General features: G+C 37.9%; 2 protein-coding genes across 2 annotated transcripts; both read left to right on the top strand.

The window, feature by feature from the left end:
* Positions 1 to 37472: 37472 nt before the first annotated feature.
* LOC131831445 (olfactory receptor 2T27) lies at positions 37473 to 38426 on the top strand. The gene has a single exon (XM_059173499.1). The coding sequence runs from the start codon at positions 37473 to 37475 to the stop codon at positions 38424 to 38426; it is 954 nt and encodes a 317-aa protein (XP_059029482.1).
* A 7419-nt stretch (positions 38427 to 45845) lies between these two features.
* LOC131831219 (olfactory receptor 2T2-like) lies at positions 45846 to 59618 on the top strand. The gene is given in 4 exon segments (XM_059173390.1): positions 45846 to 45928; positions 58759 to 58877; positions 58880 to 58963; positions 58966 to 59618. Coding segments are annotated over 4 exon segments (939 nt in total).
* The last annotated feature ends 12471 nt before the right edge of the window (positions 59619 to 72089 follow it).

Genomic DNA, 72089 nt, shown 5'->3' with positions numbered 1-72089 from the left:
ATTGCTGCTATAAACATTGGGGTACAGATGGCCCTTCTTTTCACTACATCTGTATCTTTGGGGTAAATACCCAGAAGTGCAATTGCAGGATGCTAGGGAAGCCCTATTTTTAATTTCTTGAGAAATCACAAGATTTCTCAAGAAATATTGAGAAATAAGCACAACTTATTGTGCTGTATATTTTCCACTGTATATTTTAAAATGTATATTTTTTCCTGTTTTGTTGAAGATTATTTGACCGAGAGTTGAGGATCCATATCTGGACTCTCCATTCTGTTCCACTGGTCTATGTGTCTGTTTGTATTCCAGTACCATGCTGTCTTGGTGGTCACAGCTTTGTAACAAAGCTTGAAATCAGGTAACGTGATGCCCCCAGTTTTATTTTTGTTTTTCAAAATTTCCTTAGCGATTTGGGGTCTCTTCTGATTCCATACAAATTGTTGGATTATTTGCTCCAGCTCTTTGAAGAATACTGGTGGAATTTTGATTGGAATGGCATTATAAGTATAGATTGCTCTAGGCAGTATAGACATTTTAACAATGTTTATTCTTCCAATCCAAGACCATGGAATGGTCTTCCGTCTTTTTGTGTCTTCTTCAATTTCTTTCATGAGTGTTCTATAGTTCCTCGAGTACAGATCCTTTACCTCTTAGGTTACGTTTATTTCCAGGTATCTTATGGTTCTAGGTGCTATAGTAAATGGAATAGATTCTCTAATTTCCCTTTCTGTATTTTCACTGTGGTGTATAAGAAAGCCACTGGTTGCTGTACATTGAGTTTTCAACCTTCCACGTTGCTGAATAGCTGTATGAGTTCTAGTAGTTTGAGGGTGGAGTCTTTTGGATTTACCATATAAAAAATCACACCATCTGAGAAGATAGAGGGTTTGACTTCTTCATCACCAGTTTAGATACTTTTTATTTCTTTTTGTTGTCTTATTGCTGTTGCTAGGACTTCTAATAACATGTTGAACAAGAGTAGTGTGAGTGGGCATCTTGTCATGTTCCTGATCTCAAAGGGAGGATTGCAAGCTTTTTCCCATGGAGGATGATATTTGCTGTGGGTCTTTCATAGATAGATTTGATGAAGTTCAGGAGTGTTCCCTCTATACATATACTTTGAAGTGTTTTAATCAGGAATGGATGCTGCATTTGGTAAAATGCTTTTTCTATATCAATTGAGGGGACCATGTGGTTATTCTATCTTATTAATTTTTCTATCACATTGTTTGATTTGTGAATGTTGAACCATCCTTGTAGCCCAGGGATGAATCCCACCTGGTCATGGTGGATAATCTTTTTAATGTGCTGTTGGATCCTGTTTCTAGGATCTTGTTGAGAATCTTAGCATCCATATTCATCTATGATATGGGTCTGAAATTCTCCTTTTTGGTAGTATATATGCCTGTTTTGGGGATCAGGGTAATGCTGGCTTCATAGAAAGACTGGAAGCTTTCCTTCTGCTTCAATTATTTGAAACAGGTTCAGGCGAATAGGTGTTATTTCTTCTTTGAAAGTTTGGTAGAATTCCCAGGGAATATGTCAGGGCCTGGGCTCTTGTTTTTAGGGAGTTATTTATTTATGTATTTATTTATTTATTATTTGCAGCATAACAGTATTCATTATTTTTGTACCACACCCAGTGCTCCATGCAATCCGTGCCCTCTATCATACCCACAACCTGGTATCCCGACATCACACCCCCTGCCCCGTCAAAACCCTCAGATTATTTTTCAGAGTCCATAGTCACTCATGGTTCACCTCCCCTTCCAATTTCCCCCAACTCCCTTCTCCTCTCTATTGCCCCATATCCTCAATGCTATTTGTCATGCTCCACAAATAAGTGAAACCATATGACAATTGACTCTCTCTGCTTGACTTATTTCACTCAGCATAATCTCTTCCACTCCCGTCCATGTTGCTACAAAAGTTGGGTATTCATCTTTTCTTATGGAGGCATAATACTCCATAGTGTATATGGACCACATCTTCCTTATCTGTTCCTCCGTTGAAGGGCATCTTGGTTCTTTCCACAGTTTGGCGACCGTGGCCATTGCTGCTATAAGCATTGGGGTACATATGGCCCTTCTTTTTACGACATCTGTATCTTTGGGGTAAATACACAGGAGTGCAATGGCAGGGTCTTAGGGAAATTCTATTTTTAATTTCTTGAGGAATCTCCACACTATTCTCCAAAGAGGCTGCACCAACTTGCATTCCCACCAACAGTGGAAGAGGGTTGCCCTTTCTCCACATCCTCTCCAACACACGTTGTTTCCTTCTTGCCAATTTTGGTTATTCTAACTGGTGTAAGGTGTTATCTCAATGTTGTTTTAATTTGAATCTCCCTGAGGACTACTAATGATGAACATTTTTTCATGAGTCTGATAGCCATTTTTATGTCTTCATTGGGGAAGTGTCTGCTCATATCTTCTGCCCATTCTTTAATATGATTATCTGATTTGTGTGTGTTCAGTTTGAGGTGTTCTTTAGAGATCCTGGATATCAAACTTTTGTCTGTACTGTCATTTGCAAATATCTTCTCCCATTCCGTGGGTTGTCCCTTTGTTTTCATGACTGTTTGCTTTGCTGTGCAGAATATTTCATTTTGATGAAGTCCCTAAAGTTCATTTTTGCTTTTGTTTCTTTGCCTTTGGAGTCATATCTTGAAAGAAGTTTCTGTGGCTGATATCGAAGAGATTACTGCCTATGTTCTCCTCTAGGATTCTGATGGAGTCCTGTCTCACATTGAGGTCTTTTATCCAATTTGAGTTTATCTTTGCGTACGGTGTAAGAGAATGGTTAAGAGTCATTCTTCTACATATAGCTGTCCAGTTTTCCCAGCACCATTTATTGAAGAGACTGTCTTTTTTCCACTATATATTTTTTCTTGTTTTATCGAAGAATATTTGACCATAGAGTTGAGGTTTCATATCTGGGATCTCTGCTATTTGTCACTGGTATATGTGTCTATTTGTATGCCAGTACCATGCTATCTGGTGACTAAAGCTTTGTAATGAAGCTTGAAATCAGGTAACGTGATGACCCCAGTTTTCTTTTTGTTTTTCAACATTTCCTTAGCAATTCGGGGTCTCTTCTGATTCCATACAAATTTCTGGATAAATGCTCCAGCTCTTTGAAGAATACCGGTGGAATTTTGGTCATAATGGCATTATAAGTATAGATTGCTCTAGGCAATATAGACATTTTAACAATGTTTATTCTTCTGATCCAAGAGAATGGAATGGTCGTCCATCTTTTTGTGTCTTCCTCAATTTCCTTCATGAGTTTTCTGTAGTTCCTCAAGTAAAGATCCATTACCTCTTTGATTAGGTTTATTCCCAGGTATCTTATGGTTCTTGTTGCTATAGTAAATGGAATCGATTCTCTAATTTCCCTTTCTGTATTTTCACTGTTAGTGTATAAGAAAGCCTAGGATTTCTGCACATTGACTTTGTATCCTGCCACGTTGCTGAATTGTTGTATGAGTTCTAGTAGTTTGGGGGTGGAGTCTTTTGGGTTTTCCATATAAAGAATCATGTCATCTGTGAAGAGAGAGAGTTTGACCTCTTCATTTCCAATTTGGATACATTTTATTTCTCTTTGTTGTCTGATTGCTGTTGCTAGGACTTCTAATACTATGTTGAACAAGAGTGGTGAGAGTGGGCATCCTTGTCTTGTTCCTGATCTCAACTGGAAGGCTGCAAGCTTTTTCCCATTGAGGATATTTGCTGTGGGTCTTTCATAGATAGATTTGATGAAGTTCAAGAATGTTCCTTCTATCTCTAAACTTTGAAGAGTTTTAATCAGGAATGGATGCTGGATTTTGTGAAATGTTTTTCTGCATCAATTGAGAGGACCATGTGGTTCTTCTCTCTTCTCATATTAATTAATTCTATCACATTGATTGATTTGCGAATGTTGAACCATCATTGTAGCCCAGGGATGAATCCCACCTGGTCATGTTGGATAATCTTTTTAATGTGCTGTTGGATCCTGTTGGCTAGGATCTTGTTGAGAATCTTAGCATCCATATCCATCAGTGATATGTGTCTGAAATTCTCCTTTATGTTAGAGTCTTTGTCTGGTTTGGGGATGAGGGTAATGCTGGCTTCATAGAAAGAGTCGGGAAGTTTTCCTTCTGCTTCAATTATTTGAAACAACTTCAGGAGAATAGGTGTCATTTCTTCTTTGAAAGTTTGGTAGAATTCCCCAGGGAATCCGTCAGGTCCTGGGCTCATGTTTTTTGGGAGGTTTCTTATCACTGCTTCAATCTCGTACTAGATATAGGCCTATTAAGGTTGTCGATTTCTTCTTGGTTCAATTTTGAAAGTTTATAGTTTTCCAGGAATGCATCCATTTCTTCTAGGTTGCTTAGCTTATTAGCATATAACTGTTGATAATAACTTCTAATGATTGGTTCTCCTTCCTTGGTGTTCATTGTGATCTCTCCCTTTCCATTCATAATTTTATGAATTTGGGCTTTCTCTCTTTTCTTTTAGATTAGTGTCTCCAGTGGCTTATCGATCTTATTGATTCTTTCAAAAAACCAGCTTCTAGTTTCATTAATATGTTCTACTGTATCTCTGGTTTCAACCTCATTTATCTCCACTCTAATCCTTATTATTTACTTTCATATGTGTGGAGTTGGTTGATATGTTGTTGATTCTCTAGTTCTTTAAGGTGTAGAGATAGCTGCTGTATTCTGGATTTTTCAATTTTTTTGAGGGCCTCTTGGATGGCTATGTATTTCCTCCTTAGGACTGTCTTTGCTCTATTACATAGGTTTTGGACTTAAGGGTCTTCATTCTTATTGGTTTCCATGAATTGTTTCAGTTCCTCTTTGATCTCCTGGCTGATCCAAGCATTCTTAAGCAAGATGGTCTTTAGCGTCCAGGTGTTTGAGTTCCTTCAGAACTTTTCCTTGTAATTGAGCTCCAGTTTCAAAGCACTGTGATCTGAGAATATGCAGGGAATAATCTCAGTCTTTTGGTATCAGTTGAGTCCTGATTTGTGACCCTGTATGTGGTATATTCTTGAGAAGATTCCATGTGCATTTGAGAAGAATGAGTATTTTGTTGTTTTAGGGTGGAATGTTCTGTATATATCTATGAGGTCCATCTGGTCCAATGTGCCATTCAGTTCTCTTGTTTCTTTATTGATTTTCTGCTTCGATGACCTGTCTATTTCTGAGAGAGGTGTGTTTAGATCTCCTGCTATTAATGTAGTAATATCAATATGACTCTTTATCTTGATTAACAGTTTTCTTATTTAATTGGCTGCTCCATATTTGGGTCATAGATATTTGCAATTGTTAAATCATCTCGGTGGAACGTCCCTTAAAGAATGATGTAGTGTCCTTCTGTATCTCTGACTACAATATTTAGTTTAAATTCTAATTTATCTGATATGAGAATAGCTACCCAGGCCTTCTTTTGAGGCCCATTGAATGAAAGATGCTTCTCCTTCCCTTCACTTTCAGTCTGGGTGTATCATTAGGTTCAAAATGGGTCTCTTATAGACAACATATGGATGGGTCCTGTCATTTTATCCAATATTGAACCTTGTGACATTTTATGGGTGCATTTAGGCCACTCACATTGAAAGTGATTATTAATATATATGTTTTTATTGTCATCGTGTTACCTTTGAAGTCTTTCTTCCTATATATTGTCTCTATATTTCTGTTCAATGCTATTCTTAGGATTATTCCTCTTTTTTAGAAGCCCCCTTAATATTTACTCCAGTGTCAGTGTGGTGCTTGCATAGTCTTTTAAGCCTTGCCGGTCTAGGAAACTCTTTATCTCTCCATCCACTTTGAATGTCAGTCTTGCTGGATAAAGTATTCTTGGCTGCATGTTCTTCTCATTTAGTGCCCTGAATATATCTTGCTAGCCCTTTCTGGCTTGCCCGGTCTCTGTGGACAGGTTTGACATTATTCTGATGGACTTTCCTCTGTAATTAAAGAGCCTCTTTGTCCTAGCAGCTTTCAAGAGGTTATACCTGCAATGATGATTCTTTAATTTGACTATCAGGTGTCTTGATGTTTTCTTGGAATCTATAACCTTAGGTGGAGACCTTTTGGCCTCTAGTATATGAATGCTGGTTCCATTTGTGAGATTGGGACATTTTTCATGCAGAACTTGTTCCACTATATCTTCTAGACTTCTTTCTTTCTTCTCCTCTTCAGGGATTCCAATAATTCTGACATTGGAATGTTTCATGGCATAATTTATTTCCCTCATTCTGTTTTTGTGGCATCTAAGCTGTTTGTTCCAGGCTTCTTCCTGATCCTTTCTCTCTATCTGTTTGTCCTCCAGATCACTAATTCTATCTTCTGTGTCAGTTACTCTAGCTTTGAGAAAATTTAGATTAGATTGGGACTCAATGAAAGCATTGTGAATTTCATCCCTGGTTGTTTTCAGTTCTACCCTAATATTGTGAACATCATCTCTGGTCGCTTTCAGTTAGGCTGTAATCAATTTCGTTTGGTCATCCATGGCTTTCTCCAACCTACGTATTGCCTGGATAATTGTTAGCCTGAATTCTCTTTCTGACATATTGTCTATGTCAATAGCCGTTAGCCCTGTTGCAGAATATCCATCCTCTGTAATTTTCTTTTGTTGGGCATTCCTCCTCTTACTCATTTTGGTGAGAAATGACTGAACCAATGTAGCTCGATATATTGACCGTGGTGCAGTCAAGGTGTACCCTGGAATGCTTCTGTGTAATCAGGATTCCCTACCCAAACGAGAGACAAAAGAAAAGAAAAAGAAAAAAAGAGGGAGGTATAGAGAGAGACAGGATAGAAAAGGAAGATAATAGAGAAGGTTCAGCTCAAATGGGGCCCAAGGAAAGATTTATGAAGTATACAAGCAAAAACTGACAAACAAAAAGACTGATAAAGGTATATGACAAGAGAAAAAAAATATATATATATGCAAATAAAGGAAGAACCTCATCAAAAAGAACCCCAAGTGTAAGATTTATATACTATCAGGACAAACACAAAAACACAGAAACAGTGGTGGAAGAAAAATATGGGAGAGTGGTTATAAATTCTCATTGTGGGTGAGGAAGGTTGTTTTGATTCTTCCTGGATGTATCTTGATATCTTTGGTAAAGGACTCAACTTTCCTAAGATAAAGGTGGATTAAAAATTTGTTTACCTATAATGGTAGCATTGATTGGGGAAAAGGGATTACCTTGAAGTTTAACTCTATATGAATATTAGAATATAAAAATAAAAAAGAAATAAACTAGGCTGAACTAAAGTAAATTTTAAAAATGAAATTTAAAAAAATAGAAATGGAAAAGAAAAACAGAGGTGTATGTATCAAAAAGTTCAGGTTAGAAGGTTATTATGGAATTTGATGTACTGGACATCTCACTGTGATGGTAATTAAGTTAAAAAAATCTATATTTTAAAAAATGAGCCAGAATAGTGGGAACGAATTAGAAATAATAGCTGTTCTATGAAGTAGTAGTGGCTATTCTCTTGTCATCCTTTTTTTTTTTTTTTTCTTTCCTGGTTGCTTTCCTGGGGGAGGGGCCTGTCACGTGGGTTTTCAGTCAATGATGTTTCCTGAGTTAAGTCCTCCCACCCCCACAAGGGGGTGGGCTCTGATAAAACCATTTTTTTCAGGCTTTTGTTCTCTGGAGGTTTTTATGTTTGTTTACTTTTTTTTTTTCCCCCTCTCACCTTGACTGCTTTTGATGGTTTTTGTAGCTTTAGAAGAAAGCAAACTTCACCCTGACCTCCCTCTCAGAGAGAAGCCTCAGTCTGGTACCCTGTGGGTGTTGCAGAGCCCAAATAAATTCCCCTTGGCCACTGGCAGAGCAGGTTCTGAGTCGTGGTTCCTTGAAATGCAAGATCTTTTGCTTGTACACAAAGCCACAGCATCAGTGGCTGTCTGGACAACTCTAGACTGCCAGAGAGGTTCCAAGCAGTGATCGCACACTGAGATTTTCCTGCTGGCCCAGGCTGGAGTGTCTGATCTTTCTGGGTCTAAGAGCACCTGGCTTGTGCACACCTCTCTCAGGGGAAGGTGAGGGGTGCATGCATCTCAGGCTCTGTAGCCTGGCTTGGTGATCTGCCACCTGGCGAGTCTCCCAGCCCCTCACAGGAGCTGGACCCCACACATTCTCAGGCGCGCTTGAGGCTCAGGGACCAAGACCTGGTTTCTCCACCACACTCTCTCTGGCTCAGTGCCAGGGGAGGCTGTCCTGGGTCCGGGACTTAAGCCCCTGTCCCTAGCCACCCCAATTCCCACAATCCCCCCCACCCACAATCCTTTGCTCTTTTTGAGTGCTTTCAACTAGTCTTCAAGTTAATGCTGGTCCCCAGATGCAGGGCACTCTCGTATTAGGGGTATTACTTTCCAATCAGTCACCTCTGGTGGCTCCCTCCCGCTTTTGTTTATCTTACGATATCAGTCCGACGCTCCCACTCTGATTTACGTGTCCACTCGCATCTTCTGCCCCTGTAGAGATCCAGACATGTATAATTCTGATCTCAGGCTGATTTCTTGGATGATTGGAGTCCTTTGGAAGGTAATCAGCTCACTAGGGTACAGGTTGAAATTGCGCCTCCTCCTACATCCCTGCCATCTTGTCTCCCTCCTCATTCAGTTTTCCTCCCTTTTCTAAGGTCCTCAGTGTTGTTCCTTATGTTCAACATATTAGTGAAATTATATGGTAATTGTCAATCTCTGCTGAACTTATTTCACTTAGCTTAATCTTCTCCAGTTCCATCCATATCCATTCAAATGGTAGGTATTCATCCTTTCAATGACTGAGTAATATTCTATTGTATATATGAACCACATCTTCTTTATCCATTCATCTGTTGAAGGATATTAACCCTTTCTCAGATATGTTGTTTGCAAATATCTTCTATTCTGTAGGCTGCCTTTAAGTTTTGTTGATTATTTACTTCACTGTGCAGAGGCTATCTGCTTCTGCAGAAGCTTATCTTTTTATATTGATGAAGTTCCAATAGTTCATTTTTAGTTTTGTTTCTCTTTAGTCTCTAATAAGAAGTTTCTACCATGGAGATCCTATAGATTGTTAGCGATATTTTCTAGGATTTTGATAGATTCTTGTGTCACATTTAGGTCTTTCATGCATTGTGAGTGTGTGTGTGTGTGTGTGATGTAAGAAAGTGAATACAGTTTCATTCTTCTGTGGGTTCTGTTCAGTTTTCCTAATACCATTTGTTGAAGAGACTGTCTTTTTTCCATCAGATATGCTTTCCTGCTTACCAAAGATTGGTTGACTATATAGTTGTGGGTTAATTTCTCGGTTTTCTACTCTGTTCCAACTATGTGTCTCTCTCTGTGCCATGACATACTGTTTTGATGACTACAGCTTTATAATATAGCTTTATGTCTGGAATCTTAATGTGTCCTGCTTTTATTTCTTTTTCAGGATTTCTTTGGCTATTTGGAGTATTTTGTGGTTCCACACAAATTTTAGGATTGTTTATTCTAGCTCTGTGAAAAATACTGGTTGTTTTTGACAGGGACACCGTCATATGCATAAATTGCTTTGGGTAGTATAGACATTTTAATAATGTTTTTTCTTCCAATCCTTGGGCATGGAATTTTTTTCTCCATTTCTTCATGTCATCTTAAATTTCTTTCATACTTGTACCTCTTGGTGTTTATTTGTGATGATTAGTGATGTTGAGCATCTTTTTTAAAAATTTCTTTTCAGCATATCAGAATTCATTGTTTTTGCACCACACCTAGTGTTCCATGCAATACGTGCCCTCCTTAATTCCCACTACCTGACTCCCCCAACATCCCACCCCCCACCCCTTCAAAACCCTCAGATTGTTTTTTCAGAGTCCATAGTGTATCATAGTTTACCTCCCCTTACAATTTCCCTCAACTCCCATCTCTCCCTATGTCCTCCATGTTATTTGTTATGCTCCACAAATAAGTGAAACCATATGCTAATTGACTGTCTCTGCTTGACTTACTTCACTCAGCATAATCTCTTTCAGTCCCATCCATGTTCCTACAAAAGTTGGGTATTCATCCTTTCTGATGGAGGCATAATAATCCATAGTGTATATGGACCATATCTTCCTTATCTATTCATCCGTTGAAGGGCATTTTGGTTCTTTCCATAGTTTGGTGACCATGGCCATTGCTGCTATAAACATTGGGGTACAGATGGCCCTTTTTTAAATGACATCTGTACCTTGGGGTAAATACCCAGGAGTGCAATTGCAGGGTCATAGGGAAGCTCTATTTTTAATTTCTTGAGGAATCTCCACACTGTTAAATCTTCTTGTTGGACAGACCCTTTGAGTATGATATAGTGTTCTTCCACCTCTTATTATAGTCTTTTGCTTAAAATATAATGGATCTTATATAAGGATTGCCAACCCATCTTTCTTTTTGATATCCATAAGCATGGTAATTGTTTTCCAACCCACTTTATTTTTCTTTCTTTGTTTTTAATTTATTTTCAGCGTAACATTATTCATTGTTTTTGCACCACACCTAGTGCTACATGCAATCTGTGCCCTCTCTAATACCCACCACCTTGTTCCCCCAATCCCCCACTCCCCCCTTTAAACCCATCAGATTGTTTTTCAGAGTCCATAGTTTCTCATGGTTTGCCTCCCCTTACAATTTCCCTCACTTAAAATCTGGAGGTGTCTTTGGATCTAAAATGAGTTTCTTGTAGGCAGCATATATATTTTTTTCCCATTCTGATACCCTGTGTCTTTTGATTGGTGCATTTAGCCCATTTACCTTCAGCTTAACCATTGAGAGATATGAATTTAGTGCCATTTTATTACCTGTAAGGTGACTCTTACTGTATATTGTCTATGTTCCTTTCTGGTCTACTACTCTTTGGGTGTCTCTTTGCTTAGAGGACCCCTTTTAATATTTCCTGTAGCGCTGGTTTGGTGTTTGGAAATTCTTTTAGATTTTGTTTGTCCTGGGAACTTTTTATCTCTCTTTCTATTTTCAGTGATAGCCTAGCTGGATATTGTATTCATAGCAGCATGTTTTTCTCACTTAGTGCTATGAATATATCATGCCAGTTATTTCTGGCCTGTCAGGTTTCTGTGGATAAGTCTGCTGCCAATCTAATATTTTTACCATTGTATGTTACACACTCCTTGTCCCCGGCTGCTTTCAGGATTTTCTCTTTGTCACTAAGACTTGTAAGTTTTACTATTAGATGATGGGTGTGGACCTATTCTTATTGATTTTGTGGGGTATTCTCTGTGCCTCCTGGATTTTGATGCTTGTTCCCTTTGTGAAATTAGGGAAATTCTCTATAATAATTTACTCCAATGTACCTTCTGCTCCCCTCTCTCTTCTTCTTCTGGAATTCCAATTATTCTAATGTTTTTTGTTTGTTTGTTTGTTTTATGGTATCACTTATCTCTCGATTTCTCCTCTCATGGTCCAGTAGTTGTTTGTCTCTCTTTTGTTCAGCTTCTGTATTTTCTGTAATTTGGTCCTCTATATCACTAATTGTCTCTGCTGCCTCATTTATCCTAGCAGTAAGCGCTTCCACTTTTCTATTGCACCTCATTAATAGATTTTTTATTTCAACTTGGTTAGATTTTAGTTCTTTTATTTTTACAGAAAGGGCTTTTATTTCTCCAGAGAGCATTTCTCTCATATCTTCCATGCCTTTTTCAAGCCCAGCTAGTACCTTGAGAATCATCATTCTGAACCCTAGATCTGACATATGACCAATGTCTATTGATTAGGTCCCTTTTTTTTTTTTTTTTTTTTTAGTTTTTCCGCCTTGTCATTTTGTCATTTTACCCAGATAAGAATATATGAAGGAGATAATAAAATACTAAAAGGGTGGCATAAACCCCAGAAAAATGTGAATTAACCAAATCAGAAAGACCCCAAATGGTGGGGGGAATAAAGGAGGTAAACTTTTAAAAATAATAATAATAATAATAATAATAATAATTTTTAAAAAAGAAAAAGACAAATAAAATAGAGATATCAGACTGGTGAATAGAACAGAGCCACCCACTTAATTTTGAGAGTACTTTGGTCTCTTAGAAGAAACTATCTCCCAAAATTTTAAAGAAAGGAAATCTTCATACACACACACACACAAAAAAATAAAATAAAATAAGGGTAAACATAATGAAGGGATGGAATACGACTGTAAAGATGAAAATTTTTTAGAAAATCTAAATAAGGTGTTGATAAGTTGGTTGGGAAAAGAAAGAAAAAGAAAGTGGATAGAATTTGCTCAGGCTGGAGATGAGAACAAAGTCCTGTGTTAGATTTCAGATATATTTTAATCTATTAGAAGAGGTTGTATCCCAAAATTTTTTAGAAGAGAAAAACCCTATGTGTATAGAAAAAGTAAAGTTAGATACAGTGAAAGATAAGATATGACTATAATAATGAAGTTTCAAAAAAATTTTTTATGAAAGGTATTGTTAAGATAAACTAGTTAAAAATGCTAAAAGAGGAAAGAGTAAAAGTTAAAAAATAGAATAAGATAATAAAATTTAAATTAATTAACTTTGCAAGACTAAAGAATCATGGAATCATGGAAAGAATTATGGAAAGCCATGAATTATCATGCTCTGCTTTCTCCTCCTCTGGAATTCCACTGTTCTCCTTTGTAAGTAAATTTGGCCTTGGCTGGATTTCTTGCTGATCTTCTTGGAGAGGGGCCTGTTGCAACGATTCTCAAGTGTCTTTGCCAGAGGCAAAATTGCACTGCCCTTGCCACGGGCCTGGCTAAGTAATCTGCTCAGGTTCACTTTCAGGAGCTTTTGTTCCTTGATCACTTTCTGTAGAGTTCTGGAGGACCGGAATGAAAATGGCAACCTCCCAGTCTCCAGCCCAGAAGAGCGGAGAGCTCAAGCCCCACCTCTCAGTGTGCCCTGGGAGAAAAGCACTCAAACATTCCCATCTCCCTGGTCCTTGGCTGCACTCCTAGCTCACCCTGTCTGTGACCGAACATCTCTCTCTTTCTGTCATACAGCCCCTTCTGCAGTCTCCAAACCCAGCAGATCACTGCTGGTCTTCCAGTGAGGTCTCCCCGGATCTGCCACTTGTGGAGTCCCTGCTCAAAAAGCAGTGGTCTGACTGTGCCACAGATCACATTTTAAGGTAACCCCAAATTGAGAGCTCACTCCTTGACTCCATCTCCATAGCTAGCTTCCCTGCTCTAATACCTGTGAGCTCTGTGATAATCAGACACCCTGATCCTTCAGTGACCCCAGAGGATATGAGACCACAGTGGAGCAGACTTTTAAAGTTCAGATTTTGTGCTCCATTGCTCCACTGCTTGCCCAGAGCTGGCTCCTCCCCCCACAGTCTATCTTCCCATTGCTTTGGATTCACTTCTCCCCAGGTCCTAACTTTCAGAAAGTGGTCAATTTTCTGTTTCTAGAATTGCTGCTCTTCTTCTCTATGATCTTCTATTGGATTTGTAAGTGTTCGATATGGTTTGACAAACTATCTAGCTGATCTCCTGCTACCTGATATCATCTCAGCCTGCTACTCCTCCACCATCTTGACTCCTCTTCCAGTAATGTTTTCTTGACTATGACACTAACCTAACAAGAAACAAAAGGAAAAAAAATAGTTAAATTGGGCTAAATAAATTTTAAAATTTTGTGTGTGTTTAAGGACAGTCATAAATTGGAGAAAATATAAGCAAATCATATATCTGATAAAGGATTAAAATCTAAAATATATATGGAACTCCTAAAATTCCACAAGAACTACAAAATAAATAAATATAATAACCCAATTAAAACAAAAGGCTTAAACATTCCTTCAAAGAATATATAAAAATTGTCAATAAACACACAAAAAGAGGCTTAACATCACTAGTCTTAGTAAAATGCACATTTTTACCACAATTATATATTGGTTTGTACTCATTTGGAATGAAAAAAAAAAAAATAGAGAATAAATGTTAGCAAAAATGTGGAAAAATTGGAAAGATTGTGCTTTGCTAGTAGGAATATAAAATGCTGCAGCCACTTTTTTTTTTTTTTTTTTTTTTTTAGTTTCAGAGGTAGAATTTAGTGATTCATCTGTTGACTCTAGCACCCTGTGCTCATTACATTAAGTATCCTCCTTAATGTCCATCACCCAATTTTCCCTTACCCACACTCACCTCCCCTCAAGCAATCCTGATTGTTTCCTAGAGTTCAGCATCTCTTATGGTTTGCCTCTCTCTCAATTTTCATCTTATTTTATTTTCCCTTCTTTCCCCTATGTTCATTTGTTCTGTTTCATAATTTCACATATGAGTGAAATCATATGGCATTTGTCTTTCTTTGACTGACTTATTTCACTTAGCATAATACCTTCTAGTTCCATCCATATTGTGGCAAATGGCAAGATTTCATTTTTGATGGCTGAGTAATATTCCATTGTATATATCTACAACTTCTTCTTCTTCTTTGTTTTTTAAATTTCTTTTCAGCATAACATAATTCATTGTTTTTCTTTAATCCATTCATCCCTTGATGAAAATCTGCAGTCTTTCCATATTTTGGCTATCGTGGACATTGCTGCTATGAACATTGGGATGAATGTGCCCTTTTGAATCACTATGTTTGTATGCTTTGGGTAAATATATAGTGCAATTGTTGGGTCATAGGTTTGTTCTATTTTTAACTTTTTGAGGAACCTCCATAATCTTTTCCAGAGTGGTTGTACTAGCTTGCATTCCCACCAGCAGTGTAAGAGGGTTCCCCTTTCTCTGTATCCTCACCAACATCTGGTGTTTTCTGAGTTGTTGATTTCAGCCATTTTGACTGGTGTGAGGTGATATCTCATTGTGGTTTTGATTTATAGAGCTTCAGACACTTTTGAGAATAGCTTGGCTGTTCTTTGAAAAGTTTAACACAGAATTAATCCATGATCCAGCTATTCCATTTCTAGGTATACATTTAAGAAAATGAAAGGAAGGACTCAGATACTCTTAACCAATATTCACAGCAGCATTATTAACAATAACTAAAAGGTGGAAATAACCCAAATGTCCATAAATTGACAAATAGATTCTTTTTAATGTGACCTGTAAAATAATGTGGTATTATTCAGCTTTAAATGAATACATTTCTGATATAGGTCACAACATGGATGAAAATTGAAAACGTTATGCTAAGCAATAGAAGTATAAAAAATAGGCATGTGGGGACAAGATGGTGGGGAAGTAGGATGAGGTGCATTTTAAACCTGTACCCTAAAGTGAACTGATTATCAACCAAAGAACTCTGATCACCCATGAAATCAGCCTGAGATCAGAATTATACACGTCTGGATCTCTACAGGGGCAGAAGATGCCAGTGGGCAGGTAAAGCGGAGTGGGAATGGGGAACTGATATATGAAGATAAACAAAATGGGGAGGGAGCCACCAGAGGCGACTGGTTGGAAAGCAATACCCCTAATACGAGCGAGATGCCCTGCCTCTGGGGACAAGCATTAATTTGGAGACTGGTTGAAAGCACTTCAAAAGAGCAGAGGATCTCGGGGGGAAATTGTGAAAATCAGGACGGCTAGGGACAGGGGCTTAAGTCCCAGGTCCAAGAACAGCATCCCCAGTGCTGAGCTAGAGAGAGTGCGGCAGAGAAACCAGGTCTTTGTCCCTAAGCCAACAGTGCGCCTGAGAATGCGAATGCATAGGGTCTGGCTCCTGTGAAGGGCTGGAAGCCTCGCCAGAGGACAGAACATGCAAGCCCTGCTATACAGACTAGGATGCGCATGCCCCTCATTCTCCCCTGAAAGAGATACACAAAGGCCTGGCCGGCGCTCTGTGACCCGCACCATTGTTTCAGAGCCTAAGACAAGTGACCCAAACTCTCCCCTGAAAGAGGTGTGCAAAGTCCCAGACTGGTGATTTCAGACCTGTGCCCCATACTCTGAGCCTGAAATGTGGGTGCGACCCAAAGCCTCCCCTGAAAGAGGTGTGCTCATAGACCCAGAAAGACCAGGCACTCCCAGCCCTGGCCAGAGGGAAAATCTCAGTGTGCAATCGCTGCTTGGAACCTCTCTAGTGGTCTGGAGCTGCCCAGACAGCCACCGCTGCCATGGTTTTGGGTACACGCAAAATATCCTGCATCCCCAGGGACTGCGAAATGGAACCTGCTATGCCAGTGGACAAGGGGGAACTTATTTGGGCTCTGCAGCCAGACTGAGGCTTCTCTCTGAGAGGGAGGTCAGGATGCAATTTGTTTTCCTCGAAAACTACAAAAACCATCAAAAGCGGTCAAGGTGAGAGAAAAAAAAAAAAAAGTGAAAAAACATAAAAACCGCCAGAGAACAAAAGCCTGAAAAAAAAAAAAAACAGTTTCCTCAGAGCCCACCCACTTGATGGGGGCTGGGGGACTTAACTCAGGGAACATCATTGACTGAAAACCTACGTGGCAGGCCCCTCCCCCAGAAAACCAACCAAGAAAGGAAAAAAAAAAAAAGACTACAAGACAACAACCACCACTACTTCATAGGACAGCTTTTATTTTTACCTCGTTCCCACTATTCTGGTTCATTTTTTTTTATATAGATAATTTTTAACCTATTTACCATCACAGTGAGATGTCCAGTACATCAAATTCCATAATAAATTTCTAGCCTGAACTTTTTGATACATACACACCTGTGTTTTTCTTCTGGATTTCTATCTTTTGAATTTTTTTAAATATTTTATTTATTTATTTGACAGAGATCACAGGTAGGTAGAGAGGCTGGCAGAGAGAGAGAGAGAGAGAGAGGGAAGCAGACTCCCTGCTGAGCAGAGAGCCCGATGTGGGACTCGATCCCAGGACCCCGAGACCATGACCTGAGCCGAAGGCAGTGGCTTAACCCACTGAGCCACCCAGGCAACCCGAATTTTTTTTTTTAATTTTAGTTTACTTTAATCTAATTTATTCCTTTTTACTTTTATTTTCTAATATTCATATAGATTTAAACTTCAAAGTAATGTCCTTTCCCCAATCAATACTACCCCAATAGGTAAAGCAATTTTTAATCCCCCTTTAACTTAGGAAAGTTGAGTCATTTAAAAAAGATATCAAGATACAACCAGGAAGAATCAAACCAACCTTCCTCACCCACACTGAGAATTTTTAACCACTCATCTTCTTCTTCCACCATTGTTTCTGTGTTTTTGTGTTTGACCTGATAGTATATAAATCTTACACTTGTGGTTCTTTTTGACGAGGTTCTTCCATTATTTGCATATATTTTTTTCTCGTGTCATATAGTTTTATCAGTCTTTGTGTTTGTCTGTTTTTGTGTGTATACTTCATAAATCTTGTGTTCGGGCACATTTGAGCTGAACTTTCTCTTTCATCATCCCTTTCTTTCCTCTCTCTCTCTCTCTCTCTTTTTTCTTTTTTTTCTTTTTCTTTTATTTTGTCTCTCATATGGATGGGGAACCCTGATTACTCAGAAGTGTTCCAGGGTGCACCTTTACTACACCACGGTCAATACATCCAAATACATCTGCTCAGTCATCTCTCACCAAAATGACTAGGAGGAGGAAGGCCCAACAGAAGAAAAACACAGATGTACCTTCAGCAACAGAGCTAACGGCTATCAACATAGACAATATGTCGGAAAGAATTCAGGCTAACAATTTTCCAGGCAATAGCTAGGTTGGAGAAAGCCATGGATGACCAAACAGAATTGATTAGGGCTGAGATGAAAGTGGCCAGAGAGGATGTTCAAAATATTAGGGTGGAATTAAAAGCTAACAGGGCTAAGGTTCACAATACTCTCAATGAGTTCCAATCTAATCTAAATTCTCTCAAAGCTAAGGTAACTTAGACAGAAGATAGAATTAGTAATCTGGAGGACAATAGATAGAGAGAAAGGATCAGGAGGAAGCCTGGAACAAACAGCTTAGAAACCACGAAAACAGAATCAGGGAAATAAATGATGCCATGAAGCATTACAAATCAGAATTATTGGACTCCCTGAAGGGGAGGAGAAAGAAAGAAGTCTAGAAGATATATTGGAAAAAGTCCTTCATGAAAATTTTCCCAATCTCGGGAATGGAACCAGCGGTCCTGTATTAGAGGCTGAAAGGTCTCCACCCAAGTTTCTACATTCAAAAAAAAAAAAATCAAGGCACCTGATAGTCAAATAGAGGAATCATAATTGTAGGTGTAATCTCTTGAAAGGTACTAGGACAAAGAGGCTCCTTGCCTACAGAGAAAATCCCAGATGTGTCCACAGAGATATGCCAAGCCATAAAGGGCTGGCAAGATATATTCAGGGCACTAAATGAGAAGAACATGTAGCCAAGAATACTTTATCCAGCAAGACTGACATTCAAAATGGATGGAGAGATAAAGAGTTTCAAAGACTAGCAAGGCTTAAAAGACTATGCAACCACCAAGCTGACACTGCATGAAATATTAAGTGGGGTTATATAAAAGAGGAAAAATCCTAAAAATAGCATTGGACAGAAATATAGAGACAATCTACAGAAAGAAAAGCCTTCAAAGGTAACACGATATCAATAAAAACGTATCTATCAATAATCACTCTCAGTGTGAATGGCCTAAATGCGCCCATAAAATGACACAGGGTGCAGATTGGATAATATGAAAGGACCCATCCATATGTTGTCTACAAGAGATCCATTTGAATCTAAAGATATACCCAGACTGAAAGTGAAGGGATGGAGAAGCATCTTCCATGCCAATGGGCCTCAAAAGAAGGCTGGGGTAGTGATAATCATATTAGATAAATTAGTTTTTAAACTAAAGAATACAGAAGGACACTACATAATTCTTAAAGGGACTCTCCACCAAGAAGATATAACAATTGTAAATATCTAGGCCCCCAAAATGGAGCAGCCAATTAAAAAAAACTGTTAATCAAGATAAAGAGTCATATTGATATGAATACATTAATGGTAGGAGGTCTTAACACGCCTCTCTCAGAAATAAACAGATCATCAAAGCAGAAAATCAATAAAGAAATAAGAGCATTGAATGACACATTGGACCAGATGAACCTCATAGATATATACAGAACATTCCACCCTAAAACAAGAGAATACTCATTATTCTCAAGTGCACATGGAATCTTCTCAAAATAGACCACATACTGGGTCACAAATACTCAAGCGATAGCAAAAGACTGAGGTGATCCCCTGCATATTCTCAGATCACAATGCTTTGAAATTGGAGCTCAATCACAGGAAAAGGTTCCAAAGAAACTCAAACACCTGGAACCTAAAACCACCTGGCTTAAGAATGCTTGGATCAAACAGGAGATTAGAGAAGAACTAAAATAATTCAGGGAAACCAATGAGAATGAAGACACTTTGGTCCAAAACCTATGGGATACAGCAAAGGCGGTCCTAAGGGGGAAATATGTAGCCATCCCAGCCTCTCTCAAAAAAAATTGAAAAATCCAGAACACACCAGCTATCTCTACACATTAAAGAAGTGAAGAATCAACAACATTTCAAACCAACTCCACAATTAAGAAGGGAAATAAACAAGATTAGAGCTGAGATCAATGAAGTAGAAACCAGAGATACAGTAGAACATATCAATGAAACTAGAAGCTGTTTTTTTGAAAGAATCAATAAGATCAATAAATCATTGGCCACACTAATCCAAAGAAAAAAGAGAAAGCCCAAATTCATAAAATTATGAATGAAAAGGGACTGATCACAACTAACACCAAAGAAGTAGAAAGAATTATCTGAAGTTATTATCAACAATTATATGCCAATAAGCTAAGCAACCTAGATGAAATAGATGCATTCCTGGAAAACATTAAACTCCCAAAATTGAATCAGGAAGAAACTGACAACCTGAATCGACCAAAATCTAGTAACGAGATTGAATCAGTGATCAAAAGCCTCCCAAAAAACAAGAGCCCAGGACATGATGGATTCCCTGGGGAATTCTACCAAATTTTCAGAGAAGAAATATTAGCCTGAAGCTGTTTCAAAAAATTGAAGCAGAAGGAAAATTTCCTGAATCTTTCTATGAAGCCAGCATTACTCTGATCCACAAACCAGGCGAAGGCCTTACAAAAAGGAGAATTTCAGACCTATATCACTGTTGAATATGGATGCTAAGATTCTCAAAAAGATCCTAGCAAACAGGATCCAAAAGCACATTAGAAAGATTATCTACCATGACCAGGTGCGATTCATCTTTGGGCTACAAGGATGGTTCAACATTCGCAAATCAATCAATGTGATAGAACAAATTAATATAAGAAGAGAGAAGAGCCACCTGGTCCTCTCAATAGATGCAGAAAAAGCATTTGACAAAATCCAATATCGTTCCTGTTTAAAACGCTTCAAAGTATAGGGATAGTAGGAACATTCCTGAACTTCATCAAATCTATCTATGAAAGTCCCACAGCAAATATCATCCTCAATGGGAAAAAGCTTGCATCCTTCCTGTTGAGTTCAGGAACAAAAGGATGCCCACTCTCACCACTCTTGTTCAACATAGTATTAGAAGTCCTAGCAACAGCAATCAGACAACAAAGAGAAGGTATCCAAATTCGTAATGAAGAAGTCAAACACTCTCTCTTTGCAGATGACATGATTTTTTATGTGGAAAACCCAAAATACTCCACTCCCAAACTACTAGAACTCATACAAAAATTCAGCAATAAGGCAGGGTACAAAGTCAATGTGCATAAATCCCTGGATTTCTTATACACTAACAATGAAAATACAGAAAGGGAAATTAGAGAGTCGATTCCAATTACTAGAGCACCAAGAACCATAAGATACCTGGGAATAAACCTAACCAAAGAGGTAAAGGATCTCTACTCGAGGAACTACAGAACACTCATGAAAGAAATTGAAGAAGACACAAAAAGATGGAAGACCATTCCATGCTCTTGGATTGGAAGAATAAACATTGCTAAAATGTTTATACTGCCTAGAGCAATCTATATTTTAATGCCATTCCGATCGAAATTCCAACAATATTCTTCAAAGAGTTGGAGCAAAGAATCCAAAAATTTGTATGGAATCAGAAGGGACCCTGAATCGCTAAGGAAATGTTGAAAAACAAAAATAAAACTGGGGGCATCATGTTACCTGATTTCAAGCTTTACTACAAAGCTGTGACCACCAAGACAGCATGGTACTGGCATAAAAACAGACACATAGACCAGTGGAACAGAGTAGAGAGCCCAGATATGAACCCTCAGCTCTATGGTCAAATAATCTTCGACAAAACAGGAAAAAATATACAGTGGAAAAAAGACAGTCTCTTCAATAAATGGTGCTGGGAAAACTGGACAGCTATATGTAAGAAAAATGAAACTCGACCATTCTCTTACACAATACACAAAGATAATCTCAAAATGGATAAAAAACCTCAGTGTGAGACAGGAATCCATCAGAATCCTAGAGGAGAACATGGGCAGTTATCTCTTTGATATCAGCCACAGAAACTTCTTTCAAGATATGTCTCTAAAGGCAAAGAAACAAAAGCAAAGATGAACTTTGGGGACTTCATCAAAATCACAAGCTTCTGCACAGCAAAGGAAACAGTCAAGAAAGAGGCAACCCACAGAATGGGAGAATATATTTGCAAATGACAGTACAGATAAAAGTTTGATATCCAGGATCTATAATGAACATCTCAAACTCAACACACACAAAACAAACAATAATATTAAAAAAATGGGCAGAAGATATGAACAGACACTTCTCCAGTGAAAACATACAAATGGATCTCAGACACATAAAAAAATGTTCATCATCACTAGCCATCAGGGAGATTCAAATTAAAACAACATTGAGATATTACCTTACAGAAGTTAGAATGGCCAAAATCAGCAAGACAGGAAACAACATGTGTTGGAAGGGATGTGGAGAAAGGAGAACCCTCTTCCACTGTTGGTGGGAATGCAAGTTGTTGCAGCCTCTTTGGAGAACAGTTGGAGATTCCTCAGGAAATTAAAAATAGAATTTCCCTATGACCCTGCCATTGCACTACTGGGTATTTACCCCAAAGAGACAGATGTAGTGAAAGAAGGGCCATCTGTACCCCAATGTTTATAGCAGCAATGGCCACGGTCACCAAACTGTGGAAAGAACCAAGATGCCCTTCAACGGACGAATGGATAAGAAAGATGTGGTCCATATACATATGGAGTATTATGCCTCCATCAGAAAGGATGAATACCCAACTTTTGTAGCAACATGGATGGGACTGAAAGAGATTATGCTGAGTGAAATAAGTCAAGCAGAGAGAGTGAATTATCATATGGTTTTCTTACTTTTTGAACATAACAATTAGAATGGAGTACATGGGGAGATAAAGAGGAGAAGGGAGTTGAGGGAAATTGGAAGGGGAGGTGAACCATGAGAGACAATGGACTCTGAGAAACAATCTGAGAGTTTTGAAGGGGAAGGGGGTTGGAGGTTGGGGTACCAGGTGGTGGATATTATAGAGGGAATGGATTTCATGGAGCACTGTGTGTGATGCAAAAATAATGAATACTGTTATGCTGAAAATAAAAAAAAAATAAATAAAAAATTAAAAAAACCACATTGAGATATCACCTCACTCCAGTTAGAATAGCCAAAATTAGCAAGACAGGAAAAAACATATGCTGGAGGGGATGTGGAGAAAGGGGAACCCTCTTCCACTGTTGGTGGGAATGCAAGTTGGTGCAGCCTCTTTAGAGAACAGTGTGGAGATTCCTCAAGAAATTAAAAATAGAACTTCCCTATACCCTGCCATGGCACTTCTGGCTATTTACCCCAAAGATGTTTATAGCAGCAATGGCCACGGTCGCCGAACTGTGGAAAGAACCAAGATACCCTTCAATGGATGAATGGATAAGGAAGATGTGGTCCATATACACTATGGAGTATTATGCCTCCATCAGAAAGGACGAATACCCAACTTTTGTAGCAACATGGATGGGACTGGAAGAGATTATGCTGAGTGAAATAAGTCAAGCAGAGAGAGGCATTTATCATATGGTTTCTCTTATATGTGGAACATAACAAATAGCATGGAGGACATGGGGAGTTAAAGAGGAGAAGGGAGTTGGGGGAAATTGGAAGGGGAGGTGAACCATGAGAGACTATGGACTCTGAAAAACAATCTGATGTTTTGAAGGGTAGGTGGTTGGAATTTGGGTACCAGGTGGTGGATATTATAGAGGGCAAGGATTACATGGAGCACTGGGTCTGGTGCAAAAATAATGAATACTGATGTGCTGAAAAAAAAAAAAAAAAGAATACATTACAAAAAAAATATATGGCACGATTCAATTCTTTTTTGTTGTTGTTGTTAAATATTTTGTTTATTTATTTATTTGTCAGAGAGAGAGAGAGAACACAAGCAAGCAGAGCGGCAGGCAGAGGCAGAGAGAGTGCAGGCTCCCCACTTAGCAAGGAGCCTGATGCGGGACTTGATCCCAGGACCCTGGGATCATGACCTGAGCCAAAGGCCAGCCAACCAACTGAGCCACCCAGGTGTCCCAGCATGATTCAATTCAATTCTGTGGTACCTAGAATAGGCATATTTACAGGCACAGAAACTAGACTGGATATTAACAGTCTTGGAGCTAGGGAATGATGAGTTATTGAAATTTTATTTGTGGGGCACCTGGGTGGCTCAGTGAGTTAAAGCCTCTGTCTTTGGCTCAGGTCATGATCCCAGATTCCTAGGATCGAGCCCCACATCGGGCTCTATGCTCGGCTGGGAGACTGCTTCCCTACCTCTCTCTGCCTGCCTTTCTGCCTACTTGTGGTCTCTGTTTGTCAAATAAATAAATAAAACCTTAAAAAATAATAATAATAAAATATATTTATAACGTGTTATAATTTGAAAATACATTTAGTGAAAATAACAAATCAGAGTTTTACAATTCATTTAGAGAAGTGATTGGATATCATATATTGATATGAACTCTGAGTGACCATAAAAATACTGATATAACTTTATATATATATATATATATATATATATATATACACATATGACTATATATATACATATATACACAATATATCAGCAATACATTTTTGAGAAAAAAAAGTATTTATTGGGTTCATGCCCCCAATATGGCACCGGTCACGCCCCTAAGATGGCGTTGGAGCAGTACAGACAGCCTAAAAAATATCTGCCCTGGCCACACATGACTTCGTGCTCGTCACATGAGCACTGTGTGCCACCACTGCCTACGAGGCCCAGATACCTCCTGTTCATGTGATCACCTCTGTGATTGGCTGCTTTGCCTTATATAAGGCAAAGGAACTTCCCCGCAAGGGGAGGAGAAAGATCCACCAGTGAATAAAACAAGAGCTTGTGCATCAACCTGTGTGTGTGTTGCATCATCTCTGCGGGCAGGGAGAGCGCGACATTTGGTGCTGAAACCCGGGAACTGTGAGTATATTTAAAAATAGCAAAGATACAGTGAAGGTAGAAATTCTGATACTGGTTGAGATATGTTCTGATTTACTGATAATGTTGAGGTATATTTAACTTTTTAACTTTATGTGCATTGATCTCACATTGAACAGTTTTGTCAGAGTGAAATACAATGTTTCCATTTTGTTTACTTGATTTTTAGAAGTGGTAGTTCTAACAGGAAGATTCCATGGAATAGAAGTTGTGCAGCCTTTTAAACTTAGCGTTTTAGAGAGAAGGCAATACATGAGTACTTTTTCCCCCTCATCATATTGCACGTACGTCACTAGGACGACCACAAAGGAAAGGTTAAAAGTTTGCTGAAGAGCAACCACAAAGGGACAGCAGTTGTATGTTCACGGATTGTGACTGTAAAGGTAAATACAATGGGGTCGGAAATTTCTAGATTCCGAATGGAGAGCCCCTTGCAGGCATTTTGAAAGCTAATGGAACCCCTCTTAAAGCTCGAACTGCTCGAGCAATAGAGCATCAAGCCCCTTGGTTTTTAGATGAGGGCCTCTTAAGTGTCCCACAGTGGGAACATTTGGGAGAAGATTTGAGAAGGGCTGATGCTCAGCAGCCTTTGCCAACAGGCACCATGGCTATATGGGCTCTTGTGAGGAGCTACCTTACCGTTAAAAAGGACAAATTTACAGGTCCCCTAAAAGAAGGAAGTTCCATTTTAGAGGAAGTAAAAGAGGAGCGCTCTTTGCACTCCTCCCGTTCCTCTGAAACTGACAGTGAAAATGGTGAAGAGGAGGAGTTCAGTGGGGAGGAATTAGAAAGGAAGGTAAAAGAACTAAAAATAGGTCATGCAACCCTTCCTGATACAATCGAGCCCACAGCGCCACCCCCTCCCTATTCAGGTTCCTGTAAGGGTGCATACTCATGTCAAACCTCCTCTCCTTGGGTAGATCTCTCAACGGCTTGCTTCCCCATTCTCGAGGAAACTCAAAACCAAAGGTTTCATCAGCCCATAGACTTTAAGCTTGTGAAACAATTAAAGGAAGCAGTTAACACATACGGTCCTCAGGCTGCCTTCACAATATCCATATTAGAGTCCCTAGCGGGGCTCAATTTGAGCCCAGGGGAATGGACAAACTTGGCTAGAACGACCTTATCAGGGGGGCCAATATCTGATGTGGAAAACAGCCTGGCAGGAATACAGCACGGACACTGCCAGGTGCAATGCAGCCGCCGGCCACCCAGACTGGAATGTGCTTAGGAAATGCTAATGGGCTTAGGAAATTATGTCACTGTTCAGGCTCAAGCCCAATACCACCCTGCCATCTACCTACAAATAGCCACCGCAGCTACATGCTAATGGGCTTAGGAAATTATGTCACTGTTCAGGCTCAAGCCCAATACCACCCTGCCATCTACCTACAAATAGCCACCGCAGCTACAAAAGCTTGGAAAACCCTACAGGGTACCGGAGGTTTACAGGGACAATTATCAAAAGTCATTCAAGGCAATAATGAGCCATATGCCGATTTTGTAGATCGTCTACTCCAGACAGCTTCCCGCATTTTCGGGGATGAGGAACAAGCCATGCCCCTAGTCAAGCAATTAGCCTATAAGCAGGCAAACAAATGGTGCAAGGAAGCTATCCGGCCCTGGAAAAGCAAGGACCTCTCCACATATTTAAAGGTATGCAGAGATATCAATGACTCTGTTATACAAGGGCAGGTCCTTGCGGCAGCCATTACCCAGGGCCTTTCAAGTTATGGTTTTCAGAAGCCATCTTGGTCTAATCTGGGAGCCTGCTTTTCCTGCGGGCAATTGGCCACAGGAAAGCGCAATGTCCAAACAAACAGCACTCCGAACAAGCCGAACAAAGCCAAAAACCCAAGCTCTGTCCTAGATGTAAGAAAGGGAATCATTGGAGTAATACTTGCACCTCCGTAAGAGATAGGGAGGGAAATTTCCTTGGTCCTAATCCTAAACTACAAAAAAACGGGAATTAGGGCCCTTCACTCCGGGGCCCACAACAAATGTACGGAGTGATACAACAAGTGCCCATGAGCTGGCATCCACTTACGAGCCAAGGAGGGCCACAGTAGGAAGCACAGGATTGGACATTTGTGCCACCTCCAGATTGGTCTTAACTCTTGACATGGGGGTGCAGACGGTGGAATCAGATTGGCAGGGACCAATACCCCAAGGGACAGTCGGCCTCCTGTTAGGAAGGAGTTCCACTACCTTGAAGGGATTAATTGTGCACCCAGGTGTTATTGATTCTGATTTTCAAGGACAAGTGAAAATTATGTTATCCTCCCCAAAAGGCATAACGGTCATAACCCCGGGAAATAAGATAGCTCAAATGCTTATTCTACCTAGCCAACATGATCTTTATGCATATAAGAATACCCCCTGAGAAACTAAAGGTTTTGGTTCCTCCGGAGAGCCTCTCGCTTGTTTAACCCTGGGATTACAGGACAGGTCGTTATTAACCCTAACCATTCAAGGAAGGGACTTCCTGGGTCTGCTCGATACAGGAGCTGACAAAAGCATTATAATGTCCCTTGACTGGCCTAAATATTGGCCTATAGTCAAAGCCAACCAAACACTGCAGGGCCTGGGAGTTGCACAAAGCCCTGACCAAAGTGCAGCAACATTGCAATGGAAGGACAGAGAGGGCCATACCAGACTATTCCAACCATACGTTTGTGCCCTACCTATATCACTTTGGGGGCGCAATATCCTAGCACAAATGGATTTAAAACTAACCACAGAGAATTTGTTCAATGCTCCTGTCAAGAGAATGATGCAGTCAATGAGATATACAATGGGCCGAGGGTTAGGGAAACAAGAGCAAGGCATAACTCAACCGATACCACTCTCAGAGCACTTCTAGAAGAATCAAGGTCTGGGTTTTTAATAGGGGCCACTGAACATGCCATACCTTTAAAATGGAAAGACGATAGGCCTCGCTGGATTCCTCAGTGGCCCCTAACTAAAGAAAAATTAGAGGCAGCCAAAGGTTTAATAAAGGAACAGTTGGATGCTGGGCATCTCCTCCCTTTGACATCCCCTTGGAATACACCCATATTTGTTTTAAGGAAAAAATCAGGTAATTGGAGGCTACTCCATGATCTCCGAGCAGTAAACGCTCAAATGTCCTCTATGGGCCCTATCCAATGTGGCTTACCTCTTGTTTCTGCAATACCAAAAGGATGGCCCACAATTATTATAGATATACAAGATTGCTTCTTCTCCATTCCATTACATAAGGATGACTGTGGGAGATTTGCATTTACTTTGCCAGCAATTAATCACTCCCAACCAGATCAGAGATATGAATGGACAGTCTTACCACAAGGTATGACCAATAGCCCTACCTTGTGCCAAATGTATGTTGACAAGGCTTTAAGAACATCCAGACACAAATTTCCCATGTTGTTACTATACCATTATATGGATGATATTTTATTATAGCATAAAAACAACCAAGAGCTTGATAAGGCACTCCAATTTCTAATTGGAGAATTAAAGGAATGGCACCTCACCATAGCAGAATTAAAGGAGTGGCACCTCACCATAGCACCAGATAAAATACAAAAAGGAGATTTACAAACTTACTGAGGCACACATCTTTCGTCCATGATGGTACGGCCTCTAAAACTCAGCTTTAGGCTGGACAATCTAAACACCTGTAACGACTTTCAGAAATTGTTAGGTGACATTGCCTGGCTTCGACCCTACTTAAAACTAACTACAGCAGAGTTAAAGCCCCTATTTGATATTCTTAAGGGTGACGTAGACTTAAGCTCAAAAAGAAGTCTTACCCCCGAGCCTAGGCAAGCCATCACCTTAGTCCAACAGCGATTAGAATCATGTCAGATCACACGCCGTGATCCAGATCAACCCTTATTATTAATAATACTACCAGACCCTCATAGCCCTACTGCCATAATTTGGCAGGGTGGCCCCTTACAAAATTTTCATTTACCTAGCTCCCCATCTAAAACATTACAACCTTACCCTGAAGCCGTGGCCTTGCTTCTACAAAAGGGGCTAAAGGACTGCCTCGCCACATTTGGCTCACAGCCGCATACTATCATTACCCTCTACGGACCAGATCAAATTAATTGGCTCATCAATCATGACACAAATTGGGCCATTCTCCAATTCACTACTATTGGAACCTTCGATAACCACTATCCAAAACACCCCTGGATTCAATTCTGTAAAAACACCCCTATTGTCTACCCACTAATCACAAAAACGACCCCCTTAAAAGATTGCTTAACACTCTTTACTGATGGCTCAAAAAATGGAGTGGGAATGGTAGTAACTGCAGGAAAAAGCTATACAACCCTGGTACCATCTGGCTCTGCACAACTTGCAGAACTGGCAGCAGTCATTTTGGCTTTTTCAACGTTTCCTGACGATCCCTTCAATCTACTATCAGATAGCAATTATGTCATTAGCTCTCTATCAGTTCTAGAAACAGTGCCTTATATTGCACCTGCCTCCACTGCTGCTTCTTCAAATCCCTACAAAAGCTGATCTTACAGCATACACAACCCTTCTTTGCAGGACACCTTAGGGCTCACACAAGTCTTCCAGGACCCTTATCTACGGGTAATGAAAAGGCAGACTTTATCACAAAAACACCTTTTATATTATCCATAGAAGAACAAGCCAAATTATTCCATGAAAAATTCCATGTAAATTCCACTACACTCGACAGAAAAATTCAAATACCGAAAACCCTTGCTCAACAGATTGTTAAGTCTTGCCGGCACTGTGCCCCTCTTATTCCAGCACCCTTCCTTGGCATAAACCGACGTGGAAAACTACCCAATCATGTGTGGCAAATGGATATTACACACATCCCTGAATTCGGCAACTTAAAATATGTACATGTCTCAGTAGACACATACTCGGGGGTCATTATGGCCTCCTTACATACAGGAGAAAAGGTCAGAGATGTCATTCAACATTGCTTGAAAAACTTTGCCTCTTGGGGCATCCCCAAACAAATCAAAACCAACAACGGGCCTGCTTACACATCACACAGCTTTAAAAATTTTGCTGATACATTTCACATACATCTAGTCACAGGTATACCCTACAACCCTCAAGGGCAAGGAATTGTCGAACGTGCACACTTGACCCTGAAAAATCAATTAATAAAACAAAAAGGGGGAATACGGGCCACCTACAAGTCCCCTAAGGACAAACTCAATACTGCTCTCTTTACTTTAAATTTTTTGGTCATGGACGCAATAGGACGATCGGCAGCAGATCGCCACTCGTGTCAGGAGGTCAATCTCAATGATTGGGTAAAATGGAAAGACATTCTGACAGGACTATGGAAGGGTCCGGACCCAGTCCTACGATGGGTCCGTGGTTCTGTTTGTGTTTTCCCTCAGGACCAGCCGACTCCGGTTTCGGTTCCAGAACGCCTGACACGACGAGCACATCAAAATTCTCTTCACCAGTTGTATCCAGCCCTTATCAGGCATATGCATCACATCTAACTTGTATTCTAATCTCTCCTGAGCAGCGAACCTCTCCGGAGAATTATCTCAGATGCTCAACGGCACCTGGTCAGCCAAATTCCACAATCTGAGAGCCTCCCTCTGGATGGAGATTCTGCAGATCAATGCCACGAGAGTCAACCCTCCCAATTCCTACAAGCTATGCAGGCAGTGGTGGCTTTTGGGAAATCCTGGTTTGGGACTATTGCACTTGGCTGTATTGTGCTCTTTGTCCTCCTCCTGGTGCTGCGTTGGATAAGGGCCCTCCAACTCACATCAGCCAGAGACTCACATTAGCAGGCTGTACATCAAGCCTTGGTAGCCACAGAGAATGGTAGCTCACCCCAAGTATGGCTTAGCATGCTGGACCGGTAGTCAATGACGGGTAATGAGGAAGATAACAGTGTACCAACCTAAGACAGAAGCTGCAGCATGCTCTGTAGTATTTGATGACGGGTAAGGGCGCAAGTTGATCGTCCCAACCTAAGACAGGCACGGTCCCTTATCCATACAAATAAACAAAGAAGGGGGAGCTGTCGGGGTCATGCCCCCAAGTTGGTGCCGGTTGTGCCCCTAAGATGGCGCCGGAGCAGTACGGACAGCCTAAAAAATATCCGCCCTGGCCACACGTGACTTCGTGCTCATCACATGAGCACCATATGCCACCACTGCCTACGAGCCCCAGATACCTCCTGTTCATGTGAACACCCCTGTGATTGGCTGTTATGCCCTATATAAGGCAAGGGAACTTCCCCACAAAGGGAGGAGAAAGAATGACCAGTGAATAAAACAAGAGCTTGTGCATTGACCTGTGTGTGTGTTGCATCATCTCTGCCAGCAGGGAGAGTGGGACAAGTATCTCTACTTATCTATCTGACACAAGATACTGATATGTAAGTACATAAGATAAAACTCATAATGTTATCAATTCCAAAGTATTTAAGACAGGTCACTGTACAAGAGGAATTGAAATACCCTAAAATTTTACAGTGTGCATATGAAACACATCTTGCATACCACATACTACTGAAATTTCTAAAGACCACACCTGTTTCTTCTCCTATCATTGCTGCAGCAACTGTTTTCTTCTTAGTCATCTACCTTCAAGCAGGAGCACTAGATGGGGCCTCATCTTTACCAGATGTCCTTTCCTGCTCTTTATCAAGAAGGAGCTACTAGGATGGATTTTCTTAGTTTGTGTGAACACAGCCTGAAGGGAAACATCATAAGGAACCTAATGGATGTTCTTCCCTTTCTTCCTTTCAAAGCAAAGTACTAAAATACATCTGGAAGTGATTTCTCCAGGGTCCTTGTAAGGAACTTCCATACAGCCCTGGTGGCTGCAATCACAACATATTATCTTGTCAGAGACACTATTTTTCCTGTTTTAACCTACATTCCTTCCTGGTCTTCTGTTTGGTTTCCTGGATCACATTTCCAGGAAAATAATTGCAATTCAGTTTTTATTTTCTAAGCTAACTTTTTTCTGGGAAGCTCAGGCTAAACCATGACATGTACAAAAGTAATTTAATAAAAGTTATTAATATTGAACCTTAATACTTAACAAGGAGGAGACACTGAGAGAAACTTTTCTAAAGTATCAAAATAATATATTTTTTTAAATCCTCACATGGGCATATTAGAAGAATTATATTATTTTTTTTCTCTTTTTTCTATAGAAAATGACTTTGTCTTATAAAGTTCAATTACAGAATATGAAGCTCAAATTTTTTTGGAAAAAACAGTGAGAATGGTGTGTTAAGAAGTTAAATGATAACAAGATTAAGTTCATGTTTTTCTGGATTTCTTTTGGATATTTATCTGCATTTTATTTTTTTTATTTTTAATTTTTTATTTATTTTTTTTTTATAAAATGCAGATAAATTCTGAAAGGTAATTTATCTGCATTTTAAATGTGAGATCAGAAGGGATTGCTTTTCTTACCTGAAGAAAATGTTTATATGTATCTAGTTATGTAACAGTGATTTTGTAAACTTTTTCTTAAGAAAGATTCCCCAAGTTACATAAACCTTATGATCAGAAAACTTAAAAGTCAACCTTTATTTATGCACACATCAGGGAGAAAGAAATGTGAGATATATGAAAAGAGACAAGAGGGAGATAGCAGCCCTATGACCCAGGATTTTTTTCCCCCTAGACTGAGCACTTGTCAAAATACTTGGAAATAGATGAAAAATTAGTTTATTGCTCTTCAGATAACTCAAATATTTCACTTTTTTAATTCATTTTCATTGTTTTAATGTATTTTTTCATTTTTTATTATGTTCAATTAACCAACAAATAGTACATCATGAGTTTTTGATATAGTGTTCAATGATTCATCAGTTGCATATAATACCCAGTGCTCATCACAACATATATTTCACACTTTCAAATGGTGAAAGTTTTGTTACAACTCCTTACAACTCATTAGAAGTTTAAAAAAATGCAAAATCATTACACATTAAGTGCATATTTTAGTAACAGTGTGCACAAAAATGTATACTACAATACTTCCCTAGGAGGGTTTTTCCTAAACCCTTGAAGAGAGAGAAACATAAGGACTGGAAATGTTAGAAGGGAAAGAAACTTCCAAAATAATTCCATGAAAAAAGTGAAATAATCATCATAATAATTAATTTTAATGTAGTGTCTCACAACCTGACTTATATGGGGACAGTTTAATTATTGTAATTCTTTGTAAATTGAAAGAATACATTTTCAAGAATTTTAAAAAAGGTGAATGAGATTATCACATCTATATTAACTGTATAATTGTAGACTAGGGACAATGTGCCACAGGGACTGTTATTCTGATGTCAATTATTCTTCCAAATCAAAGTATTAGTCTAAACTGATGATTCAAGCTCTCTTATTTAAGCTCCATGATCTCTTTGTTTTTAGGAGCCTATATAATGCAGTTAGTGCTGATTCTCCTTGCCCATCTTTATTAAGCATTTAAGGACTCAGGCTTATCCATCTCTAGGTCCTCAAATTATTTGCTTATTCTTTCCTGTTTTAAAGCCTCTCACACTGGTTAGAGACGGACCCTTATCTTTATGTAAACAAAATGTAATTCCATGCTCAAGCCACAGAACTATTTCATTCTTTGAATCTATAACCACTCTCTGCCTTCACTTAATTGTTTCTGCTTCTTTCCTGTCCTATTTGCTTTCCTTTCCTTTCCAAATTCTCAGTTTGGAAGATCTAATTCATGCCTCTTAGTTACCCACATTAACAAAAAAAAAAAAAAAAAAAAAAAAAAAAAAGCAATTCCATTTGTTTTTTTCAGTTCTGTAAGATTTTTCTCTAGACAGTAGATATTTGACCTTCAGTGTAGACTATCTGATTTAGGGGAAGCTACTTTGTCAGGTAAGTAACTTTGAGGACTTTCTTGTCAATCAGTTGTGGGATGTTTGAAATATTTGATTCTGACTTAGATTTTGGAGTGCTAGTTTAAACCAGATGTATATTAAGGAATATTAATCCTCAGCATTCAAATTATGGATATTATGGATCAGTGTTAGTCACATAAATTTTATAACCTCTGATTTCATTTATTTTCTTAATTGATATGATAAATTCAATTTTCTATTGTATATATCAGAATGTTGGTGATTTTTCTGACCAGAAAATTTCTTCATGTATTTATTTCAATGTAAATATTCAACAAAGCTTTTGATATTAAAAAGGTATATTCATTTATATAATTTTGAAGTGTTTTTAGGGGCAGTAATTTATCTCATTTGTTTATACTATTTCTTCTTCCCAGGTGATTAATCTATTTTTTTAAAGATGATTTAGCTAGGGAGACCCTACATATCCTGCTCAAAGAAACTGCTCCATCTCATTCTTACTTTATACTTACAAATTGTAGAAAGCAGGTAAGACAAGAATATGAACAACTTGCCAGATATCCAGAAGTTCATAACTGGTGGAAATAGAATGTGAAATCTGGTTTCTGATTCCAAATATTGTTTAATGTTCACATCATTACCTCCAAAATTCTAAGAAAAATAGCTTTCAAAGGTAGAAATAAGGTAAGTCCTCAGTGTAACCATTCTTGAGATTTAGCTGAAAAGGTTATCATGCCTTTGGTCTGTTTTGGGAATGAAGACTTGGATCTCTGATTTTGTCAATAATTTTCCAAATTATTCTAATTTTTTTAGTTTTTATTTAAATACCAGTTACTTAATATTAGTGTAATATTAGTTTCAGATATATAATTTAGTGATTCAACACTTATATATAGTCTCCAATATTATATATATATATATATATATATATATATATATATATATATATATATATCTCCCAAGGGTATTCCATTGTTGTTCTTTTAGCACCACTAGTAACCAACTTTGTGTATCAATGTGATGATGGATTTCAAAAGCCTTATAAGCCATGGTGTCTCCCATAAAATTAACCATAATATTATTGTAGAAAGCAGGTAAGACAAGAATATGAACAACTTGCAAACTTAGATGTAATGTGGAGGTCAACCAATTAATGTAAGCAAACTTAGATGTAATGTGGAGGTCAACCAATTAATGAAAAAGTCAGTGCATATTACATCATTCAATCATAATGATATTCTGTGTAAATACTGCACATTTACATAGAAAATTTACACTTTTATGTGTAAATATACAAACGAAATTGAAAGTATATAAGATGAAAAAATACATAGACATATAAATAGTTATTATCTAGGGACATGGAGAATACCAGCTAACTCCTTTCCATTTTCTTATTTTCCCAGTATTCTTTAATGTTGTTTTATTGCTTTAATTTTTTTTTAATTTTTATTTTTTTTTAATTTAATTTTTAAAATTCAGGTCATGAGTCAACACTGACAGAGTGAGAGTAAGATGCTTTTAAGATCTGAACAGTCGCAGAGTTCCTGAAATCACCCTTTCCCTCTGTGTGGAATGCTGGGAGTTCTCTTGGGCCTTGTTAATGGTCTTCAGCACCAGGAACACTCATGGTCAGGGCAGGGGACATCTGTGCCCTAAAAGGGAGATTTTGGGGCCCATTGATCTCTCTTGGGCTTTAATATTCCCCTTGGACCAATACTAGTCACTGTTTTTCATCTCTATTAGCCATCTACCAACCTCTGAATTTATAGTAAAATAATGAGCAGAGCCCTCTAAGGAACTTGTTCTTATTGAACTTCTGATGGGTAGGGCTGACTGGGCATTTCCTTATCTGTCCATCTTCCGGATTGCCTTCAAATATTTGTTTTTAATTTCCCCCAAGTGTTTTAATACAGTGGAAACAAAAATAAAGACAGAAACAGAACAAGGAATCACATTAGGAAACAGTGTAAAGCTAGCAATATCTCAAGTACAAGAAAGCAAAAATTTGTAAGGATATGTTTGCCTCATTAAGAAAAGTCTAGCCAAGATGGGTTTCCTGGGTGGCTCAGTCATTAGGTGTCTGTCTTTGGCTCAGGTCATGATCCCAGGGTCCCAGGGGACCCTGTTCAGTCAGGGAGTCCCTGCTTGTGTTTTGATGTGTACATCAAAAATGTAAAAAGAAATAAGTGAAATTAAATTTTAGTCTATGCTATTTAACTGAATATATCCAAAGTATTGTCATTTCAGTACATAACCAGTAAAAAATATTGAGATACATTGCACCTCATTTTTTTAAAAATATGAGTCTTAAATTCTTAATGTAATTTGTGCTCTCAAAACATCTCCATTCAGAACACCTATGCTGCAGGTCCTCAATAGTCTCATGCAGCTTATGACTACTATACTGGACAGGGAAGATCTGTAGGCGACAAACAGAGATTGTCCAAACAGCCTACCTGTTCATAACTGTAGTAAACTATTATTTAACTGAAATAGCTATACACACAAATTAAACTTCAGGTTTGAACAGAAACGTCCCTCTTTGAGAAACAATGATCTCTAGTATTATTGAAAAACAGTTACAGGTTTTTTTTTCCTTCCTTTTTCTATTAAAAAGTTTTTCAGTACTTATTGCTACCATTTCACTAATCATGTTAATGAGTTGTGGGGTATTAATCAGTAGTTTTCTGCTAAAAGAAGGAAAACGAACACCACTTGACCCTAAACATTTTCATCCTGATTATCTTTTTTCTAATAATTCTTATATTGTTTCTCAGAGCATTTTTTAAAAAAATTCAACATAGAATCATTATTTGCAAATGTCCAAGCCCTACTACATTAAGAACCCTACATTAGCAATGTACAAATGTGTCAAGAGTAATATAGAGCTTATAACAGCATTATTTACAATAGCCAAATTATGGAAACAGTCCAAGTATCTATCCATAAATGAAGGAACACACAATGGAATAGTATTCAGCCATTAAAAAAATGAAATCCTGTCAATTTCAATGACATGGATGGGACTACAGAGTATAATAACTCATTCAGTGAAAGACTAATACAGTGTTATTTCACTCATATGTGGAATTTAAAGAAAAAAATGAGCAAAGAAAAAAAGAAAGCAAAGGAAAAAAGAAAGGAGAAGGGGAGACAAACCTAGAAACAGATTCTTAATTATAGAGAACAAACTGATGGTTACCAAAAAGGAGGTTGGTGAGGGATGGGTTAAATAGATGAAATGGATTAAGGAGTGCACTTTTGACAAGATGGAATTGTTGAATCACTACATTGTACACCTGAAAGTAATATTACACTGTATGTTCACTATGTTGGAATTAGAATTTTAAAAAAGAGCCATATAAATAAAATTGGTTACTCTTTAATAGACAAAATGTTGTCTTTTTATCAATGGTTTTCAAAAATAATTAGATCCTAATATAGGGAGAGAAGTATAAAGTGGGGACTTTGTTTCTTCTTTACCCACTGCTCTATTCCTATTAAATCAAACAAGCTCACCTGTCCTCCCCTCTGTCTGGTCTCCCCTCGCCTGTCCTGTGCCACCCCCCCACAGCCCTGCCACCCCCCCACCCCCCATCCTTCCTCAACTGCTACCTTGACCCTATCCCTCCCTTGGGTCCCTTTCCCATCCAAGTACTAACCAGGCCCCACCCTGCTTAGCTTAAAAAAATTAAAAAAAAAAAATCAAACAAGCTCTAATTTTTCTCTTTTATGTGTATGTTACACACTGTAAGATTGTTTTAGCAAAAATAAATAAAGACGAAAGCACTTTTTATTAAATAAACAAAAGAACAAGTGAATGAATAATTAAATATTCTTGAGCAAGTGACATAAAGTTGTTTCACCATTAACTCTGAATTTAAGAGTAATAGCAAAACAAGTATATCATCCTTCAGTGAGTGATTGTATGGTGTGGCATACAAAATTCTTCAGGATGTTCTTCCAGTAAGCTGATATTTTTGAGATTCATGGATGAGGTGGGTCTTCCTTAGGACCCAAATGTAAAGACTACTTTCTCAAAGCAACCTATAACCCCAGGAAACATTGGATAAAGAGGTAAATTACATGGTGAGATGTGACTGATTTGTCTTGATTTTGTCCATGGCTGCATCAGAATGTTTTAAACAAACCAACTATTTATCTTCTGTGTCCAACTTCCCCTCTCATACCCATGTCTTTTTAGTGTGACCTACAGAGATATGGAGTGGGGCAATTATTCCATGTATGCTGACTTTATTCTCCTGGGCTTATTCAGCAATACCCGTTTTCCCTTGCTTCTCTTTGCCCTCATCCTTTTGGTCTTTGTCATCTCCATATCCAGCAACACCATCATGATCATTCTCATCCAGATGGACTCCCGCCTCCACACCCCCATGTACTACTTGCTCAGCCAGCTCTCCTTCATGGATATCCTGTACATTTCTACCATTGTGCCAAAGATGCTGGTTGGCCAGAAGATGGGCCAGAGGGCCATATCCTTTGCAGGATGCACTGCCCAGCACTTCCTTTACTTGACCTTGGCAGGGGCTCAGTTTTTCCTCCTAGGACTAATGTCTTATGACCGCTATGTAGCCATCTGCAGCCCATTGCGCTATCCTGTCCTCATGAGCCGAAAGGTCTGCTTGTTGATTGTGGTGGCAGCCTGGCTGGGAGGGTCCATAGATGGCTTTCTGCTCACTCCAGTGACAATGCAGTTCCCTTTCTGTGCCTCTCGAGAAATCAACCACTTCTTCTGTGAGGTCCCTGCCCTTCTGAAGCTCTCCTGTACTGACACATCAACCTATGAGACAGCCATGTATGTCTGCTGCATCATGATGCTCCTCATCCCTTTCTCTGTCATCTCAGCCTCTTATACAAGTATTCTCATCACTGTTTATAGGATGATTGGAGCAGAGGGAAGGCGAAAGGCAGTGGCCACTTGCTCTTCACACATGGTGGTGGTCAGCCTCTTCTATGGTGCCGCCATGTACACCTATGTGCTGCCTCATTCTTACCATACCCCTGAGAAGGACAAAGCTGTGTCTGCATTCTATACCATTCTCACTCCCTTGCTCAACCCACTCATCTATAGCCTCAGGAACAAAGATGTTACAGGAGCTCTAAAGAAAGCTCTGGGCAGGTGTTTGTCCTCAGGAACTGTATCCACCTTTTAAAGAAATTGCATTTGCCTCTTTATATTTGAAGAAAAGAATACAAAACTTTATCATTGCCTTTGGATTTGCTTATTGGAAACATAATAAGTCATTCACATGCCAGGAAGCAAAGGTGGGAATATTCTTGGAATTTGGAAAGCAGACTGTGGGATTTTGAGAACTTGGTCATTTTTGAGAAGTATAAGGGTTCTGAAAAGTGGATGGGTTGAGATGGAGTGGGAATAAAGTTGGGTTTTCACTAGTCACCTATCTGCTTTCCACAAAGCATGCATGCCTTTAGAAATATGCAGTTGTCCTTTTCTTGCAAAGGTCAAGTGTGGCAAAGGAAATGCTTATCTTCAGCTATTCCTCTGACTTTTCAGGTATTCTTCTGATTTTCCACCACCACCAATTGTTCTTTGAGATATTTAACAAATTGACCACTTCAAAGAAATCAACTTTCCAACTATTGTCTTGATTGTACTTCAAATGTTATTTTAATCTCTACCAATGATATTTTTACTATTCCATATTTAATTCTATCAAGCCAAAATTGGCATTATTATTTGTTGAAAAAATGGTTTGACTCTATGTAATTAATTTTTGCAACTGAATCTCATCAAAATGGCTCAAAAACACAATGGAACAAATCAAATTTGGGAAGAGGCCAGCAACTTTATTTTTCTGCCCTTAAAGTTTTATTAAAATCATCCCAAAATGATGAACTAGATGTTAAAAAAAAATGTGGTTTTGAGGCATTGGTAAGCATGGATTGCTCCTATATTTTCTATCCCCTCTTACCTCAAACTCTGAATGATATCATTTTTTTAAAAGATTTTATTTATTTATTTGACAAAGAGAGAGAGAGATCACAAGTAGGCAGAGAGGCAGGCAGAGAGGAAGGGAAGCAGGCTCCCTGCTGAGCAGAGAGCACCATGTGGGGCTCGATCCCAGGACCCTGAGATCATGACCTGAGCCAAAGGCAGAGGCTTAACCTCTGAGCCACTCAGGCACCCCTTAATGATATCATTTAAAAGGAACAAGTAGGGCAATTTGAAATAACATCTCTCTCACTATAAGAGAGAGAAATATTAGGCCTAATATTTTACTTTTAACAATTTTTATACAAAATAATGGTACTCTTTTAACAGCTAAATGCTGGTTTATTCTTTTGGAAATTAACATACTTACTATTCAAATGTTTTTACTCAATTTTGTATTCTCATATTTTTAAAATTTAGCCTAATTTGTTTAATTATTTTAGTAATTGTATATTAGCCAGTATTCTTCTGAGGTAGAGAAAATTATTTGAATCTCCTCTTTTCCTTTATTTTCTTACTTAACAAAATTCATTCTATTTCAGGTTCTCTGCCTTTCCAACTTCCTGCTTTGATATCTTAAGGTTTACTTATCTTATATTTCATTATCTATGAAGAAAATATTTGAAACACAAAGAACAAGTTGTAATTATATAAAATCTCATTTTAAAAATTTGTAGTATTAGGATGACTTAAATGTACATAGGCAAGTCCACTAGGAGTTGACATATGTTTCCAAAAATTTGATGCTTTTCTACTCTGAAAAAGAAACATAGAACTTTCATAGACACATTTTTCTATCATGTGTCTATGAAAGTTCTATAATGTTTTTTTTGGGATGGTGGTATTATTTCTTTTTTTTTTTCACTTCTGTTTATTAGTTCTTTTATTTATTTTTTTTATTATGTTGTTAGTCACTATAAAATGCATAATTAGCTTTGGATATAGTATTCCAAGATTCATTGTTTACAAATAACACCTAATGCTCCATGAAATAAGTGCCCTGCTTAACATTCACGACCAGATACTGTTTCTTATCCCTAAATGTGGGTATCTGTCCTATAGTTTCATTAAGAACACGCAAATTGGAACCAGATGTTGTAGTTAGCCTTTTAGATTTTGCCACTATATATATTTTTTATTTTTTTCAATTTATTTATTTTCAGAAAAAGAGTATCCATTATTTTTTCACCACACCCAGTGCTCCATGCATTCCGTGCTCTCTATAATACCCATCACCTGATACCCCAACCTCCCACACCTCCGCCATTTCAAACCCCTCAGATTGTTTTTCAGGGTCCATAGTCTCTCATGATTCACCTCCCCCTCCAATTTATCCCAACTCCCTTCTCCTCTCTAACACCCCTTGTCCTCCATGATATTTGTTATGCTCCACAAATAAGCGAAACCATATGATAATTGACTCTCTCTGTTGACTTATTTCACTCAGCATAATCTCTTCCAGTCCCGTCCATGTTGCTACAAAAGTTGGGTATTCATCCTTTCTGATGAAGGCATAATACTCCATAGTGTATATGGAGCACATCTTCCTTATCCATCATCCGTGGAAGGGCATATGGTTTCTTTCCATAGTTTGGCGACCATGGCCATTGCTGCTATAAACATTGGGGTACAGATGGCCCTTCTTTTCACGACATCTGTATCTTTGGGGTAAACACCGAGGAGTGCAATGGCAGGGTCATAGGGAAGTTCTATTTTTAATTTCTTGAGGAATATCCACACTGTTCTCCAAAGAGGCTGCACCAACAGTGGAAGAAGGTTCCCCTTTCTCCACATCCTCTCTAACACATGTTGTTTCCTGTTTTGTTAATTTTGGCCATTCTAACTGGTGTAAGGTGATATCTCAATGTGGTTTCAATTTGAATCTCCCTGAGGGCTAGTGTTGATGAACATTTTTTCATGTGTCTGATAGCCATTTGTATGTCTCCTTTGGAGAAGTGTCTGTTCATATCTTCTTCCCATTTTTTGATATGCTTGCCTGTTTCGTGTGTGTGGAGTTTGAGGAGTTCATTATAGATCCTGGATATCAACCTTTTGTCTGTACTGTCATTTGCAAATATCTTCTCCCATTCCATGGGTTGCCTCTTTGTTTTTTTGACTGTTTCCTTTTCTGTGCAGAAGCTTTTGATTTTTATGAAGTCCCAAAAGTTCATTTTAGCTTTTGTTTCCTTTGCCTTTGGAGACATATCTTGAAAGAAGTTGCTGTGGCAGATATCGAAGAGATTACTGCCTATGTTCTCCTCTAGGATTCTGATGGATTCCTGTCTCACATTGAGGTCTTTTATCCATTTTGAGTTTATCTTTGTGTACGGTGTAAGATAATGATCAAGTTTCATTCTTCTACATATAGCTGCCCAGTTTTCCCAGCACCATTTATTGAAGAGACTGTCTTTTTTCCACTGTATATTTTTCCTGTTTTGTCGAAGATTAATTGACCATAGAGTTGAGGGTCCTTATCTGGGCTCTCTACTCTGTTCCACTGGTCTATGTGTCTGTTTTTATGCCAGTACCATGCTATCTTGGTGATCACAGCTTTGTAATAAAGCTTGAAATCAGGTAACATGATGCCCCCAGTTTTATTTTTGCTTTTCAACATTTCCTTAGCAATTCAGTGTCTCTTCTGATTCCATACAAATTTAAGGATTATTTGCTTCATCTCTTTGAAAAATACCGGTGGAATTTTGATTGGAATGGCATTAAAAGTATATATAGCTCTAGGCAGTATAGATATTTTAACAATGTTTATTCTTCCGATCCAAGAGCATGGAATGATCTTCCATCTTTTTGTGTCTTCTTCAATTTCTTTCATGAGTGTTCTGTAGTTCCTAGAGTACAGATCCTTTACTTCTTTGGATAGGTTTATTCCCAGGTATCTTATGATTTTTGGTGCTATAGTAAATGGAATAGATTCTCTAATTTCCCTTTCTGTATTTTCATTGTTAGTGGATAAGAAAGCCACTGATTTCTGCACATTGACTTTGTATCATGCCACGTTGCTGAATAGCTGTATGAGTTCTAGTAGTTTGGGGATGGAGTCTTTTGGGTTTTCCATATAAAGAATCATGTCATCTGCGAAGAGAGAGAGTTTGACTTCTTCATTACCAATTTGGATACCTTTTATTTCTCTTTGTTGTCTGATTGCTGTTGCAAGAACTTCTAATACTATGTTGAACAAGAGTGGTGAGAGTGGGCATCCTTGTCTTGTTCCTGATCTCAACGGGAAGGCTGCAAGCTATTTCCCATTGAAGATGATATTTGCTATGGGTCTTTCATAGATAGATTTGATGAGCTTCAGGAATGTTCCCTCTATCCCTATTCTTTGAAGCGTTTTAATCAGGAACGGATGCTGGATATTGTCAAATGCTTTTTCTGCATCAATTGAGAGGACCATGTGGTTCTTCTCTCTTCTCATATTAATTTGTTGTATCACATTGATTGATTTGCAAATGTTGAACCATCCTTGTAGCCCAGGGATGAATCCCACCTGATCATGGTGGATAGTATTTTTAATGTGCTGTTGGATCCTGTTTGCTAGGATCTAGTTGAGAATCTTAGCATATTATTGATAGATACGTTCTACTGTATCTGTGGTTTCTACCTCATTGATCTCAGCTCTAATCTTGATGATTTCCTTTCTTATGTGTGGAGTTGGTTTGATTTGTTGTTGATTCTCCAGTTCTTTAAGGTGTAGAGACAGCTGGTGTATTCTGGATTTTTCAATTTTTTTGAGGGAGGCTTGGATGGCTATGTATTTTCCCCTTAGGACAATCTTTGCTGTATCCCATAGGTTTTGGACCGAAGTGTCTTCATTCTCATTGGTTTCCATGAATTGTTTCAGTTCTTCTTTGATCTCCTGGTTGATCCAAGCATTTTTAAGCAAGGTGGTTTTTAGCTTCCAGGTGTTTGAGTTCCTTCTGAACTTTTCCTTGAGATTGAGCTCCAGTTTCAAGGCATTGTGATCTGAGAATATGCAGTGAATCATCTCATTCTTTTGGTATCGGTTGAGTCCTGATTTGTGACCCAGTATGTGGTCTATTTTGGAGAAGGTTCTGTGTGCACTTGAAAAGAATGAGTATTCTGTTGTTTTAGGGTGGAATGTTCTGTATATATCTATGAGGTTTATCGGGTCCAATGTGTCATTCAATGCTCTTGTTTCTTTATTGATTTTCTGCTTCAATGATCTATCTATTTCTGAGAGAGGCATGTTAATATCTCCTATGATTAGTGTATTCATATCAATATGACTCTTCATCTTGATTAACAGCTTTCTTAAGTAATTGGCTGCTCCCATATTGGGAGCATAGATATTTACAATTTTTAGATCATCTTGGTGGATAGTCCCTTTAAGGATTATGTAGTGTCCTTCTGTATCTCTGACTATAGTCTTTAGTTTGAAGTCTAATTTATCTGATATGAGAATTGCTACCCCGGCCTTCTTTTGAGGCCCATTGAATGAAAGATGCTTCTCCATCCCTTTTCTTTCAGGATGGGTGTATCTTTAGGTTCAAGACAGGTCTTTTGTAGACAACATATGGATGAGTCCTGTCGTTTTATCCAATCTGCAACCTTGTGCCATTTTATGGGTGCATTTAGGCCATTCACATTGAGAGTGATTATTGATAGATACGTTTTTATTGACATCGAGTTACCTTTGAAGTTTTTCTTTCTGTAGACTGTCTCTATATTTCTGTTCAATGCTATTCTTGGAATTTTTCCTCTTTTATAGAACCCCCCCTTAATACTTCCTGCAGTGTCAGCTTGGTGCAAATGTTGAACCATCCTTGTAGCCCAGAACCAGCCTTGCTGGTCTTGGAAACTCTTTATCTCTCCATCCATTTTGAATGTCAGTCTTGCTGGATAAAGTATTCTTGGCTGCATGTTCTTCTCATTTAGTGCCCTGAATATATCTTTACAGCCTCTTTCTGGCTTGCCAGGTCTCTGTGGACAGGTCTGATGTTATCTGATGGGCTTCCCTCTGTAAGTAAGGAGCCTCTTTGCCCTGGCAGCTTTTGAGAGATTATACCTACAATTATATGTCCTCATTTTGACTATCAGGTGTCGTGATTTTTTTTTTTGTAATGTATAATCTTGGGTGGAGACCACTCAGCCTCTAGTACATGAACACTGGTTCCATTTGCGAGTGGGAAGATTTTCATGAAGGACTTGTTCCACTATATCTTCTAGACTTTTTTCTTTCTCCTCCCGTCAGGGATTCCAATAATTCTGACGTTGGAATGCTTCATGGCATCATTTATTTCCCTGATTCTGTTTTTGTGGTTTCTAAGCTGTTTGTTCCAGGCTTCCTTCTGATATAAAAAGACTGATACAAGTATATGACAAGAGAAAAAAAAATAATATATATATATATATACATATATGTATGTATATATATATATGTAAATAAAGAAAGAACCTCGTCAAAAAGAACACCAAGTGTAAAATGTACATGCTATCAGGACAAACACAAAAAACACAGAAACACTGGGAGAATAAGATGGGAGAGTTCTTATAAATTCTCAGTGTGTGTGAGGAAGGTTGTTTTGATTCTTCCTGGATGTATATTGATATCTTTGTTAAGAACTCAACTTTCCTAAGATAAAGGGGGATTAAAAATTGGTTTACCTATAGGGGTAATATTGATTTGGGAAAGGGAATTACTTTGAAGTTTAACTCTATATGAATATTAAAGGATAAAAATAAAAAGGAATAAACTAGACTAAAATAAACTAAAATTTAAAAAAAGGAATTCAAAAAATAAAAATGCAAAAGAAAAACGTAGGTGTATGTATCAAAAAGTTCAGGTTAGAAAGGTATTATGGAGTTTGATGTACTGTACAGCTCGCTGTGATGGTAAATAGGTTAAAAAAATTACCTATGTGTAAAAAAAAAAAAATGAACTGGAATAGTGGGAACGAGTGAACAATACAAGTTTTCCTATGAAGTAGTGGTTGTTCTCTTGTAGTCCTTTTTTTTTCTTTCTTTCTTGGTTTGTTTTCTGGGGGAGGGGCCTGGCACATGGGTTGTCAGTCAATGATGTTTCCTGAGTTAAGTCCTCCTGCTCCCCTCAAGGGGATGGGCTCTGAGGAAGCTTTTTTTTTCAGGCTTTTGTTCTCTGGCGGTTTTTATGCTTGTTCACCTTTTTTTTTTTCTCTCCCCTTGACCGCCTTTGATGGTTTTGTAGTTTTAGAGGAAAACAAACCGCACCCTGATCTCCCTCTCAGAGAGAAGCCTCAGTCTGTCTGCAGAGCCTAAATAAGTTCCCCCTTGGCTGCTGGTAGAGCAGGTTCCAAGTTGCAGACCCTGGGGGCGCAGGATCTTTTGCTTGTACCCAAAGCCAAGGCAGTGGCAGCTGTCTGGGAGCTCCCGACCACTCCCGACCCATGAACCAGAGAGGTTCCAAGCAGCAATCGCACACTGAGATTTTGCCTCTGGCCAGGGCTGGGAGTGCCCGGCTTGCGCACCCCTCTTTCAGAGGCGGCTCTGGGTCGCACGCATGTCCCAGGCACTGAGAACTGAGGCGCAAGTTCATAAGCACCAGGCTGGGCTTTTGTGCACCTCTGTCAGGGGAGAGTTTGGGACATGTCGCTTAGGCTTTGAAACAATGGTGCGGGTCAAAGAGCGCAGGCTGGGCCTTTGTAACTCAGGGGAGCATGAGGGACATGCGCGCATATCTCAAGCTTTGTGGTAGGGCTCTCACGTTCTGCCAACTGGCGTGGCTCCCATCCCCTCACAGGAGCCAGAACCCACGCATTCTGGGTGCGCTGGTGGCTTAGGGACCAAGAGCTGGTTTCTCCACTGCACTCTCTCTGCCTCAGCGCCAGGGGAGGCTGTCCTGGGACCGAGGACTTAAGGTCCTGTCCCTAACCTCCCCAATTCCCACAATTTCCCCCTGCAATACTTTGCTCTTTTGGAGTGCTTCAAACCAGTCTCCAGGTTAATGCTGGTCCCCAGACGCAGGACACTCTCACTCATATCGGGGTATTACTTTCCAGCCGGTCGCCTCTGGTGGCTCCCTCCCCCTTTTGTTTATCTTCTGATATCAGTCCACCATTCCCTCTCTGCTTTACCTGCCCACTGGCATCTTCTGCCCCTGTAGAGATCCAGACGTGTATAACTCTGATCTCAGGCTGATTTCATGGGTGATCGGATTTCTTTGGTAGGTAATCAGCTCACTTTGGGGTAGCAGCTGAAAAGGTGCTTCCTCCTACTCCCCTGCCATCTTGTCCTTGCCACTATATTTTGATATCCCAGGATTCCTTAACCCAGTCCTTCACTCTCTTTGAACTTTATTTTCTAACACCTGTGTCATGGAAAGGATGACTTAGAATAGGAATAGGCAGTTAGGGCCATTTTCTGATTTGGAAATAGTTTTATAAGTGGATCCCTGTGGGAAATAATAGATTAGGAAAATTATATTTTCTTTACAGACAAACTTTTTCATTGTAATTCTTGTAAAATTCTAATTATAGATATGTTTACTATGTAAAAATAAATTAATTTCTTGAACCCCTATTTCTGAATTATTAAATTAGGATATTCTAACCTATTTCTTACTTCAACAATACTTCTAAGAGAATATGAGATTACTGGTACAAAGCAATTTTAGCTTTGGAAGGTGCTATATACCACAATGTATTATTATAATTAACTCATTATTATCGAGCAGGAAACCTGCTTCCCTCATCCTCTTCTATTCCAGTTTTGTCTCTTGACATTGCAATTAAAATCCTTTCTTGCAGAGATGAGGTTACAGAGATGATCAATGCCTTCTAATTCCAACATAAGGCCTTTAATAAAACATACAGAAAATGTTTTAAGGACTGCTGTTAGTCTGCCCATTACACATACTTCTGATAGAATAAGTCATTGTCTCTAGAATATCTTGAGGGGCTGAGTGTCATAAGCTCCCTTCACATTGATTTTCACCTAACCTCAGAAACTGAAGAACATAGGCAAAAACTCAACATGAAGATAGTTTCTTGTTGGGAAGAAGCTACTCAACCAACCTGACTCCAAACTTTCCCAGCCCATTGAATCCAAAATGGCTGCATGCTGCATGCTTCAAGGCATAGCTCTCCTGTATGTCCACTTTTTTTTTTTCCGTTTAGTTTTGGCCATATAGTTGACATGCAAATAATATAAATTGAAAGAATGAAATAAATGTCAGATATTCTATAATATAGTTCCTTTCAGCATCAGTCAGTTTTCTCCTTTATAGACTAATATGAGCAAATTCAAAGCATAGTTGTCATTAGAGGGCTCTACCATTCTCCAATTTAGGCATTTTCCCTTCACTTTTTCTTATATCCTTCTTCTCTTCCCTGATTTATATACCTCTCTCTTCCATCCCTGGCTAATATGCCCTACCCCCTTTGTTTCTCTTTTTTTCAGTTTTTATTTAATTTCCACTTAAATTATTTAAATTCCATGTAGTTAACATTCAGTGCAATATTAGTCTCAGATGTACATTTAAGAGATTCAACATTTATATACAAACTTCCAATGCTCATCAGAAGTGCACTCCTTAATTCCCATCACCTATTTAACCCATCACCCCACATCCCCCCCTTCTGGTAACTATCTGCTCTCTATAATTAAGAGTCTGTTTCTTGGATTGCCTCTCTCTATTTTTCCCCTATGATTCTCCAATTTCTTTTTTCTTAATTCCACATGTGAGTGAAATCATACTGTATTTGTCTTTCTCTTATTTTGCTTAGGATAACACCCTCTAGCTCCATCCATGTCACTGCAAACGACAAGATTTCATTCTTTTTATGGCTAAGTAACATTCCATACACACACAACATCTTCTTTATCCACTCATCAGACAACAGGCATTTGGGCTCTTTCCATAATTTAGCTGTTGTAGATAATGCTGCTATAAACATCTCAGTGGATGTATCCCTTCTAATTAAAAGTTTTTTTTTTTAAGATTTTATTTATTTATTTGACAGAGAGAGATCACAAGTAGGCAGAGAGGCAGGCAGAGAGAGAGAGAGAGAGGGAAGCAGGCTCCCTGCTGAGCAGAGAGCCCGATGCGGGACTCGATCCCAGGACCCTGAGATCATGACCTGAGCCGAAGGCAGCGGCTTAACCCACTGAGCCACCCAGGCGCCCCTCTAATTAATAGTTTTGATTTCTTTGGGTAACTACCTAGAAGAGCAATTGCTAATTGTAAGGTGGTTCTGTTTCTAATTTTTTGAGGAACCTCCATACAGTTTTCCAGAAGTAACTCTGAGATATTTCTTTTTATGTGCAGTCAGCCAACATATAGTACATCATTAGTTATTGATGTAGTGTTCAATGGTTCATTAGTTGCATATAATATCCAGTACCCATCACAAACCCTACCTTCTAGCCTTTTTTCACTTTTCTCTTTCTCACTCTTGCTCTTGGATTTTGTCCATTTCTACTTTTTTTACTGTTTTGACTATACTCCAGCAAACACTGCTGAAATGATACTGCACTTCCATAATGATGGATGGGGTTTCAATTAGCTTAGATTAGCAGAGAGAGAAATTTTATGGTCTTTCAAAGTGGGCTTCTAAAGTGTATTGGCAATGATGTCAAGGTGAAAGGTGATATAGCTAATGTAGAGAAATTTGTAATGGAAATGTATTTAATATACAGAGACTTGGCTAGATGCACTTACTTGTACCAGAGGTTTATATAAAAGAAAACATATGCAAATCTATATCTTTTCTTTTTACAGTATGCTCAGTAGTCTTCTTTGGTTCTGATGTATGTCCATATAAATAATATTTATCTAAAATAGATGAAAATCCCCTAACATTCCAGATTCTACTGTTCTATAGTAGAAACAACTATAGATAATTTCTTCCCTACTCTGGGAGGAAACCTGATTCTCAACCTTGACTGTGCATTTTCTCTTTCTTGGGTGTCAGATCCTTCATGAGTGCTCTGGTTAGGCTCTTCCATTTGCATATGGTTTCTCTTTTGGTGTTTACATCAACACACTTTCCCTAAGAATGCAGACCTCAATTTTAGTGATCCCAGTCTTGTTTTAAAGATATCCCAGAGTACCTTCAATAATCTCAGGAGAAATGCTCTGAATAATATTGTCTTCACTTAGTAATTTTTATGAAATAAATATATCAAGTTGACTTTGATAATAGTTATAGGATTATTGTAGATGAAGTAAAAATCATGAAACAATAAGGAATAAAGCAAAATAAGAAAATATCATTGAAATATTGTATCATGGAACACTGGAACTTGAAGTAACCTTGCTGATGGTTGTGTCAAAGTATTTTTTTTAGCTGGGGAAAAAAACAGCTCTGAGAATGGAATTCTATGCCAAACTACACACAGGAAATGCTGGACCTTCAGCTGCAGACTCCCAAGTCCAGGAATCATTAACATTTCTTCTAATCCCTTTAATTTAATCATTTCTCAGAGGATATGGTTTAATTTTGTAATTTCTTAGTTATTGCTAAGATCCAATATTCTACAAGCTGAAAAATTTTCCTTTCCAGTCCTCTGAGTGTCTTACTGCTTGATTATTCCTTGTCTGAATCTCCATTTAGGAAAATTTTGATATGTGTCTTTGTCTTTCAGGGACTAGGATAGAGCAAAAATCTTAAGAAATTTAGAAAAGACATTCTAAAAAGTATATATTAATGTGATCTTATCATAATAAACAAAGTTTTATTCTAAGAAAATTTACTGTAAATTACAGGTAGCACTTTTTAATGATGTGACTGAACAAAATCATTTGAACTGAAACCAAACACTGGGAAAATAAACATTCAGACTTTGGGAATTGCTGTTTTGGGACATAAAGAAATGTTAATCTCTACCTTTATGCAAGACATATTACTTGGAAGGCCTGAAAGTGTGGAAGAGGAGGAGAAATAGCAATAAAAAAAAATGATCCAGAAACATGAAAAGCAACATAGAGAAGTCACAAAATATCTATCATACATAAATAATTTGGACTTGTATTTTTACATGATAACTAAGTTCAACACCAGGTGAAAAGTTGTGATGTCCACAGTTTGTGCTACTTTCCTTTGAAAATTAAGTAATAATAAAAGCCTGATTTAATTGTTATATCAGCACTTTTCAATTATTCTCATCATATAGATATAAAAAAAAAATGATAGTTGGAGCACTTGGGTGACTCAGTCAGTTGTGTCCAGCTCTTGATTTTGGCTGAAATAATTATGTTGGGGTCTTGAGATTGAGCCCCTCATTGGGCTCCACACAGTTAGTGGGGAGTTTTCTTGAGATCCTCTTTCTTCCTCTGCTCCTCCCCCTCGCTTGCATTTTTTTTTCTCTTTCTCAAATAAATAACTATTTTAAACAAATAAATACATTCTAGTTATATGGAAGAATGCGGTAAACTGAGGTGGCAGTTAGCAACCAGATTAACTCTCTGCTGGATGTAGTCAACTTGGGCACTACAGATCAATCCAGGACTGAGAGGGTCAATATGTCATTGAAACCCATTGGAGGCTCTGTAGTAAGTCACATCAGAGTGAAGGTAATAGTCTATTCAAATCAATTGCCCATCTAATGAAGGAAATTTTATATTTATTGGAGAACTATAAAATATTTTTCAGTAATTAGTTTTTAAAAAGTATCCTAAGTGACTGGAAACATATATGTGTTTTTATTTATAATGTAGAGGGTATAGGATTTAAGGTCTAGGTCTAATAAATTTGTGAGAATTAGAAGGCATATAAGGAATGTGCCCATCACTAGACGTAGTGCATAAGAAACATTCTATCATGATATTTATTATCATTATTATTGCTCTTATTTTAATGGTAGTACATAAGTTGTTCCCCTCCCCAAACAAGACAACTTCCTATTTCCTCTCTAGAGAAATAAAATGCATTTCATTTTTAGAAAGTTCAATTTATCTTTTGTTTAAAGCTATTTATGCAAAATAACTTTAGAAAATGTATGGCCTCTGTTTTAATTTATCTCTTATTTATTTTTCTTTCCTTCCCCTTTTTACTTCCCTCTCTTCTTCTTCTCATCCACTCTAATACTTTCTTCTTTTCTACTTTATTTTCTTTTTATCATGTCTTCTTTATTTCATACTGAATTTGAATTCTTTCTCCACTAACCACTAGATAAATAATTATGAAAACCACTTAATCTCTCTGTCAAATGCATATTTGTAATAAAATATATTCAAACAAAATAGGCAAGTGACACAGGAAAGAAATTCTTAGTTTGGTACAGTTTTGTTTTTTTGTTGTTGTTGTTTTTTTTGTTTGTTTGTTTTTGTTTTTTTTAGATATATTAAGTTTTAATTTTAAATTTAGGTTGGTCTACTTTTACTTCTCTTTTATTTAATTTATTTTTTATTTATTTTAAGCATAACAGTATTCATTATTTTTGCACCACACCCAGTGCTCCATGCAATCCGTGCCCTCTATTATACCCACCACCTGGTACCCCAACCTCCCACCTCTGCCCCTTCAAAACCCTCAGATTATTTTTCAGAGTCCATAGTCTCTCATGGTTCATCTTCCTTTCCAATTTCCCCCAACTCCCTTCTCCTCTCTATCTTCCCATATCCTCCATGCTATTTGTTATGCTCCACAAATAAGTGAAACCATATGATACTTGACTCTCTCTGCTTGACTTATTTCACTCAGCATAATCTCTTCCAATCCCATCCATGTTGCTACAAAAGTTGGGTATTCATGCTTTCTGATGGAGGCATAATACTCCATAGTGTATGATCTGCTTTTACTTCTAGGCCACTTTATTATTATTATTACTCTGGAATAATTCCAGGATTAGGTAAGTAGTTCAATTGTGATATTTAAAGAAATAATTACAACTTTTAACTTGGGAAAAGAATGCACACTCCAGTAAAAGGGATGGGCTTTTGTTGACCTTCCCATAATGCACAAGGTAAATCTTATAAATTTAGATTAATTGACAGCCCAGGGATTCCTCCTGCAAGATGCTGAAATCCATTATTAATGAAAAATATTTTGAACTGGCCCCACCTCCATATCCAAGTAGTTAAGGAGTCTGTTGTTCCACTGTGACCTTACTAAGTAAGGCTTGGACTCAGTTGCTCTGAGGTAGGATGTTAGATTTTCATGGAAACAAGGTAAAACATTTCCCAGAGAGTTGGATACATTCTTTAAGCATCACTCTGTGACTACTAGAAAGAAATTAGAAAGAATTAAAAATGATGAATTTATGCATTCACTTTTGGCAACTAGATTATTGGAAAAGGGATATTTAGTTTGAAATATAGGAAACTAAGGGAAATCTGGTATAGTTTGGAAAGACATGGATAGATTCACTGAAGAGGAAAATCACTTTTAAGAGCTGATTGGTTGAAAGAGAGTGCTTAGTACTCATTATGAGGAGTTTTCAGACATTAGGGGTAGGTGTAAAATATTAGTAACATAGGGGGAAGAATTGATATACCTCTGAATGCGTTTAAGACAAGGATTACCCTCTTATATGTAGGTAGGTGTGGTTAAAAGTTTGGTGAATGCTTGGGAGAAAAGTGAGATATGTTAAATGTCAGCCAGGAACAACCACAAGAAGAGACAGCAGCCAAGTTCAGTTTTTAAAAAAGTGTATTTTGCTTACAGTTCTTAGAAACAGAAATCACAGCACAACACCAAGTGCCAAATGGGAAAAGTGAGAAGAAAGCATTACGCCATAGCTTTTATTTGAGTTTCTGTGGATAGATAAGGCAATATGAGGGAAACAGGTTAGGATAGGCTCATTCAGATAATTTTGCTTGGCTCTACTGTGGTCTCTAGTTGCCTCATACCTAATTCTGAAAGATTTAGGCAGAGAAGGATTTTATCTAGGAGTGTACATGCCAGATAGAGGAGGTCAGAGTCTGTATTGGTTAGTTTTCATATCAAAAACATGGCTCTAGCTAAGCCCTTTACTATTTATCAAGATTTGGCTAGCCCTGGAAGAGGCAGTCCTTCCATAGTTAGAAGGGATTTTAAGATGCCAAAACATTCTAATATACAGAAAACTTAAAAATATATACATGTATATACATACAGGGTATCAGAAAGTACTGTTTCAATACTTGTCTTTCTTGGACAACAGTTCTTCCTGATAAAATGTTTCCTAATCTCACTTGGAATTCTCTTCTTACAAGAAGCTGTGAGGGTCACAAACTGCCTGAATTTCTGTGGCTTCTCCCAGAACAACTCCAGGCCTGTTTTATTGAAATGTGCTGCTTCTACCAGCTGGCACCCTGCACAGAGTTCCTCCTACATCTCTTTACTTCTCCTCATATGGAAGACCATAAGAAGGATGAACACCTCTTACAAAACTCACTTTTCCTTTTTTTAATGCAGAGATTCAAAGCTTCTGTTGGCGGTGTTTTCCACTTTTGGCTGGTTCTTCCCCAAGTTCCATGTATTAACTGAACAGTCTGCGGGTCAGAAGATTTTCTGACTCAAACATCAGAAAGGCCTGATTCTGAGGTCATGCAGATAAAATGATGTTTTGTTTTGCTTTGTTTTTGTTTTTGTTTTTTTATGGAAGAAAAAAATTCTTTAGTTTGGGAGGGGGGTGGAAAAAACCTGATAACTTTGAATAGAGGAAAATGATAGAGGAAAGTTAGTTATGGGGAATGATCTGGACTCTTATATGTGTAAATAAGCCAAGTAACACATTACTTTAAGCAAGAGTGTGAACACTGACGTCAAAATTAGATACCAAGAAGTGGTGTAAACAAAAGTTAACCGTAAAATATTGTGTTCATGATGTATATATGGTCACTGCTTAATGTCCATTCCAAATATCTACAATATAATATTAACTGTACATTTTGACCATGTGTCACATTAGTTTTTATATATTTTGTATTTTTAGTAATTATATATTTGATTCATTGACAAAGTAAACATGTCCTAAACCTCTTAATGTGCTACTCTTTTAGCAGGTTCTGTTCCCTATACACATTATATATATATATATATATATATATATATATATATATATATATCTCACACACACACACACACACACACACACGCAACCTAAATCCATTTTTTTTAATGCAATGAGTCTATGGTTATTTTTGAAATAAGAAATTTTGTATAAAATTATATCTTTATTTCAACTTTCATAATCTATTATTCTAGCATATATACTAAGAAAGGATCTAAATGTGGGGTGCCCGTGTGGCTCAGTCAATTAAGTGTCTGCCTTCAACTTAGGTCATAATCCCTGGGTCCTAGGATCAAACCTGCCTCAGGCTTTCTGTTCAGTGGGGCATCTGCTCCACTCTCACACTCTCCCTCTGTGGTCACTTTCTCTTTCTCTATCTCTCAAATAAATGAGTAAAATCTTTTTTAAAATGTTTGAAAATTTTTCATTCCCTAATCAAGAAGATTTGAGGCAATAAGAGTGACTTACTATATGGGGGTTAATTTCAATTAATAATAATAATAAGAAGAAGAAGAAGAAGAATGATTTACCCCTGTCAATACTCTGTAGAGTCCAATCTGAGTGTTCATATAAAATAAATTATGTGGCCCATATTTTGATTCAAAAGTAATTTATTTTCATAGACAATTTTCACTGCAAAACCCTATAAACACAATTTCAGCTGTAATATCTTAAATTCTGTCTCTTTGTATATGAGTGAGACCTGTGCATGTCACAAGAAAATCTTCTGCATATTAAAGAAGGCAGAAGTAGTTGACTTTCATCAAATTTTCTGAGAGTTACAGTTGATATCCAGTATTGTTTATTTTTTAATTATGTTATGTTAGTCACCATACAATACATCATTAGTTTTTGATGTAGTGTTCCAAGATTCATTGTTTACATATAACACCATGTTCCAGCCACTGTGTGCCCTCCCTAATACCCACCACCAAGCTCACCCATCCCCCCAATCCCTGCCCTCTAAAACCCTCATATTGTTTCTCAGAGTCCACAGTCTCTCATGCTCCATCTCCCCCTCCGATACCCTCCTTCACTTTTCCTTCCCTTCCCCTAATGTCCTCCATGTCATTTCCTATGTTCCACAAGTAAGTGAAACCAATGATAATTGACTTATTTTATTCAGCATAATCTCTTCCAGTCCCACTCATGTGGATGCAAAAGTTGGGTATTCATCCTATCTGATGGCTGAGTAATATTCCATTGTATATATGGACCACATCTTCTTTATCCATTTGCCTGTTGAAGGGCATCTTGTCTCTTTCCACAGTTTGCCTGTTGTGGACATTGTTGCTTTGAACTTTGGAGTACATATGGTCCTTCTTTTCACTACATCTCTATCTTTGGGGTAAATACCAGGTATTGTTTATTAATTATCCAAGCACTTTTTTTTATCCTGCTTAACTGATAAGGTGTAATAAATGTAGGTTAACACAAAATTGATTTTATTTCCCCCCTCTGGATGTTACTCATTTGTTTAGAATATTACTCATAATATAAATCCATTTTTGAAGAACACTTAGAAAAATAAATCTATTGCCCTGGTTCATTTTATTCTCACATAAAGGGATAATTATTCTTTTTCAATTCTTCACAGATTACAAATTTCATTATTATGTAAACAAAAAATCAGGGTATATTTATAGTATTGACGGCCAATACATTTTATAGAAATAAACTTCAGTAAGTCTGTCACTGAAATACAAGAGGAAAAACAAAATATGATAATAATAATAAACTCATTCCTCAATATCCATGAACATATCCAAAAAATACTCATATAACTTCCTCAAAAATAAAAAGTATGAGAAGTAGTTCAAGGGAGTTTTAATAGTATTGTTTCTTTTGCCCTTTAAATTCAGAAATCATTTTGCCATCTGGAATTACCTTTACTTATAAACATGAAGGATCAGTAACACAGTACAAAAATAAATGTTAAGGAATGAAAAAGTAAACTAGCAATAGATTCCTAGGATAATATAACATTTTAATAGATTCAGAATTCCATCCTATCAGAAAAAAAAATATGTTAATGTTTTGGCTAACCAGTAATTTAAGAAAGGCTTCGGTCACCATAGAATAATATGAGCCCATATTTAGTACAAAATTTTTATATACTACTCGACAATAGCAACCAAAAGGACCGCCATGATGATGAACTCAAAATCCTCCTTGTGGAATATAGTTCATGACTATCCTCATTAGAGATTCCTCATCCCAAGTTATCCTATGAGAAAAAGGGATCCAACTGTTTAAAGTTACCTATGCCTAAAAAGGTGAACTTCTTTGGCAGCACATCTCACCATAGCCCAACTGACGCTGATCCTCAGTTTAAGTTAGTAGCTCTGCCCTGTTAATCCCTAATGTCCCAACCATTCAAAAAACTGTTTAGTAATAACAGATGCCCCAGGGCACCTGGGTGGCTCAGTGGATGCATTCAACTCTTAATTTCAGCTCAGAGCATGATCTCAGGGTTGTGAAATCGAACCCCACATTGAGCTCTGTGCTGGATGTGGAACCTGCTTGGGATTTTTCTCTTTCCCTCTGCCTGTCCTTCCCTCTCCCTATCTCCCTCAAAAGTAATAATAATAATAATAATAATAATAATAATAATGATTTATCATTAAAAAATAATAAGCAGCAGCACCCAATACTAAATTCATCTAGATTTATTGGGTCCATCTTTATTTTCTATCAATTTATGAAATCACAAGTGTGTGTCAATGTATGATCTTAATAATGTAATAATCTTCACTACAGAGAAAAACTTAAATTAAATCAACCCTTGAATTTTTTTTTTTATTTTTATTTTTTTGCAAAGCAATATGGAGGGGAAGGTGCAGTTACCGACCTCAGGAAATATTTAATCTAAATTAATAAGCTTATAAAGAATATAAAGAAGACAGTTCAGAATAAAATAAAGCAAATTTTGAAAGTTGTTTTGTATAAACTATTGTATTTATATTTCATGCCCAGCCCACAGAGATATAGACCTATGATTACCTTTCACAGATAATGAAAGTGTTATAGTTTATCTGTCTAATATCACATAGACCATAATTATACCAATATTGAAACTACAATTCAAAATTATTCTGAATTCTTTTTTTTAAATTTATTTATTTATTTATTTATTTATTTATTTATTTATTTATTTTTATAAACATTTATTTTTATCCCCAGGGGTACAGGTCTGTGAATCACCAGGTTTACACACTTCACAGCACTCACCAAGGCACATACCCTCCCCAGTGTCCATAATCCCACCCCCTTCTCCCAAACCCCCTCCCCCCAGCAACCCTCAGTTTGTTTTGTGAGATTAAGAGTCACTTATGGTTTGTCTCCCTCCCAATCCCATCTTGTTTCATTTATTCTTCTCGTACCCACTTAAGCCCCCATGTTGCATCACCACTTCCTCATATCAGGGAGATCATATGATAGTTGTCTTTCTCTGCTTGACTTATTTCGCTAAGCATGATACGCTCTAGTTCCATCCATGTTGTCGCAAATGGCAAGATTTCATTTCTTTTGATGGCTGCATAGTATTCCATTGTGTATATATACCACATCTTCTTGATCCATTCATCTGTTGATGGACATCTAGATTCTTTCCATAGTTTGGCTATTGTGGACATTGCTGCTATAAACATTCGGGTGCATGTGCCCCTTTGGATCACTACGTTTGTATCTTTAGGGTAAATACCCAATAGTGCAATTGCTGGGTCATAGGGCAGTTCTATTTTCAACATTTTGAGGAATCCCCATGATGTTTTCCAGAGTGGCTGCACCAGCTTGCATTCCCACCAACAGTGGAGGAGGGTTCCTCTTTCTCCGCATCCTCGCCAGCATCTGTCATTTCCTGACTTGTTGATTTTAGCCATTCTGACTGGTGTGAAGTGATCTCTCATTGTGGTTTTGATTTGTATTTCCCTGATGCCGAGTGATATGGAGCACTTTTTCATGTGTCTGTTCGCCATCTGGATGTCTTCATTGCAGAAATGTCTGTTCATGTCCTCTGCCCATTTCTTGATTGGATTATTTGTTCTTTGGGTGTTGAGTTTGCTAAGTTCTTTATAGATTCTGGACACTAGTCCTTTATCTGATATGTCGTTTGCAAATATCTTCTCCCATTCTGTCAGTTGTCTTTTGATTTTGTTAACTGTTTCCTTTGCTGTGCAAAAGCTTTTGATCTTGATGAAATCCCAATAGTTCATTTTTTCCCTTGCTTCCCTTGCCTTTTGCGTTGTTCCTAGGAAGATGTTGCTGCAGCAGAGGTCGAAGAGGTTGCTGCCTGTGTTCTCCTCAAGGATTTTGATGGATTCATTTCGCACATTGAGGTCCTTCATCCATTTTGAGTCAAAATTATTCTGAATTCTATATTCTTTCCTTTATCCCATGCTGCTTCTGACATATTATCCATAGTTGGCCCTGCCCAAGTATCAATTATTAATTATCATAGCAACATTTTGCCTTTGGAGCCCCAGGAGCTACCATGTGGCATGAGCATGAAGGCCATTCTCCAAAATACCACCTTTATCCTCTTGGGCCTCATCACACATCCTGCATTCCCGGGCTTACCTTTGCAGTGGTCTTCTCCATTTTTTTTTTTTTTTTTTGGTGGCTGTAACAACCAATGTGATCATGATTCTGCTCATCCACGTGGACTATCACCTCCATACACCCATGTACTTTTTACTCAGCCAGCTTTCATGGACACAGTTTACATTTGTATAACTCTTCCAAATGCTGCAAGATCTTCTATCGAAGAAAAAGATCATCTTCTTTTTGGGACATACTTCAGATCTTCCTCTACCTAATCCTAATTGGAGGTGAATTTTTCTTGCTAGGCCTCATGGCTTTTGGCCGGTACCTGGTTGTGTGCAAACCCCTGGGATATCCTCTCCTCATGAACTGCAGGATTTGTTTGTTCATTGTGGTAGGCTTCTGGGTTGGTAGCTCCTTAGATGGATTCATGCTGACCCCCTTCACCATGAGTTTCCCCTACTGATTAATTTCCCGAGAAATTAATCACTTTTTCTGTGAGATTCCAGCAGTACTAAAAATGTCATGTCTTGATACATCACTCTGTGAGACTCTGATGTATGCCTGCTGTGTGCTAATTCTGCTCATCCCTATATACATCATCTCTATTTCCTATAAATGCATCTTGCTTACCGTCCATTGGATGAACTCTGCTGAAGGCCAGCATAAAGCCTTTGCTAACTCTTCCTCCCATATTTTGGTGGTGAGAATTTCCTATGGTGCAGCCTTCTACACAAATGTGCTGCCTCATTCTTACCACACACCAGAGAAAGACAAGTTTGTATCCACCTTCTATACCATCCTCGCCTCAATGGTCAGCCCACTCATATACATTTTGAGGAATAAAGATGTGGCCACAGCTCTAATAAAATGCTGGGAAGATGATCCTCCTCTTGAACAATGAGAGTGCTGGATTTGTACAGGAAATACTAGAGGGGGCCAGATACACACATCATTTGTGTTGTAGCCACTGGCACACACTTATTCCATAAAATATGCTTTTGATTCTGGAGAAATATTCACTGTGATTTTTGTAATCCTGAATTATCAATAGGTAAAATCATATCTTTGCAAAAACTACATAGGAACAATAAGCAAAGACTACAAGTATCATAATTGGCCAATTCTCTAGTCTGGATTCACTGTAAAACTTTTTCCAGAAAACTTTTTCCAAAACTTTGCTCCTTCTCTTCAAGTAACACCGTAAATAATCCCAAACGGAGCAAATGCCCCCTTTAAGAGTACTGAATAAATATTTTCATGTTACACATGTTTATGTATCTTTTGCATCTATATTATTGATCAATTTTTGAACAGAAATTGAAGGAGCAGTCACCATATCCTTGAGTATTTAATGTCAAACATTCATATAAATTAAATATTTTCTAATGGTAATGTAGCAGCTTTATTTAGGAAAATTTTATGAAAATAATTTAATTGTATTTTGGTTTCTGTATTCTTAGTCATCTTTTATGAATATTTGTATTCTCTAACTACTGAAATTAAACTATGGGTAGTTATCATGCATTTATTCACATAGAGTTTTTTATGTTCCTGGAAATCAATAGACATTTACTAGTTGAATAAAATCTGACTTCTGTCATTCAGATAGAAACATGGCTAAAAACTTCAAAAACTTGCATTAATGCACTGCTAGGGTGGCCTGTGATGTGGATGACAAAAATTCTTCAAAGAGTAAAACCACAAGCAGAACAGAATTTATTCACTCTCCAAGAGAGGAGAATGAATATCATATGTGATATATGTGACATATGTATCACATATGGATATATGTGGTGTGTGTGTGTGTATGTGTGTGTGTGTGTATATACATATATATATATACACACACATATATACATATATATACCACATCCCACATCCTGGACAAGCCCCAGACAGAGTCCTTAGAAAAACCTGCCTCCTCCTGCTCTACCTGGCTAAAAGCCAAACCCCTCCCCAGAACTACCCCCCATGAACACAACAGAAACCCTCTCAAATCAAAAAAGCCCAGCCTGACAGAAACTCCTGGCTATATATATATTATATCATATGATATATTATTATATCATATTATTATATGATTTATATATTTATGATATATTATATCATATTACATATATATATCTATATATATAGATATATATTATATTATATCATCTAAGAGGGATGTCAGCCAGGAGTTTCTGTCAGGCTGGGCTTTTTAAAGGTTTCTGAAGGATTTGAGAGGGTTTCTGTTGTGTTCATGGGGTTAGGAGTGGGGAGGGGTTTGACTTTTTAGCCAGGTAGAGCAGGAGGAGGCAAGTTTTTCTAAGGGCTCTGTCTGGGGCTTGTCCAGGATGTGGGATGTGGTCCAGCTAGAGAATATGTCTTGTGGTCTATTTTCTGAGAATGTGGGGTCCTATGACCTAGAAAAACAAACAAACAAAAATAATTAGGATCAATTACTTACAACTGTGAGTTTTGTCTGCACACTTGGTCAGGTAAGGGACTTTGAATAGATTCCTTTTATTCCCTCCTCTCTATTTGAAATTATTCTTGATTGGGAAAATGGGGAAAGTCATTATTCTGTAAATAGTTCCTGCTGAATAGGGTCATAGAGCTCTCCCTACCTAGCTGCAAAGGAGACAGGAGCATGACATTCTGGTAGCAGACTGCTTTGTTCTAAAAGCCAGGGCTTCCCAGGCATGTGAAAGATTGCTGATTAAGTTGAGATTTGGAAAAGGACAATCTATAACCTTTGTTGTTTAGGAAGGTTAGGAGTGTGATGAAGCCAGAAATAGAAGTGGGAAAAGAGAGGCTACAGAGGCATCTATGTATTAGAAAAGGGTAATATTTGGGAAAGAGAGAGATTAGAGAGATCTTAGGTCAAAGCTTGTCCAAAGAAATGGGGGCTATCTCTAAAACCTTATGGTCAAACACTCCAAGTTAACTGTGGAGAGCATCAGGTGTCAGGGTCAGCCCAGGTGAAGGTGGAAAGATCTTGGGATTCTTGGGAGATGGAAATAGTGAAAAATCCATCTTTAAGATTTAAGACCGTGAAGTACATGGTGTAGGGTTGAATGGTGGAGAAGGGTGTATGAACTGTAAATAATGAGGTGGGTGGGGACAAATGCCTCATTGATAATTATGAGATCCTAAACTAGTCTAAAAAATCATCTAGCTTTTTGAATGGAAGGAGTGGAGTATTGTAAGGAGAATTAGTAGGTTTTAATTTTAATGCAAAAGATTTGGAAACAAGAGGTTATAAATCTCACAAGGACTCAGCTTTAAGAGGATATTACAGTTTTGAAAGGAAATAAGTTGAACCCTTAAGGCATATAGTAATGGGGGTAAGATGAGCAATCTTAACTGATTCTGAGATATCTCACATGGGTGTGGGAACCAAAGTCTTACCTGGAGAGAGTGAAGTGGAAACAAGGTTTGTTGGTTCAGTAAGGAGTCTGAAGAATTGGGATTGGGGATGGACAGGGTGAAGATGAAGGTGAGTACCTAGTCTTGATGGGGACATCCCTAGTCATCCCAGGAAGGGGACAAGACAGCATGGCCAAACAAGAAAAGAATGGCTAAAGATTTGATCTCCCAGGGCACATGAGAAAAGCGGGGTAACTGGAGGTTGAGAAAGAACACAGTAAATCCTGACACATGTGGAGGGGGAAAAAGAATGTCTGGAAACTTCTGGTAAAGTGCTGTAGATTGTTCCAGTGTTAATAGAGAATTACCCTGGTTTCAGCCATGGAGATGGAAATGACATGTGTGGGAGCCTTTGCCAATCCTGAGATGTATGAGTACCAGTCTTAGAGAAGTCCCAAGAGATCTGCCACAGGGATATGGCTGATGTTCCTTGTTTGGGCCCCAAAGACAGGTTTTGGGTGGTTCTCCCCCAACTTTGGTCACTCTTTCAGTGGCCAACTTGCTTACAGGAGGGGAAAGTGGTTTCAAGTAATGGTTTTTATTGGGATATTGTTTAGACCAGTGACCTGGTTTACTGTAGTTGTAACAAGCTCTCAGAGGGGGCTTGTGGAATGTTCAGGTTGAGCTAGTAGGGTAATATTTTTCCTGAATAGCTCTATTATGGACAATAGTAAGGATAGAATAAGAATGAGATCATTTTTTGATACTTTTGTCTCTTTTTCCTTTGATATCCTCCTCTCTTCTGTGAAAAACCTTGAAGGATGGGTCTAGTAGTCCAGATTAAGGAGTTTGAGGGCCTTTATATAGTTTCTGAAGTTGTGTTTTGTTTCATTTTTTTTCTAATGTCTGGAGCTTACTGGTAGATGAAAAGCATAGCCAGGATAGATTTTCCTTTGTAAGAGTTAGGATCAAGAATGGTGAATTTTTATACAGCCTCAGTCAGGTAAGTGAGAATAAGGGCAGGGTTTTCATCTCATCTCTGGACAATCTTCTTTAACCTTTCATAACTGACCTGTTTAGAAGCTTCTCCTTTCATACCTTCCATAAGGTGAGCGACCATGTGGTCATCTTTGACCTTGTTCTTGAGGAGAGCTGATAATTCCAACTGGGCTCAGCTAAGGGAGCCATTGATTTGCTGGGAGCATATTGTGCAAGTTGTCTGAAGTTCATATCATCAGCATATTCAGTAGCCTTGGACAAAATTCTGGTCTTTTCCTCTGGTCTGATACAGGTGGAGAGCATAACATAGAGGTCTCTCCAGGATAAATCATAAGAAAGGATGAGATACTCAAATTGCTTAGTTGAGGGAAAGAGCCAAGTTTAGATTATATATGATAAATATCTGTCATGGAGAAAGGAATATGGACTTGAACAATGCCTCTGATCCAGGCACCTCATAAAGATGGAATTGGGTGGCAGGAACATCGGGGAATTCGTAAAAGTGGCCATAAGAAGCATGAATGGGAGAAATATCAGGATGTTGAGGCAAGGGCTTGAGGGTAATGGGGGCTTTGACATGTCTTAATGGAAAGAGAAGAAGTGAGAGAACACAGAATTTCCAAGGGAGGATTGACTATAGGCAAGTGGAAAGGCAGAAGTTGTTCAGCAGGGCTGAAGTCTGAGTCAGAAGAATGGGGGAGAGAGAGGTGTCTTTTGGGGGTAATAGAAAGAGCATAGGGAAAGCAACTTAAAGGTCAGGATGATGATCAAATTCAAAGAAAGCTTTCACATAGGAACCTCACATCATTTTCTAAGGCAATGAAAATATAAACTCAGTTGGAGAAGAGTATTTTGACTAAGAGAGCCATTCCATAGCCAGATCTCCTAGTCATCTAATTTATATTGGGGCTATGCTGTATTACAGTAGAAAATAGATATTTGAGCCAAGTATCTTGTTCCAGTTGGAGTTTTTTGATATTTTTAGGGAAACAACCCCAGAGGGGAGTCCTTAGGAAGGCTAGACAAGGTATTCCCCATCTGAAAATTTAGGAATAGGAGAAAGAAGGTTTTGAAGGCTGGAACAAAGGGAAAAATCATGGAGGGAGACATCCTGACCCAGCATCCCAAGAAGAAGATGAAACACTGACCAGTACCAAGCACAAGAGAAAAGGGTATCACTCAAACTCAAGGATTCTTGTGAGGGAAAGGGATTGATGGTCCCAAGACTGTGGAAAGAACCAGAAGAGGCATCCCTCCAATGGTTGATACATCGATTGTTGACTGAGCCCAGTACTGGGGCTTGGGGAATCAAGAACCTGCCATGGGGAATCAGCAAACAACCAGTGATAATTCCTAATGCTCAAAATCTCACAGAGCCCTCTTAAAAATGAAAATTTTGACTCACCCAATATTAATTGACAAAGAGATCTGGTTGAGATGGTAAGCAGTATCCAGTCCTCATGTATAGGGCCACCAAAATGTTAAGGTGGCCTGGTAATGTGGGTGACAAAGAATTGCACAAAGAATAGAGCCATAAGGGAGAGAGAGTTTATTCACTTTCCCAGGAGGAGGAGAGGGACCAGACATCAGGTGAGATGTTGGCCCCAAGTTTATGTCAGGCTGAGCCTTTTAAGGGTTTGAAGATGTGGGAGGATTGCCCCTATGTGCAAAGATGAGTGGTTAGGGAGTTGACTCTTGACCTGGTAGAACAGGAGGTGGCAGGTTTTCTGAGAGGCTCTGCCCAGGGCTCATACAGGATGTGGGTTGTGGTCCAGCTAGAGAATGTGTCTTGTGGCCTATTTTCTAAGAATGTTGAGCACCACTACCTAGAAAAAAAACAGAGGGGCAATTATAAGCACCTGTGAGTTTTGTCTGTAGGCTTGGTTAGGGAGGGGTCTTTGAATGGAACCTTTTTTATGTACTAATAATATGGTATAGATAAATATAGAATGAATAAATTGAGAAATTTCACTAGCTAAGTTACTTCTCTTGGTCAATTCCTCCATTCTCAACTTCTTGATGTGCTATACTGGTAGACAAATATCTCTGATTCTAATTAGTTTTTGGCTAACTGTGGTGTTTGGCTAGAAGCCAATTTTTGATAGACTATTAACTAAACAAAAGCTACTCTGATAGAACTGTCTTCATCAATTTATCTATTTTTAACTTTTACTGAATGAATGGTTCTAAAACACGACAAATAAAAAAGAAGCTGTGATTCATCTGTTGTCTATTTTCTCTATTAATAAAAAGCTTAGAAAATGTTGGGTCCATGTTTTAGAGGTTTTATAGTTGACAAAAACTATTAAATGATTACTTAAACTCGTGTTAATCTAATGTCAACATAGAGGTGAAAATGTTTTCTCCATTGATGTTGATGCAAGTAAAGCATGCTTATCAATAGCTTTTTAAGGTTTGTTTTACCTTGGAATGCTCCTAATAACTTGATCATATCCAGAAATTAAACAAAAAAGAAATAGAGGAATTGCTTGGATAGATAAATCTCCAAGTGAAGAAATTGACTAGGATTCTTTGAAGAAATATACTAATGCTTCAGTTCAGTTTCATTCCCTTTTAATTACCTTGAGTCTATACATTGATGCTTCCTTTTTTTTTTTTTTTTTTCCTTCTTCTTGCCTTTGTTAGTATCTCTCCTGGTCTTTCCCTTCTCACAATCTTTCATTTCACAGTTCCCATTTCCCCTGTACTTTGGATATTTGTGTGTCTTATTCCCTCAGAATCCTGCCAGGACCTGGGTGAATCATTTGCACATTTAAGAAAGGCATTTAACACAGACTTTGGGGGCATCTGCGTGGCTCAGTGGGTTAAAGTCTCTGCCTTCAGATCAGGTCATGATCCAAGAGTCCTGGGATTGAGCCCCGTATCAGGCTCTCTGCTCAGAGGGAAGCATGCTTCCCTTCCTCTCTCTGTCTTCCTGCCTCTCTTCCTGCTTGTAATCTCCGTCTGTCAAATAAATAAATAAAAATATTTTAAAAAACAGACTTTGACAAATATTTCAGAAGTATTGAAAAACAACTGGTAAAGGATGTGCATTTATATGAGTTCCTAGAAATGCTATAAGAGTTAATGACTGGGGTAAGAAAGAAGAGGACTCTTTGGTGTTGTTAAAGGTCTATTTCCCACCTCAGTGGAGATTGCATTGAAGCGTTCATTTTGTTGTAATTTATCAGTATCACTACATCTGACATATGCACTTCTCTCTTGTATGCTGTACTTAATGTTTTAAACATTCTAGACATCACATAATATATATTGTCAGTATCCCTTCTCCTCACTCATAAAACTGGTCCTATTTTACAAGAAATGACCAGGAATTTTTTCCCAATAACTGTACCAACTTATCCTATAAGATAACTTGTGATCATCAGTGTTTCCTCTTTCTTCAACTTCTCAGAAAGAGGAATGAAAGTTATAAATTTAAATTATTCATAAGTATCAATAGTATTCTCACAAGATGTCAGGTACTGTTCTAAATTGTGAGCAAAGATGAAGAGAAATCAATGTCTCCATTTTCCAAAGCATACTCACTGAATTATCCGATTTTGATCATCAGAAAATTCTTTTTTTTAAGATTCTATTTATTTGACACAAAAAGAGAAATCATAAGTAGGAAGGGCAGCAGGCAGAGAGAGATGGCAAAGCAGACTCCCTGCTGAGCAGAGAGTCCAATGTGGGCTTGACCCAGGACCCTGAGATCATGACCTGGGCCAAAGGCAGAGGCTTAACCCACTGAGCCACACAGGTGCCCAATTGTTTCAAAATTCTAAGAAGTATTTGGAGAAGGAATTAACCTCATGGTAGATGAGGAAACTGATGTTTAGAGCACATCACCACCTCTCTCAAGCAGGTGGGAAATGGGAGTTCCAGAACCATGTCTTCTGATTTTTGGTCTTGCGTTTTTATGCCAAATCTTGTTATTAATTGATAGAAAGGAAAGAAGCAACAAATAAATAAAATATTTTTTAAAAAGAAAGAAAAAAGCACGTGGCACAATAAACAGCTCCCAGCATGTTAATCCTGAGTGACTTAGGGAAAAAAGTCCTTCTGGAGTAACATGCTGAAAAAAATCCATTAATTTTTTGTTGGATTCCAGCTGGGCTGGTCTAACAAGGACCTAATGGTCCTTGTTGAAATTTGGTAAGACCCCTCTGGGGTCTTTCTACAAGTGAAGGATATGGACATTACATAAACTGACCCTTGCTTTGCATATTTAATTTATATAGTAAATATTTAAAAACATATTTATACAATATAAAAAATGTAGTGGTCAGTAATATAAAGTCTACTTCTTACATACTTTAGTAAATGCTTTACTGAATAAATATCCAGGAAAGTTTTGGGAATTTAAGAGTGACCAGAAAAGGAAAATATTTAGACAATTATTTAGTTTAGAGAAGAGAATTCAGACCTCTGTTGTCTAGAAAGTGACAGTACATACTTGCAAAGTTAGATTAACTTGGATGAAGTGAAATTCTGGTAAATGAAGTCTGATAACAATGTGCATACAAAGTGTTTGAAAAATGAAATCCTGACTATACAGTGTTGGGGTCGATTCCACGTTAAAACCTGTTAAACCCCTAGGGCCTGCCTGGGCCTACTTAGACATAGTGACTCCATGTTGCCTAGGTAGACATTTTGTTGTTTAATAAATGCCTCAACAGTTATTGATATCAGTTCAGGTAACTGTTGCTAAAACATACACCTAAAACAAGGCAATTTTGTTTATATCAGTTCCAGGTAACTATTACGAAAATACACATCTAAAACAAGGCCAGATAGGTGGAAACATGCAATCAGCCAAAGTTACATATGTAAAGGTCTGCGGTTGTGCCCTATAAAACTAGCCTGTAAGACCAAGGGGGGATCGCTCTCTTCGGAGGCAGCCCTGGTCAGTCAATCTGACTTCTAATGCTTGGCATAGAATAAATCTTTAAGTAACTTTCACTTTGTCTCAACCTCGTTCCCCTGGCCAGTCAGTCTAACTTCTAATGCTTGGCCTAGAATAAGACTTTGCATAACTTTCACTTTGTCTCAGTCTCGTTCCTTTGATAATGGACCCAACATAGAGAAGTGATATATATGAGCTAGGATGGTTGTAATAATGGTTAATTTTATCGTATTGAAATGTTATTTAATAGAACAACAGGTGAATTATGAAGTCTATAATTAGCTAAAACCAGAGGCATTTTTCATTGTTTTTCAGTTGGGAGTATGGTGGTGGTACATCTTATTAAACCAATATGCTTACCATGTCCTTGTCAATCAGTTGCCAAATATCCCACTGGGTGTTTCCTTCAAAAGTTCAGAGGTTCAAAGTTCAAGAAAATATTTAAAATTTCTGTTTCTGTTATAATACTTTAGTTTGCAGTATTACATAAGAATGTAAAGGCAATAAATAAATACCTATATGATCAATTTTGACATTTCATATTATTTAGTTCATTTTTATTATAACTTTAAGCTTATTCAATTATATTAGATTTTATGCATCACATACACAAGGACAGGCATTTTGATTTTGTTCCCTGATTCATCTCAAGTCCCAAGAAAATTTCTTGGTATAGAATGTGTTTAAAATTATTAATTGGATGAATGAACAGATGCCATTTCATTTTCAAAGGCTTAGCACACAAAAACCACGAATTTAATATTTTGTAATTATTTCTTTTTCTTGTGATATCCATGTTTGAGGAGTTGCAGTGAAAACTGTTAAATTTATTTTTTGTGACTATATATGTATTTGCATAAGTTCAGTAAGAATCTTTTCTCTTGGTAACAGGATGTCCAAAAACGTAATTCTGCTTCTCTGATCTGGAGATGATAACATTAGATATACCTTAATATTATAAAGCCCTTTAATTAAAAATAACCATGTTTTGGTAGAACAAATTTCACAGCATGCTGCTGAGAGATAAAAACAAACAAAAAACTTATACATAACAGTTTACAACCTGGGACTTCATCTAGTAGAAAAAAATACCTCAAGAAAGTCTCTTTAATCTTGTTAGAAAGACCTTTATCAGATGCAATTAATCAATTTTTGTGCCACCATATTCAAAGAAATATGTTCTTAGATTAACATATTGCACCTAAAGAAAACACCAAGACTTTACTGCATGACCCAAAAGTGAGAAATTCCAGGAATGGAGTAAATGACAGCTAAAGAAAACAGCTTTCCCACAATGACTGGAGCAGATCTGTACACCCTTATCTTACTGCTTCTTAATTTTTTTTTTCTCATCTCTCATGTCAAGAGACAATGTTCTTATCCATTCTTCCCAGTCTATTATAAAAGCAAAAATTTCTCTATTAGGATCCTGTCATCAAAAACTTTGAAACTTTTCATAAAGTCAGAGACTGCTTGATCTTTCCTAATTTCTCTTTGGTCCCAGATGCCACTGCATATTAACCTATAGGTGTTGCCTATTGGGTTAAATATTACAAGCAAGATGTCCCATACTTTGTTTCAACTTTTCCTAGACATAACTGTATTAGTCTAAGTGAACACTTGGTTAAAAAAAATTGTCAGCAATGACTCCATTTTTTACTGTACACTACATCTTGTTATAAATATAAAAATACTGACCTTGCTGACTTGTCAAAGAAAAAACAATAAATTACTTTCTTAAAAAAGACTTTCTGAAGAGCTTATGAAACTTTTCCTTATAAGAGATGAAATGTCCTTGATCAACCAATGAACTGGACCATAACTTTACCCCTAATCTAAATTCTTGGTAAACAATGATGTAAAGTTTATTTAGTTCCTTAGCTCTATTCTATTGCACTGATAAATTTATTGAGAAGATAATAATTCAACATTTTTAGAGAAGTTAAATTACTTGAATGTTTAATGTATAATTAGTAAATATCAATCATCTTGATTTATTTCAAAGTGGAGATACCAACTCAAAAAATGAAATTTTAACATTGATTATCCTTCCCTTTTTTATACATGTTTCTACATTGAGTACCTTATTTTTTTTTACTATATTCAGTTAGCCACAGTATAGAACATAATTAGTTTTTGATGTAGTGTTCAGTGATTCATAAGTATAACACCCAGTGCTCATATAGCACATGCCCTCCTCAGTACCCATCACCCTGTTACCCTCTCCCCCTGAAACCCCCATATTGTTTCTTGGGGCCCATAAGCTCTCATGGTTCATCCCCCTCTCTGGATTTCTCCAATTCTCCCTCTTTGGATATTGCTCCTTTCCCCTATGGTCCTTCACATTATGCTTATGTTCCACATATGAGTGAAACCATATAATTGTCTTTCTCTGCTTGGCCTACTTCACTTAACTTAATCCCCTCCAGTTCCATCCATATCCATGCGAATGGTGGGTATTCATCATTTCTGATGGCTGAATAATATTCCATTGTGTGTATGTCCCACATCTTTTTTATCCATTCATCTGCTGAAGGGCATCTCAGCTCTTTTACAGTTTCACTAGTGTGGACATTGCTGCTATGAACATTGGGGTGCACTTGCCTCTTCTTTTTACTGTATATATCTTTGGGAGTGCAGTAGTAGTGGTTGCTGGGTCGTAGGGTAGCTCTATTCTTAACATCTGAGGAATTGTCATACTGTTTTCCAGAGTGGCTGTATCAGCTTGCATTTCCACCAACAATGTAAGAGGGTTCCCCTTCCCCACATCCTTGCCAACATTTGTTGTTTCTTGTTTTGTTAATTTTTGTCATCCTAACTGGTGTAAGGTGGTATCTCATTGCGGTTTTGATTTGTGTTTCCTTAAGGGATAATGATGTTGAATTTTTTTTTCATGTATCTTTAGCCACTTGTATGGTTTTTTTGGAGAAGTGTCTGTTCATGTCTTCTGCCTATTTTTTGACTGGATTATGAGTTTTTTTGAGTGTTGAGTTTGAAAAGTTCTTTATCTTGGATACCAGCCCTTGATCTGTAATGTAATTTCTAAATATCTTCTCCTATTCTATGGGATACTTCTAAAAGACTCCACCCCCCATATTATTAGAACTCATACAGCAATTCAGCAATGTGGCTGGATACAAAAAATCAATGCACATAAATTAGTTGCTTTTCATACACTAACAATGTAACTATAGAAAGAGAAATTAAGAAATCAATTCTATTCATGATAGCAACAAAAACTGTAAGATACCTAAGAATAAACCTAACTAAAGAGATAAATATCTACATGATAGAAACTACAGAATACTTATGAAAGAAATTGAGGAAGACACAAAAAGATGGAAAAATATTCCATACTCATGGATTAGAAAAATGAACATTGTTAAAATGTCTATCCTGACCAGAGCAGTTTACACTTTCAATGCCATCCCTATGAAAACACATTGACAAATTTCAAGGAGCTGGAACAAACAACCCTAAAATTTGTGTGGAACCATAAAAGATCCTGAATCACCAAGGGAATGATGAAAAAGAAAAACAAAGCTGGAGACATCATATTGCCTGACTTCGAGCTATATTACAAAGCTGTGGTCACCAAGACAGCATGGTATTGGCACAAAAACAGACACATAGATCAATGGAATAGAATAGAGATTCCAGAAATGGACTCTCAACTCTATGGTCAACTAACTAGTCTTTGTCAAAGCAGGAAAAAATGTCCAGTAGAAAAAGACAGTCTCTTCAATAAGTGGAGCTGGGAAAATTGTAGAGCTACATATAGAAGAATGAAATCTGACAATTCATTTCCTTACCCTATATACAAAGATAAACTCAAAATGGATGAAAGACTTCACTGTGAGACAGGAATGCATGAAAATCCTAGAGGAGAATATAGGCAGTAACTTCTTCCACATCAACCATAGTAACTTACTTCAAGATATGTCTCCAGAGCCAAGTGAAAGAAAAGCAAAATGAACTTTTGGGACTTCATTAAGATAAAAAGTTTCTGCACCACCAAGGGAACAGTCAATAATTCAACTTTCTTAACAATTTCATAATTACCTAGTTGGGTTTGTTTAATGTCCATGAGGTTTTCGAAATATTAGTATTGCT

Source organism: Mustela lutreola, chromosome 5 (assembly GCF_030435805.1).
Source record: "Mustela lutreola isolate mMusLut2 chromosome 5, mMusLut2.pri, whole genome shotgun sequence".
Classification (NCBI taxonomy): domain Eukaryota; kingdom Metazoa; phylum Chordata; class Mammalia; order Carnivora; family Mustelidae; genus Mustela; species Mustela lutreola.
The sequence above is the reverse complement of the archived record's forward strand: the minus strand, read 5'-3'. Positions and strand labels throughout refer to the sequence as shown.

Coding starts and splice junctions, on each gene's coding strand:
- LOC131831445 (XM_059173499.1), top strand. CDS start 37,473: ATGGAGTGGGGCAATTATTCCATGTATGCTGACTTTATTCTCCTGGGC.